This window comes from Eleutherodactylus coqui, chromosome 5 (genome assembly GCF_035609145.1).
Source record: "Eleutherodactylus coqui strain aEleCoq1 chromosome 5, aEleCoq1.hap1, whole genome shotgun sequence".
Taxonomy (NCBI): domain Eukaryota; kingdom Metazoa; phylum Chordata; class Amphibia; order Anura; family Eleutherodactylidae; genus Eleutherodactylus; species Eleutherodactylus coqui.
The window spans coordinates 269,883,802-269,955,890 of record NC_089841.1 but is presented as its reverse complement, the minus strand read 5'-3'; the positions used below and the strand labels follow the sequence as shown (position 1 = coordinate 269,955,890).

Genomic DNA, 72,089 nt, shown 5'->3' with positions numbered 1-72,089 from the left:
AAAATGTGATATGGTAGGCATGGGGGCTCTAGTACCCTGTTGTACCACCTCTAGCTTGGATACAAGATGTGATACATGCAGGCATGAAGGCTCTAGTATCCTATTGGTCCACCTCTAGCTTGGATACAAGATGTAATACGGGAGGGTGGTGGGCATGGAGGCTCTAGTACCTTGTTGGTCCACCTCTAGCTTGGATACAAGATGTGACACAGACGGGCATGAAGGCTCTAGTACCCTGTTGGGCCGCCTCTAACTTGGATAGAAGATTTGATACAGGCGCGCATGGAGGCTCTATTACTCTGCTGTACTGCCTCTAGCTAGTATTCAAAATGTGATTCAGGCAGGCATGGAGGCTCTAGTACCCTGCTGTACCACCTCTAGCTTGGATACAAGATGTGATACGGGCAGACATAGAGGCTCTAGTACCCTGTTGCACCACCTCTAGCTTGGATACAAGATGTGATACGGGGGGCATGGAGGCTCTAGTACCCTGTTGTACCACCTCTAGCTTGGATACAAGATGTGATACGGGCAGACATAGAGGCTCTAGTACCCTGTTGCACCACCTCTAGCTTGGATACAAGATGTGATACGGGGGGCATGGAGGCTCTAGTACCCTGTTGTACCACCTCTAGCTTGGATACAAGATGTGATACGGGCAGGCATAGAGGCTCTAGTACCCTGTTGCACCGCCTCTAGCTTGGAAACAAGATGTGGTAAGGGCGGGCATGGAAGCTCTAGTACCCTGTTGGTCCACCTCTAGCTTGGATACAAGATGTGATACAGACGGGCATGAAGGCTCTAGTACCCTGTTTGGCCGCCTCTAACTTGGATAGAAGATTTGATACAGGCGCGCATGGAGGCTCTATTACTCTGCTGTACTGCCTCTAGCTAGTATTCAAAATGTGATTCAGGCAGGCATGGAGGCTCTAGTACCCTGTTGTACCACCTCTAGCTTGGATACAAGATGTGATATGGGCAGACATAGAGGGTCTAGTACCCTGTTGCACCACCTCTAGCTTGGATACAAGGTGTGAGATGTGGGCGGGCATGGAGGCTCTAGTACCCTGTTGTACCACATCTAGCTAGGATACAAGATGTGATACAGGCGGGCATGAAGGCTCTAGTACCCTGTTGTACCACCTCTAGCTTGGATACAAGATGTGATACAGGCGGGCATGAAGGCTCTAGTACCCTGTTGGGCCGCCTCTAACTTGGATAGAAGATGTGATACGGGCGGGCATGGAGGCTCTATTACTCTGCTGTACAGCCTCTAGCTAGGATTCAAAATGTGATACAGGCGGGCATGGAGGCTCTAGTACCCTGTTGTACCACCTCTAGCTTGGATACAAGATGTGATACAGGTGGGCATGGAGGCTCTAGTACCCTGTTGAACCGCCCTTACTTGGATACAAGATTTGTTACGGGTGGGCATTGAGGCTCTAGTACCCTGTTGAACTGCTTTAACTGGGATACAAGATGTGACATGGGCGGGCATGGAGATATACAGGTTCGGTATGGTATCCTGGAGCATATTGCACCATATTTGCTGTAACTAACCCTCTAGATCATGCAAACTTGCAGGCATACCAGATGGTTCCATAAATGGTATATTTATTATAAATCTGGTGACTGGACAGGCCATCGAAGTGTGACAATGTTGTGGAGACATTCCTGTGACACCCTTGCTTGTCAGCAGGGTCCATTTCCTCATAAGTTTGTCAGGTATAACTTTCCCTTTTCCAATTCAATGTTACTTCTCGATGTGAACAGTTTCTTAGCTCGTTTATGTAGCCCAGGTGGATAAATCCTGCATGAGGGTAATAAGGTTTTGGGAATTTTATGTATTTTAGCCTTACATACTATGTTACTATGAGCATTTAGAGCCAAAACCCAAGAGAATGTTTATAAGGGCTTTGGCCTATTTAAAAGTTGTTTTAACTCCTTAACACCATAGGACATAAGTTTAGGTCCTAGCTGGGGGGCACTTCATGTAGGCTCAGAAGTGATCCCGTGCAATCCTGCAGTAGGAGGAGGCTGAGAATAGTGGCCAGCCTCCGACTGCAACAGCAGGGATTGAGGAGAACATTGATCTCCGCTGTTAACCCCTACATTCCGCCATCAATGTGCATTGCAAATGTAAAAAGTTCAAATTGTGATCTCAACGGCCCTCCGCTGTGTAATCTCTAATTATTCTGCATGACAAAAAACATACCCCTAAAAGATGGAGGCAAAATGATTATTTTGTTCATTATAGCTCCCAAAAAATGCAATAAGTGATCTAAAAAGCCGTATGTACCCTCAAATGGTATCAGCTAACCACACTAAAATGAAACCCTCACCGAGCTCTGCCCATGGAAAAATAAAAGTTATGATACTTCGAATGCAACAATGCAAAAGTGGTTTTTAATGTGCAAAAGTGGAAAAACCAAACCTAAAAAAAAAATGTTGTATCACTGTAATCAAACCAACCTGCAGAAAAAAGTATCATGTCACTTACGCTGCATGTTTAATGCTGTAAAAGAAAAACAATGTCATAATGTCCCCCCAAAAATTAATAAAAGTTTTACAATAATTTATATGCACCCAAAAGTGGTTCCAATAAAAGCTACAGCTCGACAAACAAAAAACAAGCACTCATAAAGTTGCGGCTTTGGAAAAGTGTAGAACAAAAATCCCCCACAAATCATTGCATGCTTTGGGCCAAAATAGGCGGTGTCATTAAGGGGTTAATGTAATATACAGTATTTCAAGTTATAACATTTCGTGTGCCCTACTTGGTGTTGCAGATGACAATACAGACCCATCTTAGGCCTCATGCATATGGGCACGCATTCCATGTGGGAAATTCTGCCCGGAAGCCTCCCGTACCCGCTGCGTACCAGTCAAAAGTCATCTTCTTTCTGTATGCGGATGTGCCGCTGGCGCCCCGATGCACATGTGCAGTACAGATCTCCCTGCGCCATCACCTAGGCGATGACACGGATCGTGACTCTTCTGCAATGCTCATTGCAAAAGTGCCGCAGGAGGCATGGCTTCCATTAACTTCAATGGAAGCCATCCCTGCATATCCACTCTAAAAATAGAGCATGCCGCGATTTTATTTTGGCACGTAGCGGTAGCAGATAAAATCCACTGGTGTGCGTGTGTAGTGACCTGGACTGACACTACAGGATAAAAGTACTTCACCTGCAAGTTAAAGGGGTTGTCCCGCGCTGAAACGGGTTTTTTTTTTTCAACCCCCCCCCCCCCGTTCGGCGCGAGACAACCCCGATGCAGGGACTTTAAAAAAAAACAGCACAGCGCTTACCTGAATCCCCGCGCTCCGGTGACTTCTTACTTACCGGTTGAAGATGGCCGCCGGGGTCTTCTCCCTCCGTGGACCGCAGCTCTTCTGTGCGGTCCATTGCCGATTCCAGCCTCCTGATTGGCTGGAATCAGCACGTGACGGGGCGGAGCTACACAGAGCCTCATTGAGAAGAGAAGAAGACCCGGACTGCGCAAGCGCGTCTAATTTGGCCATTAGACGGCGAAAATTAGATGGCAACCATGGAGACGAGGACGCTAGCAACGGAGCAGGTAAGTGAAAAACTTTTTATAACTTCTGTATGGCTCATAATTAATGCACAATGTACATTACAAAGTGCATTATTATGGCCATACAGAAGTGTATAGACCCACTTGCTGCCGCGGGACAACCCCTTTAAGAGCAACTGTTCTGACTACCATTTCATTTAACAAAGTGTAGTTAGGCTGGAATTCATTTAATGAGAAGAGGGAGTCAGGACACTAAAGAGTTAAGGTTGTTCGGCACCATCGTAAATCAGTTGAGCTGTGACAGGCCCCCTGAGTGAGGGGAAAAAAGTGGGGGTTGCAGTTCATTTTGCATTGCGCACTTAGAAACTGATAACCGTGTTAGAAGATGGAAGTGAAAGGGAGTAGGCAGTATGGTGTGAGACCGTGAAGAGGTCTCTCAGAGGGTAGAGGTGCTGAGATGGACACGGAAGCAAGCACATAGCCATGTGAAGACCTGTCTTCTTCCTTCTCTGTCCTGCTATAATTAGAGACTCCTTATGTAAACTTTCAAGAAATCCTGTGCGGCAGCAGCTCATAAATTACACAGATGCAGAGAGAGAGTGGTTGTTTTTCCAAACTTGATGTCCATTCAAGCCAGCACTGCTTTCTCCCAGAGGACAAATGTAGAAAAGAAGTAGAGAATCTTCAAAGAAGTTTGTGAGTACTAAAGAAAACATAAGCACAGTGTTTCAGGAACGGCAAAACTGTTAGTGCGATTTATAAGGGGTAGTTCTTGTCAGTTCTCTCTTAATAGCTCTTCCTTGGCCTAGATGCTGCCTCCGCAGAGTTTTTTTATCTGGGTGTAAAGTGTTAAACAGTATATATGCAATTTGTATATGCAATTTCTGAAGCTTAATGTTAATACAGACAACCACGGGTCTGAAAGTAAATGCTGTGCCTGTCATTTACCTACATACATGTGTTAGTCTTATTTCACTTCCAAGCACTCTTAATCCAGGCACTGGCGTCACGATCACCAAATTCCATTAGTTGACCAGATCGTGTTATATACCTTCTAGAGAGCACAAGATTACAAAGAGCATGGTGCAATCACTGCCACCATGACACAGCTCCTCAGCCAGATCTTAGAAACTGCTCAGAGAGTGCAGACCTCTTTTCGCTTGTCGTCCATTGTATGTGGAGAGAGGAATCTGCCCACACATCAATGGGCACATTGAGCAGCAGATCGCCCACGCTCATTTTGCCCCGTGTGCATGAGGCTTTACTTTCCCTGCAGACAGGTGTGTATCTATATATATTTGCTTGTATTACAGCGGCAACACGTCAAGGCATATTTTCCATTCCTCGTGCAAGGCTGTGAGGAGAGATTGTTGTGAGGATGGGTGTGGGTGGCGGTGTCGTACCCATCACTCCAGTTTGTCCCACAAGTGCTTCATCGGATGAATGAATAGTTATTACAAAATGAGCAGCTTTTTGTTTTACCCATGCCCTTCCCAGCATACCGTTTGGCAAACTCGGTATTTGCATATTTGCTGATTTTCTGCAGTGTCCAAATACTTTTAGCCATATCGTATGTATATATGGGTGTGTGTGCATGAGAAGTTGAATCGTATTGTCTATTTGTCTTTCCTTGCATGTGTTGAATGCTATATAATGTCATGTGTATATGCTGCAGTATTTGATTTTGGCCATTAAATGACTCCCTAGTTGCAGGGATGTACAAGGCGCTGGAGAAGTCTGTGGTGGTTATCGCATAGTATGTATGCCAGGGCAACCTGCTCTACACTGCCTTCAGGCTGTAGGCTCTTGCAGATATCTGTCAATGTCAGGCAGAGGTAATACCCTTGTTGGGTGGGTTCCTAAGAAGCAAAGAGAAATCAAGTAATATATTTATTGTTCTGTAATGTTCAAGTAAAGCGCCATCATGTGTGATTTGGAAACAATAAGCATTTTGTGCCTCTTCTGAGGACTGTAACCATTAAGCTTAACACTGTAACTACAGTTATGTCCAGTGAAGTTCTTTTCAATAAATCTTGGCTATCAGGCTCAGACAGACTCGCAAGGGAACAGGTGAATGACTCAATAACATGGCTGCACGCATATAGGCTAAGGAAACTGTTCTTGTAGTTATGGACTAGTACTCACACCAGGTATATGTTGTCAGACAGCATCCAACTCGACTGCAGAGGCATGTGAGAAGATTCCAGGGTTTATTCAGGTAGATATCTTGGAGAATGCACATTCAGCAGTAGGTAAAAAGAATGATGATGAGCCAAGGCACAGAGTAGAGACCTAACACGTGGGCTATAGACAGGAAACTCCCTAGAAGGAGGAAAGGGGGGAGTTATGCAACACAGGGGGTACAGAGAACCAGAAGGGACAAACTAAAGAAGGCAAACACTTGCAGATACAGTACAGCTTATTCATGTCAATGAATAGAGTCAGGTAGTGAGACATGACAGTCAGGAATGGGGCCTCAGCCCTCCACCCCCTAAAAGGCTGAGACCTGAGAGTGGGAGGCACACCCTAATACCACACTTCTTTGTTCCTGCCAGGCTGAGTGGCTCTAAGGGTACTGAGAAAGTACAGGCTCATAAAATGGAAGAATCTGTCTCAAAATGGCCGCTAGATACAAAATGGAGCATTATAAGATGTAAATAAGCTTGTGCGTAGTGAAACAATAATTCAAGCAGAAATAGCTTTAGAGCATGAGATAAGGTACAATGTCTAATGATGTGTCTCTGTTCTTTTTCATGAGAACCAAGTCTGGACGCAGTTGTTATCAGAAGAAGCCCTCCCACACCTCCATTCGGAAATTTGGACAAAGGAACTGACTGTACTACAGCCACCTGAATCACAAAGTGAATACAAGGGAAGACCAGGTAACGCTGGGAGAAACAGACACTTGAGAACATTACGTATATATTCTCACACTACGCTGATTGCTGGACAATGCATGATTCTTAATGTTTTTCTAACCCAATTAGATTAACGCCGTGACTAATGACGTATTCCTTTCCTGTATTAGAACTATACCAAGTCAATAAACGCTCAGTGTACGTGCCTTAAGCAGAGTGAGCTGTATATCTGCCGCGGCTCAACTCTACGTATCTGTGGGAACTGATAACTATCTTTGTATAGTTTTTGGCCTCCTTGATGCATCCAGGTACGAACTAATTTGGACCCTTAAGACTTGAAAGGTTATGTGACCGTGTAGCGGTTCTTAACAGTTGGCGTAGTCGGCAGGATTTACCGATTGACTCTTGTGTCACTCATCGCACGACGACATCGGACTGGGAGGACATATATCCACTGTACCAAACCAGAGGACTGATCACCCTCCCTCACACAGCCCGGTAAGTGTAATATTTATTATATGATGTCTGCCGTTGGTCTGTTTGGCTCAGTTGATTGACAGATTGCCATGTCAGTCTGATGTTTGATGTTTGGTATTATAGTTGTCATCGGTAAAGAAGTTTACCTCAGGTCTTGAGTGGTCTATGACACCAGGGGACAGAATCTTTTAGGACGTTATACATTGTATTATCGAGCATACTTCTCAGGGACTTCAGATCCCGGTTGAGAGACAGCTTTGAGAGGTTTAGTTTATCGAGCATACTTCTCAGGGACTTCAGATCCCGGTTGAGAGACGGCTTCGAGGGTTTAGTTTATCGAGCATACTTCTCAGGGACATCAGATCCCGGTTGAGAGACGGCTTCGAGGTTTAGTTTATTGAGCATACTTCTCAGGGAGTGATTGAGAAAACGGCATCAAACGTGACAATTGTGATTACGTGACTGAGCATACGGCTTCGGACTCCCGGTTGAGAGACGGCTCAGAGTTTAGTTTCGGAACATGTTTAAATTAAGGTACCTGACAGTGGTCTGTTTGATCCTGTCCACTTGGTGTCATGTAGAGGAATGAAGGAGTATGTGAAGAAAGTTAAGAAGTTATGTGAAACTGTTGGTACAGTCATTGAGCAAAAGGCTCAGGCACTTAGAGATATACTTCCCAATGTGTCATTGAGCATAGGGCTAGGCATACCCAGTTGGTAGTATGTAGAGTCAATAAGTGATGTAAAGTTGAAGTAAGAAAGTTGCAGTTTCAAGATGGCTTTGAGTTGAAGACAAAGGAAGGCAGCCCTTCTTCACCATCTGAGGGCACTGCCCCAGCCGTGTCATGAATTATGTTTTTCTCCCCTTTTCCCTGCCCCCAGACGGCCGTGTTGTTAGTGGGGCCAATACCAGTCGGTATATCTTGATACATGTCTGGTATGTAGTATTCCTGGACCCTCCCGTCACTATCGCCCACTCAGGCCATTTTAGCATCTGTTGCAACAATACCTTCAGTTACCCCTCAGGTGTCATCTTAGCTCCGCAGCAGAAATGAGCTGGCCTCTGACCTCCCATCTATGTATGTTTTTACCTGGCATACCAATTCTGCGCACTGCAATGACGAGTGCCTTTTCTGAATTTTGCATAGGGATATTCAAATCCCCTGCATCCCACCTGCAAACAGCCTTCTCCCGATTATCTGTTCTGCAGTCTGTGTTTAGCACCCCCATCCCAAGTAGGTTTGTGCTTAAAATTGCCCACAAATGTAGTTGTTGCTGAAAAAATCTTTTCCACTTTGCAAGGGGGAAAATGGAGGAGAAAGGGAATCCTCTAGTCTGTGTCCCCCTATGACATGAAGCAAGTTCATGCAGAATCTGCAGACAATTATGTGCAATTAACCACCGTGCTGTTTGTCCTGTATATTTTAATGTCCTAACATTGCTGTACGTGTTGTCCATATCTCATAAGTCAGATACTGCTGAGAAGAAATGTCACTATGGGTGCTAGGATTGCGGACGGCAGTAGAAAAGCTTACAGAAGGAAGGAGAGGGTCAATACGTGATAATATATATATATATATATATATATATAGGAATAGATAGAGGGTTAACACTTGATTTGTGTAAAGCTCTGTTCCCCCTTGTCACCCCCCTTCCCTTCAGAGTTTAGTGAGATTGAAGTGAAAGCCTTGACTTCGCAGAGAAGGAATGTGTGCTTCTCAAGGCCAAAGATTAGAGCGGAGAACCCTGGACAGTAGCTTTGTTTGCTTGAACAGAATAGAACCCGTAATGAATCTAGTGAATCATACTGTCTTAAAAATAGGAAAGATAGGAATTCTAAGGTATATTTTTGCTGTTCTTTGTGTAAATGTCAGTTCTGTGATTGGTTGGACGTGTGTGTAATTGCTAAATGTGTGTTCCTTTTATGGAAAATATTAGTGATGAAGTGGTTGTTGTGGAATCTGGTGTACATCTCTAGTATTACAAACAGTTAAAGTTTGATTGATTCCAGGGGGAGGTGGGAGTGATTGAATGCATTTGTTTGCAAGATGAGGACAGTTGCATCATATGCGTTACGTCCTGTGTGAACTCTTACTAACATTTAAATGAGAGAGACAGATTTGACCGCATGAACGGATGAGAGTTAATGACCCGTGTTCAGACTGTGATGAATGTAAGATGTGTGATGCAGATATTGACTAGGTATAGAAGTGTTTTTGTTTTCTCCCTCTGCATGAGACTTTGCTTGTTTGTGATGTGGATGCGCTGACTGTGGAGTTTGAATGAAAGTGTGAAGAAAGACGCGATCAGCCAGTATCGAAGGGGTGGAGCTAGATGATGTAAAAGTACGTAATGTTTCATCCCTCTTATCAACAAAGGAGGGTGTGAGAATCTTCAGCAGCTAGTAAAAGTTTTTTGTTTCCTCAAATTTGATGAGACATTGCAGGCAGGATCAGACTAATAATGAATTTGCTTGAAGAATATCACATTTCAAATCTTAATAGGTGTTTGTAGATTATTCTGCCCTGTTGTAGTTCATGTCTCTGTTATTGGCACTGATATCTTACAGGCCTTATCTGCATCCATCAAATTCTCACCGGATGGATCAGTACGGGTTGAGACCTCAGGTGCCGGTTCAGAAGAGTTTTGTAAAGTAACTGCTCCAACAAACCCCCCTCTTTTTTCCAGTCCAGAAAAGACGCTAAAGGATCAGCCAGGCGCCTACCACATGTAGGCGCTGTGTGCTGTCGGCGCTGTGTGGTGTAGGTGCTGTGTGCTGATAATTTGGAAGCCTGACAACAAGCCACAATTACACTGTTAATTTTTCTTGCAGAAAATGTCTGTAAAGCCTCTAAAGACAAACTCCAGTTCTGCAAAACAAAGGTTGTTCTCCTGGGTCACTACTTAGCCCAAGGAACTGGACATCTAACATAGGAACAAAAGGCTGCTGTCCAGGCCATACCTGTACCTACATCCGTTGCCAAACTCCGCACTTTTCTGGGCCTTGTTTCATACTGCCACCCATGAATCCACTCGGTTTCTTCTCACATGCAACCACTCTATCACTGTCTTGCAATCATTCTTTTCTCTCCCACCCCTGAAGCAGCTCTCTAGCCTTGGGTATTCCCAACTACACTTTACCCTTTACTCTTTCCTGTACTGAACTTTCTGGCTATGTGGCGACAGTGTTGACACAAAAGCACAGAGGACAACCACGGCCACTTGGATACTACTCCATGAGGCTGGATCCAATGGCTCGAGGAGCTCCCTCATGTGTTTGTGCGGTGGCAACAGTACAGGCAATGGTTGACAAATCTTCTGAGTTGGTATTGGACTACACCCCCCCTAGTGGTCCTCACCCCACATGTCATTCGGAGCTTACTCACGCAAGTGCAACCCAAGCACTTATTTCTGGCCTGTCAGATCCGGCTACAATGTGCTGTTTTCATTCTTTTCAATGTTGCTACTACTTTGAACCCGGCTACTCTTCTTCCAATTGAGTATCCTGGTTCAAGGGGGGAGGAGAAGGCATAGGTGATCTAGGTATTGTAGATCAGCTATTTTTAAATTTTTTCCCAACAAGGTTCTGATCTTTTTGAAATAGAACATCAGCATGATTGTCTAGCAGTGATGCAACAAGAAAATTTAAGTTTTAAGAGGTTACTGAAACCCCTGTTAACAATGCATATTTTGAGTTGTTTTTTATAGATGGTCCCAGGGTAAGGATGGATGACTCCACACCGAATATGCAGTGGTCACACAACAAGATGTCCTAAAAGCAGAATGCCTACGCATGTCTCAGTACAAGAAGTGGAACTGAAGGCCCTCACTGAGGCGAGTAGAGTGGCAGAAGGTAAGACGGCAAACATTTACAATGATTCCCGGTATGCATTTGGCATAGCTCATGATTACGGCCCAACATGGAAGGCCAAACAGTTTTTTACCTCACAAGGACAGCCAATTAAGAATGGTGCAGCGGTGCAGAGTCTCACGGAGGCCCTACTTCTACCTAACAAAGTGGAAAGCTCACACCAATTCCTACACCGGAGAAACAAGAGGCAACGCCATCACAGACCACACAGCAAAGGCAGCGGCCCTCAAGCCGTGGAAGAAAAGAAGAATTTGACGAAAACCTTGGACATTGACAAACTTTGGACTTTGATAAAAACTTTGGACTTTGATATGCTAAAGACTTTACAGTTACAAGCCAGCAAGGAAGAAAAAAAGACAAATGGACTGAATATAGGAGCAACAGAACAGGGCGGCGTATGGCAGACAGTCAACAGAACTTGCCTACCACAGTCCCTGTGCCCCATGATGGCCCAGCTGATGCACAGAAAGACGTACCTCTCAAAGCAGCAATGATGTCGACGCTTGAACAAGGACAGGTGGCTCCCGGGTTTTCTGTAGCTGCTGCATTATTTGTCCAATTTTGCATGATCTTTACCTTAAGCAACAGGGCAGAAGTAAAATTTGCCACATAACACTTGCCTGGGCCACTCTACCCATTTCAGGGATTGCCAATTGGCTACATTCAGCTCCCACTTGTTGGGAAGTATGAATATGTGCTTGTTGTTGTTGATTTCTTTTCAGTTGGAGGCCTACCCTGTTACTAAGGTAAATAAGCAGGTAACCACACAGAAGCTCATGAATGAGGTAATCTGCAGATACGGGGCACCGGAAGTGATTGAGTCAACAAAGGTACACACTTCACAGGTGAAATAATGTAACACATCATTTCTGCTTTGGGTATATCCCAGGCCTTTCACACACTCTATCATCCACAGAGTAGTGGGAAAGTAGATCCAAAAGGCAATGGAGGAAACGGGCAAATTTTTAATTGAGTGTCTTCTATTAGTTTTTCTTTTTCTCCGGAGGGTACATGCCACAGTGGCCGAGTTTGGGAAATGATTCTCTTGTTAATTTTGTCATAGGTCTCTCCAAGAAATTGTCAATAACGCATTCTGTAGTTTCTGCTTCTCTCTCAGGTCCTACAGACGAGTGTCACAATCTAAAACCAGGTGACAGGGTCTATGTGAAAAAGTTTGAGAGAAAAGCCTGGTTTAAAGGTCCCTACCAGATGTTGCTCACCACCCCAACTGCAGTCAAGCTCGAAAGAAAGTCCACTCGGATCCACACCTCGCACTGCAAAAAGGCCCTGGGTCCCGGAGCACAGAACTCATGATCCTGCATATCCTTTACATACTATATTGTGGTACAATTCCTCTAACACACACCTTTAACTACTGTACACTAGTCCCCTGTTTCAGGGACCAGAACAAATTAATACAATCAAGTGTGCAATAAGACTACACTGAGGGTGAGAATCCAACACCGCATCGTGCTAAGAGAGAAATTGACGATCCAGGTGGCAGGTTTGATCCAAATGTATATATATAGATGCAATCAGAGTGCCAAGGGGGGGTGCCAGATGAGTTTAAAGCCAGGGATCAAGTTAAGGCCGGATTTGAGTCCCTGTTTGGAATAGTAACCATCAATAAGAATGTTGATATATATTACAACCAACAAAGGTTCGTGAATAGAGATGAGCGAGCACCAAAATGCTCGGGTGCTCGTTACTCGAGACTAACTTTTCGCGATGCTCGAGGGTTCGTTTCGAGTAACGAACCCCATTGAAGTCAATGGGCGACCCGAGTAATTTTGTATATCGCCGATGCTCGCTAAGGTTTTCATTTGTGAAAATCTGGGCAATTCAAGAAAGTGATGGGAACAGCACAGAAACGGATAGGGCAGGCGAGGGGCTACATGTTGGGCTGCATCTCAAGTTCCCAGGTCCCACTATTAAGCCACAATAGCGGCAAGAGTGGGCCCCCCCCCCCAACAATTTTTACTTCTGAAAAACCCTCATTAGCAAGGCATACCTTAGCTAAGCACTACACTACCTCCAACAAAGCACAATCACTGCATGACACTCCGCTGCCACTTCTCCTGGGTAACATGCTGCCCAACCCCCCCGCACGACCCAGTGTCCACAGCGCACATCAAAGTGTCCCTGCGCAAGCCTTCAGCTGCACTCATGCCACACGCTGGCCTCATAGCCACACCACCCTCATGTCTATTTATAAGTGCGTCTGCCATGAGGAGGAACCGCAGGCACACACTGCAGAGGGTTGGCACGGCCAGGCAGCGACCCTCTTTAAAAGGGGCGGGGCGATAGCCCACAATGCTGTACAGAAGCAATGAGAAATCCAATCCTGTGCCACCTCCATCAGGAGCTGCACACATGGGCATAGCAATGGGGAACCCATGTGCCACACACTATTCATTTTGTCAAGGTGTCTGCATGCCCCAGTCAGACCGGGGTTTTTTATAAATAGTCACAGGCAATTACAACTCCGCAATGGGAATTCTGTGTGCACCCACAGCATGGGTGGCTCCCTGGAACCCACCGGCTGTACATAAATGTATCCCATTGCAGTGCCCTGGACAGCAGAGCTAACGTCAGATTAAATGCAGGTGGGCTTCGGCCCACACTGCATGCCCCAGTCAGACTGGGGTTCTTTAGAAGTGGACACATGCAGTTACAACTCCGTGTGGACCGACAGCATGGGTGGGTCCCAGGAAGCCACCGGCGGTGCATAAATATATCCCATTGCATTGCCCATCACAGCTGAGGTAACGTCCGATTAAATGCAGGTGGTCTTCGGCCCACACTGCATGCCCCAGTGTGACCAGGGTTTTTAATACATAGACACTGGCAGGTACAAATCCCTAATGTGAAGTCCCTGTGGACCGACAGCATGGGTGGGTCCCAGGAAGCCACCGGCAGTACATAAATATATCCCATTGCATTGCCCATCACAGCTGAGGTAACGTCAGGTTTAATGCAGGTGGGCTTCGGCCAACACTGCATGCCCCAGTCAGACTGGGGTTCTTTAGAAGTGGACACATGCAGTTACAACTCCGTGTGGACCGACAGCATGGGTGGGTCCCAGGAAGCCACCGGCGGTACATAAATATATCCCATTGCATTCCCCATCACAGCTGAGGTAACGTCCGATTAAATGCAGGTGGTCTTCGGCCCACACTGCATGCCCCAGGCTCCCTGGAACCCATCGGCGGTACATAAATATATCCCATTGCAGTGCCCTGCTCAGCAGAGCTAACGTCACATACAATACAGGTGTGCTTCGGCCCACAGTGCATGCCCCAGTCAGACTGGTAATATGTACCTTAACAATAACCACGTTGGTGGGAATGTGGTGGCGACTGCGGACCTAGTAGCGCGGTTTTATTTAGTTGGTTTTCGGAATGTGACCAGGATTAAGTGGACCGTGGCGGGGGGATGGTGGGGGGGGGGGCTCTCTTGTTGTGTCGGTAAAGGTGAAATTCTTGGACTGCCACCAGACGGACCAATGCAAAGGTATTTGCCAAGAATGTTTTCATTGTTGGAGGAGGAGGGGGATGTTTTTGAGGCACTACGTGTCCTCTCCACGTGTCCGTGGTTATATGCACCTTAACAGTAACCGCGTTGGTGGGAAATGGCCTCGCCACCATCATGTCTTTGGGAAGCCTCCGTTTCCACACCCCAGTGACATAGCATTAGCAGCGGTATAGGTAGAGCCCAGAATTAGTAACATTTCACCGGTAGCATTAGGGACAGGCCCCAGTAACATATCACTAGCAGCATTATAGGGGGAGCACAGTATTAGTTCCATTTCAGTAGTAGTAGCAGTCCAGACAGGCCCTAGTAACAATTCCGAAGCAGCAGTATAGGGGAGCACAGTATTAGTTCCATTTCAGTAGTAGTAGCAGTCAAGACAGGCCACAGTAACATTCCCGTTGCAGCAGTTTAGGGAGATAACAGTCTCTTTCACATTTCAGTAGTTGCAGTATAGACAAGGCCCCAGTTACATTTATGTTTATGTAGCAAAACTGTAGGCCAACCCCACACACCTTGCTGTACCAAGAGTGCAGGCGAAGTCCATAAAAATTACTAGGATTACACTGTAGGCGAGGGCCCAAAAAAATTGGTGTACCAACAGTACTAATGTACCTCAGAAAAATTGCCCATGCCCAACCAAGAGGGCAGGTGAAACCCATTAATCGCTTTGGTTAATGTGGCTTAATTTGTAACTAGGCCTGTAGGCAGCCCAGTTAAAATAAAAATTGGTTCAGGTGCAAGTTTCAACGCTTTAATGAGCATTGAAACGTATAAACATTGTTTACTAAAGTCATATGACTGAGCCTTGTGGGCTTAAGAAAAATTGCCCGTTCGGTGTGATTACGTGAGGTTTCAGGAGGAGGATGAATATAATACACAGATTGATGAAGCTAAAAAGTCCCCGTTTTTGATGGTGATAGAGAACGATGCTTCCATCCGCAGGTGCAGCCTACGTATTGGTTAGGTACCGCTGCTGTCCGCTGGTGGAGAAGAGAAGTCTGGGGAAATCCAGGCTTTGTTCATCTTTATAAGTGTAAGCCTGTCGGCACTGTCGGTTGACAGGCGGGTACGCTTATCCGTGATGATTCCCCCAGCCGCACTGACAAGCAAGCACCTCCAGGGCATACAGTGCGAGTTCAGGCCACGTGTCCAGCTTCGACACCCAGTAGTTGTAGGGGGCAGAGGCGTCACGGAGGACGGTCGTGCGATCGGCTACGTACTCCCTCACCATCCTTTTACAGTGCTCCCGCTGACTCAGCCTTGACTGGGGAGCGGTGACACAGTCTTGCTGGGGAGCCATAAAGCTGGCAAAGGCCTTGGAGAGTGTTCCCCTGCCTGCACTGTACATGCTGCCTGATCTCCGCGGCTCCCCTGCTACCTGGCCCTCGGAACTGCGCCTTCTGCCACTAGCGCTGTCGGATGGGAATTTTACCATCAGTTTGCCCGCCAGGGTCCTGTGGTATAGCATCACTCTCGAACCCCTTTCCTCTTCGGGTATGAGAGTGGAAAGGTTCTCCTTATACCGTGGGTTGAGCAGTGTGTACACCCAGTAATCCATAGTGGCCAGAATGCGTGTAACGCGAGGGTCATGAGAAAGGCATCCTAACATGAAGTCCGCCATCTGTGTCAGGGTACCTGTATGCAACACATGGCTGTCCTCACTAGGAAGATCACTTTCAGGATCCTCCTCCTCCTCCTCCTCAGGCCATACACGCTGAAAGGATGACAGGCAAGCAGCATGGGTACCCTCAGCAGTGGGCCAAGCTGTCTCTTCCCCATCCTCCTCATGCTCCTCCCCCTCCTCCTCCTCCTCAACACGCTGAGATATAGACATGAGGGTGCTCTGACTATCCAGCGACATACTGTCTTCCCCCGCCTCCGTTTCCGAGCGCAAAGCGTCTGCCTTTATGCTTTGCAGGGAACTTCTCAGGAGGCATAGCAGAGGAATGGTGACGCTAATGATTGCAGCATCGCCACTCACCATCTGGGTAGACTCCTCAAAGTTTCCAAGGACCTGGCAGATATCTGCCAACCAGGCCCACTCTTCTATAAAGAATTGAGGAGGCTGACTCCCACTACGCCGCCCATGTTGGAGTTGGTATTCCACTATAGCTCTACGCTGCTCATAGAGCCTGGCCAACATGTGGAGCGTAGAGTTCCACCGTGTGGGCACGTCGCACAGCAGTCGGTGCACTGGCAGATTAAACCGATGTTGCAGGGTCTGCAGGGTGGCAGTGTCCGTGTTGGACTTGCGGAAACATGCGCTGAGCCGGCGCACCTTTCCGAGCAGGTCTGACAAGCATGGGTAGCTTTTCAGAAACCGCTGAACCACCAAATTAAAGATGTGGGCCAGGCATGGCACGTGCGTGAGGCTGCCGAGCTGCAGAGCCGCCACCAGGTTACGGCCGTTGTCACACACAACCATGCCCGGTTGGAGGCTGAGCAAAAGCCAGCGGTCGGTCTGCTCTGTCAGACCCTGCAGCAGTTCGTGGGCCGTGTGCCTCTTCTCTCCTAAGCTGAGTAGTTTCAGCACGGCCTGCTGGCGCTTGCCCACCGCTGTGTTGCCACCCCGCGCGACACCAACTGGTGGCGACGTGCTGCTGCTGACACATCTTGATTGCGAGACAGAGGTTGCGTAGGAGGAGGAGGAGGGTGGTTTAGTGGAGGAAGCATACACCGCCGCAGATACTAGCACCGAGCTGGGGCCTGCAATTTTGGGGGTGGGTAGGACGTGAGCGGTCCCAGGCTCTGACTCGGTCCCAGCCTCTACTAAATTCACCCAATGTGCCGTCAGGGAGATATAGTGGCCCTGCCCGCCTGTGCTTGTCCACGTGTCGGTTGTTAAGTGGACCTTGGCAGTAACCGCGTTGGTGAGGGCGCGTACAAAGTTGCGGGAGACGTGGTCGTGCAGGGCTGGGACGGCACATCGGGAAAAGTAGTGGCGACTGGGAACTGAGTAGCGCGGGGCCATGTTTTTGAAAGCCTCCGTTTCCACAACCCTATACGGCAGCATCTCCAGGCTGATCAATTTGGCTATGTGCACGTTTAACGCTTGAGCGTGCGGGTGCGTGGCGGCGTACTTGCGCTTGCGCTCAAACAGTTGTGCTAGCGACGGCTGGATGCTGCGCTGAGAGACATTGCTGGATGGGGCCGAGGACAGCAGAGGTGAGGGTGTGGGTGCAGGCCGGGAGACGGTCGTGCCTGTGTCCTGAGAGGGGGGTTGGATCTCAGTGGCAGGTTGGGGCACAGGGGGAGAGGCAGTGGTGCAAACCGGAGGCGGTGAACGGCCTTCGTCCCACCTTGTGGGGTGCTTGGCCATCATATGCCTGCGCATCTTGGTGGTGGTGAGGCTGGTGGTGGTGGCTCCCCGGCTGATCTTGGCGCGACAAACCTTGCACACCACAGTTCGTCGGTCGTCTGCACTCTCAGTGAAAAACTGCCAGACCTTTGAGCACCTCGGCCTCTGCAGGGTGGCATGGCGCGAGGGGGCGCTTTGGGAAACAGTTGGTGGATTATTCGGTCTGGCCCTGCCTCTACCCCTGGCCACCGCATTGCCTCTTCCAACCTGCCCTGCTGCTGCACTTGCCTCCCCCTCTGAAGACCTGTCCTCAGTAGGCTTAGCAAACCAGGTGGGGTCAGTCACCTCATCGTCCAGCTGCTCTTCCTCCGAATCCTCTGTGCGCTCCTCCCTCGGACTTACTGCAATTACTACTACCTGAGTGATAGACAACTGTGTCTCATCGTCATCGTCCTCCTCACCCACTGAAAACTCTTGAGAGAGTTGCCGGAAGTCCCCAGCCTCATCCCCCGGACCCCGGGAACTTTCCAAAGGTTGGGCATCGGTCACGACAAACTCCTCCGGTGGGAGAGGAACCATTGCTGCCCATTCTGGGCAGGGGCCCGAGAACAGTTCCTGGGAGTCTGCCTGCTCCTCAGAATGTGTCATTGTAATGGAGTGAGGAGGCTGGGAGGAAGGAGGAGCAGCAGCCAGAGGATTCAGAATTGCAGCAGTGGACGACGTAGAAGTCTGGGTGGTCAATAGATTGCTGGATGCACTTTCTGCCATCCACGACAGGACCTGCTCACACTGCTCATTTTCTAATAAAGGTCTACCGCGTGGACCCATTAATTGTGAGATGAATCTGGGTACGCCAGAAACGTGCCTCTCTCCTAATCCCGCAGCAGTCGGCTGCGATACACCTGGATCAGGAGCTCGGCCTGTGCCCACACCCTGACTTGGGCCCTCACGTCCTCTAGGCCTACCCCTACCCCTCAGCATGGTGTATTACGAGTAGAGCAGAAACAGAACGCTGTAATTAAATGTTCCAGTTATTGGCCTGTGGTTGGAGACTGACTTCCCTTATGGAACGCACAGCAGAGCCAGGAAACAATTGTGCGCACGCCTGTAGTGAGACGTAGGTGCGTATCTCTGAGCTAGTGGAATTCACAGCGCAGAAGCAGTCAAGTCGCCAAAGGACAGTGGTACGCCTTAAAGGGGTTGTCTCGCGGCAGCAAGTGGGGTTATACACTTCTGTATGGCCATATTAATGCACTTTGTAATATACATCGTGCATTAAATATGAGCCATACAGAAGTTATTCACTTACCTGCTCCGTTGCTAGCGTCCCCGTCGCCATGGATCCGTCTAATTCTGATGTCTTCTTGCTTTTTTAGACGCGCTTGCGCTGTGCGGTCTTCTTCCTGGTGAATGGGGCCGCTCGTGCCGGAGAGCTGGTCCTCGTAGCTCCGCCCCGTCACGTGTGCCGATTCCAGCCAATCAGGAGGCTGGAATCGGCAATGGACCGCACAGAGCCCACGGTGCACCACGGGAGAAGACCCGCGGTGCATTGTGGGTGAAGATCCCGGCGGCCATCTTGGTGAAGGACGAAGAAGGAAGAAGGCAGACGTCGCAGAGCGGGGATTCGGGTAAGTAATAAAATTTTTTTTTTTAACACATCCTTTGGGGTTGTCCTGCGCCGAACGGGGGGCCTATGGAAGGAAAAGAAAAACCGTTTCGGTGCGAGACAACCCCTTTAATTATTTGGCTTCCCTTTTTTTAAATGGTGAGCTGAAACAGCAGACAGATACTGTATGCAGCGTATATTATGTTTACTGTTTCCCTCTGGCGCTATCACGGCGGTGATGTAACGGGCACAGCAGAGCCAGGAAACAATTTTGCGCACGCCTGTAGTGAGACGTAGGTGCGTATCACTGAGCTAGTGGAATTCACATCGCAGAAGCAGTCAAGTCGCCAAAGGGCAGTGGTACGCCTTAAGTATTTGACTTCACTTTTTTAAAATGGTGAGCTGAAACAGCAGACAGATACTGTATGCAGCGTATATTATGTTTACTGTTTCCCTCTGGCGCTATCACGGCGGTGATGTAACGGGCACAGCAGAGCCAGGAAACAATTTTGCGCAAGCCTGCTGTAACGCTTAGCTGCGTATTAATTAGGACTACTACCCCCAGCAGACACACAGTACACTGAAGACGGTCACAGGCAGCCCAAATATACTATTTTTTCCCCAATTTTTTTGAAAAAGCCCACTGCCTATATAGACAGTATATCTCTTTCACCTTTCCCACTGTCCCTGCCTCACCAGTACTGCCCCTATACTGACTAAAATGACTGCAGACTGAAGACGCAATGGTCTGCACGCCCGATATACAAAAAAAAAAAAATTGTGCAACACTGCTAAAAGCAGCCTCAACAGTACTGCACACGGTCAGATGTGGCCCTAAGAAGGACCGTTGGGGTTCTTCAAGCCTAAAATAACACCTAACGCTCTCCCTGTAGCAGCAGCAGCATCAGCAGCACTTTCCCTGATCTCTGTCAGAATGCATCTGTGGCGAGCCGCGGGCGGGGCAGATTTTAATACTCGGGTGACACCTGATCTCCCCAGCCACTCACTGCAGGGGGGTGGTATAGGGCTGGAACATCACAGAAGGAAGTTGTAATGCCTTCCATGTCTTTCTATTGGCCAGAAAAGCGCGCAAATGTCTCAGAGATGAAAGTGAAAGTAACTCGAACATTGCGTGGTACTCGTCTCGAGTAACGAGCATCTCGAACACCCTAATACTCGAACGAGCATCAAACTCGGACGAGTACGCTCGCTCATCTCTATTCGTGAACTATACAAGAGATGCACTTCAAGGGCTTACTGATCAATTAGGCCCCACAGCCACCATGACTTTGCAGAACCGAATGGCTCTGGATATGATACTAGCCGAGAAAGGTGGTGTTTGTAAAATGATTGGTGAAACTGGCTGTGCGTATATTCCAGATAATACAGGCCCCACAGGTAAAGTGACTAATCGCAATAAAGAAATTGGCCACACTGTCAGAAGAGCTGAAGAGTAATTCTGTGATAACTAACCCCTGCGATGAGTGGTTTGCATGGACCGGACAATGGAAACAATTCTTGATGCAGATAGGAATAGGGATTCTGGTTACTCTTATCATACTCCTGCTACTTTCTGTCTGTATTGTGCCCTGCATAAAACGCTCCTGTGCTAAGCTTACAGATCAGATGGTACCTGTGGCCCCCATATACATAGATGTAGAGACCCCAGGCAATGGCTATATGCCTATAATACAATAGAGCGATTTGTCCCCTTATGGATCTGTCTCAGCAGAAGCAGGGGTGACCACTCTAGTTTTCCAGCCATTAGAATAGAGTAGCATGTGTGTTGTAGATCCCTTCTGTGTCTATTAGGTCTTCATGTTTAGTTAGGATTAGTTGTCAGGGAAGGGATTAGCCCTTGGACAGCTGACCAACAATGATAGGTAGGGCATAGATCATAAACTAGAGATAGGGAAAGCAAACCTTACCCCGCCCTGTAGAAGGTTTAAAGGTATTGTTTATTTTGAGACAGTTTCTAGGGGGATTGAGAAAGTACAGGCTCATAAAATGGAAGAATCTGTCTCAAAATGGCCGCTAGATACAAAATGGAGCACTATAAGATGTAAATAAGCTTGTGTGTAGTGAAACAATAATTCAAGCAGAAATAGCTTTAAAGCATGAGATTCGGTGCAATGTCTAATGATGTGTCTCTGTTCTTTTTCATGAGAACCAAGTCTGGACGCAGTTGTTATCAGAAGAAGCCCTCCCACACCTCCATTCGGAGACTTGGACAAAGGAACTGACTGTACTACAGCCACCTGAATCACAAAGTGAATACAAGGGAGGACCAGGGAGGACCAGATAACGCTGGGAGAAACAGACACTTGAGAACATTACGTATATATTCTCACACTACGCTGATTGCTAGACAATGCATGATTCTTAATGTTTTTCTAACCCAATGAGATTAACGCCGTGACTAATGGCGTATTTCTTTCCTGTATTAGAATTATACCAAGTCAATAAACGTTCAGTGTACGCGCCTTAAGCAGAGTGAGCTGTATATCTGCCGCGGCTCAACTCTACGTATCTGTGGGAACTGATAACTATCTTTGTATAGTTTTTGGCCTCCTTGATGCATCCAGGTACGAACTAATTTGGACCTCAAGACTTGAAAGGTTATGTGACCGTGTAGCGGTCCCTAACAGGGACGACTATTATCCAAATAATTGTTAAAAAGAGCAAATGCAAAGAATAGTTGTTCTGTGAAAACAGCCACCAGCAAGGTGACAAGTGATAATTTGCTGTCTCACTGCAGCCCACCTAAAATATAGTTGTTGGTTAAGTTGTCTTGTGTAAAGTCATTCGTTCGTATTTGAACAACCTACGAATAAAATCATATGGAGATCCCCACTACGAACGACAAGCGCTCTGAAAAACAAACATGAGACCGTACACTTCAGGAATTTTTCTGAGCGACTGTAAAGGCCCATTTACACTAGATGAATGTCAGGCAAACGATGCGTTCAATAGAAGCGCCGAAACCTCCTGGGTAGCATGGGCCCAGGCTGAGCACGGGGAAGGTGCTTGGCCTCCTCCATGTCCCGCATACAGACCGATCCATCTCTAGTGTCTCTGTGTGGCTGACTGACTGACACCTACTACCCTTCTAGACTAGACTGGACTGCCCTGCCTTGCATTCTTGCAAAGCACATATACCAAGCATGCTCACATGACCACAAATGATACACACAAAATAATACATTTTCCAGACATCCCCAGACATTAACCCATCATGCCTGCAAACATCCGGTACACATGCACTTTACTGTTACGTATTCAGGTGTGGAACCACTGTGTTGTTCCTCCGAGCAGAGAAACCACCTGGCAGGACTGACAACTGACCCAGGAATCGGAGGCTCACTCCTCAGTGCGAGGCTTCGTACAAAGCAGAGACTGGAACTGAACTAACCCTGAACTGGTGAGGGGTAATGAAGTTCCTGCCTAACAGAGTGGAGTGATCGTCCTGAAAAGGACGGCCCCCGAGCTGAAGCCTGGGTGCTATATAACCCTGTCAAGGCCCTAATCGGAACAGGATGAACCAAGGATGTGAGCAGGAACAGAAGATCAGGATAAAGCACAAGTAGCTTGCAGCTGCAGCAGACTTGAGATCAGTAGTTACAGAGATACATAGAAGAACAACAACCCAGAAGCACTGAATAGCAGCTCTGGGGAAACTATATAGTGGAATGATTGGCAAACAGCCTCCAACTAGGTGGAGGAGTCAGGAACTGTTAACTCTGGAGATGCTGGAGCAAAATAAATACAAACTCAGATACCAGACAGGGCAGAGCAACAGACCTTTCTGCTATACCTAATCTACAAACAAGACATTGACACGAGACAGACATAGAACATTATGGAGGGGCCCTACTAACTCTGGGCAACTGCAAGAGGGCAATAGCTTTTCAATGGGACTTGTGGGCAGAAGCAACAATGGTCACAGTTAAAGGGGTTGTCCCGCGCCTAAAGTGATTTTTTTTTTGCCCAGTCCCCCAGTACCTGTAAAAGAATACTGCTGCCAGGTGTTATTAAAAAAAAAAATTCCCTTACCTGAATCCCCGTTCAGCAACTTTAAAAAATCTTCTTTCCAAGATGGCTGCCGCTGGTCTTCTCCCACAATGCACCACGGGTCTTCTACCATGGTGCACTGTGGATGTTCTTCTGCTGTCTGAGCTCCATTGCCGATTCCAGCCACCTCATTGGCTGAGCGGCACCATATGGTGGGGGCGGAGCTACATGATGACGCTGAGAAGGGGGAGGAGCCAGGACGCAGCTCGTGAGCAAGGACCTTCCAGGAGGGGATTCCTTTCTGCGCAAGCGCGACTGTTCCGGCGACCAGAGAAGCAGTTTGCTTGTCGCCATGGAGACGGGGACGCCAGCACCAGGATGGGGTAAGTGTATAACTTCTGTATGGCCAATATTTAATGCACGATGTATATTACAAAGTGCATTAATATGGCCATACAGAAGTGCATAACTGCACTTGCTTCTGCGGGACAACCCCTTTAACCCCGTAATGATGTGGCCCTTTTTTCCCATTTTCTCTTTTACTTCCTCCTTTTAAAAAATCGTAACTGCTCTATTTATCCATCGCCGTCGCTGTATGAGGGCTTGTTTTTTGCAGGACGAGTTGTATTTTTCAATTGTGCTATTTAAAGTACCATATAATGTACTGACAAACTTTTTAAAAATTCTAAGTGGAGTAAAATGAAAAAAGACATTCTGCCATCTTTCGGTGCATCTTGTTTTTACGGTGCACACACTGCAACAAAAATGACATGATAACTTTATTCTGTGGGTCAGTATGATTACTACGAAAACCAAACTTATATTGTTTTTTTTTGCTGTATTACTTTTATTTTTTTACAAAGACATTTAATTTTTTCAAATTATTTTCTGCAGCCATCTCCTGCGCGCAATAACTTTTTTATTTTTCTGTCGGCGTAGTTGTGCGAGGGCTCATTTTTTGTGAGATGTCCTGTAGTTTGCGTTGGTACATACGGCTTTTTGATAGCTTTTTATTGCATTTTTTCTAGGAGACCAAAATGTGTATTTCTGGCGTTCTTTATTTTTTTTTGGATGACATTTACCATGTGGGGGATAAATAATGCATTACTTTGATAGATCGGACTTTTACGGATGCAGCGATACCAAATATGTATTTTTGTTTTATTATTTAGATTACATTATTATAAATATGGCAAAAAGGGGAATAAAATCCCTGCCACAGGGGGAATGAAAGAATGCAGGCTATCTATAAGCAGAGAGATGGTGAGGGAACACTTAACTAACTGTTAGGGTTATTCCAGGGACCCCAAATGATATGCTGCTGATTTCCGAATTAGTATATGTTCTTTCAGGCCTGCAGAATTCAGGGACACACACAGGTTGCTGTATCTCAAAGAATTCTAAGTTTATTACTACACTAAGAAAAGGAAAAAAAAAGGAGTATACATGACTTTATTGCAAAGTTTCACATAAGGTCTCAAGTGAAACTATTAACTCACGTAAGCAAGTTATCATTCTCATGTGAAACTAACACACAGTACATATCTACAAAAACTTGTAACATTTCTACTGTGGAATTCTGGGATAACTGAACAAGCTATATTACATGAGAGATTCTGAAAGAACAAAGGAATACACCGAGATGAAACTTCATCTCAGGTTGAAAACAGAATTGGGCTAAAGTTCATAGTTAGTGTTGTATGAAACAAGACGAAATGGAGATTACCAAAACTTCAGTCTTAACACCTACTTAAATGAATTTAATTCTCAAGGTCCAGATGAATTACATCCTAGGATACTAAAGGAAGCAGTAGAGGTAATTGCTGAACCATTCGCCATAATCTTTGAAAATCCCTGGAGAACATTAGAAGTCCCAGAAGATTGGAAAAGGGCAAATGTTGTCCCTATCTTCAAAAAATGAAAGAAGGTGGATCCAGGAAACTACAGGCCTGTGAGCCTGACTTCTATACTAGGAAGGATCTTTAAACAAATTATTAAACAGCATGTATGCAAGTACTTGGATGAAAATTGAGTAATTAACCAGAGCCAGCATGGGTTTGTAACAAACAAGTCATGCCAAACAAATCTAATTTACTTCTATGACAGAATTACTGACTGGGTTGAGCGGGGAAATGCGGTGGATATAGTATATCTTGACTTTAGAAAAGCATTTGACAAAGTATCTCATACCATACTTATTGAAGTATGGTATGAGATATGGGATTGAGAAGGCAACTGTTAGGTGGATTCACAACTGGCTGAGTGATCGTACTCAAAGAGTGGTCATAAATGGCTGCACATCCAAGTGGAAGAATGTATCACGTGGGGTACCACAAGGCTCTGTCCTGGGCCCAGTGGTGTTAAACATTTTTATAAATGATGTGGAGGAGGGAATTGATGGGAAACTGATCAAATTTGCAGACGACACAAAGCTAGGAGGGATAGCTAACACTAGGGAAGAGAGAGAGAGTATTCAAAAAGATCTAGAAACGCTTGAACAGTGGGCAGCGACTAACAGAATGGTATTTAACAAGGAGAAATGCAAAATCCTACATCTGGCCAAAAAAAATGAAAAAAAGCACATACACAATGGAAGGAATTGGGCTAAGCAGCAGCACATGTAAAAAAGACTTGGGTGTACTAAAAGATCATAGACTGAACATGAGTCAGCAATGTGATGCAGCAGCCAAAAAGGCAAACACAATCCTGCGATGTATTAAGAGAAGCATAGAGTCTAGATCATGTGATGTAATTATCTCCCTCTACTCTTCCTTAGTCAGACCTCATCTGGAATAATGTGTCCAGTTCTGGGCACTCCACTTTAAAAAAGACATGGACAAACTGGAGCAAGTTCAGAGAAGAGTTACCAAGATGGTGAGCGGTCTGCAAATCATGTCTTATGAGGAACAGTTAAAGGATCTGGGAATGTTTAGCTTGTAGAAGAGAAGGCTGAGAGGAGACTTAATAGCTGTCTACAAATATCTGAAGGGCTGTCACAGTGCAGAGGGATCAGCCCTATTCTCATCTGCACAAGGAAAGACTAGAAGCAGTGGGATAAAACTGAAAGAGGGGATACACAGATTAGATATTAGACAATGAGGGGGATCAATGAGTGGAACAGGTTACTATGGGAGGTGGGGAGTTCTCTTTCAATGGAAATGTTCAAACAAAGGCTGGACAAATATTTGTCTGGGATAATTTTGTGAATCCTGCACAGGGGGTTGGACCAGATGACCCTGGAGGTCCCTTCCAACTCTACCATTCTATGATTCTATTCTATGAGGTTTTTTTTGAACTTTTACTTCTTTTGTTTTATTATTTAATGTTCAGATTTTTCCTTTTTTTTTAAGTCCTCACGGGGGACAACAACTAGTGATGCTTTGATCGCTCCTGCAGTGTGATGTAATGCCATAGCATTACATCATATTGCTATCGGGCAGGCAGTCTATCAAGCCACCTCACAGGCATGGCTTGATAGGCAGTCTAGTTGGGTCAGAAGCGGCGCTCCAATGGTATGTGGAAATATAGAGAACAGAATTAGTGTGGATAGAGACTCACCGCAACTGAGCCGGTCCTATGGATTAGAGACCGGTCAGTTCGTTGGTCCACGTAGGCCTCTCAAACCAAACTTAAAGTGATACACGTTGACGGTCCTAGGACATCCCCTAGGGGAGAGCAGCAGCGAGCGACTCCAAACAACCGTGTTGAGGAGGAAAGAAATGTGTAATCAGAATAGGAAAAAACTCACTTCATGCGCTCCGTCAAACTGTGTCAATGTAAAGGGATCTTACTTGTTATGCGGTGCCTGGACTCCTGGCACCCCCAATATCCAAGAAAGCAGAAAACTCCTATGGAGCAGGCGTATTCCTCATAGGTCGGTTTATTACATTAAAAAACAGGTAGATTGGCGCTGCAACGCGTTTCGGCTTCTGTCAAGCCTTTTTCAAGCATAGGGAACAATTGACAAGTGGTCTCTATTTATAACAAACATACACTGAGGGGAGGGGAGGAAGGGGAGGGGGAAGGGAGGAAACAGTCTGCCCTGTCAGTCCCCTCTACTGAGTGCAACTTTCAAATAATAAATATATTACTGTATAAGGTGTCATATCCCTATAGTAATGACATTCTCTTACTACTGTTTCTATAATATGTGCAGATTAAGACGTATCAAACGGTGCCCGCAAGGTAGCGCGGCGCCGTTCAATGACGTCAGTGGGGTCGTCTGAAGCCCAAAGTGAAAAGGGAAATGTTGTAGTATTTCGCTAAAAGAAAGGGCTTCCTTAAAGCAAACAGATAAGCGTTTGGTATCCTTAGATACAAGAAGGAGGCGGGGTCTTATCGCGTCACTTCTGGGGAATCTCTTTCAGCGTCATTGGAAGGGTCACGTGGTGCTGCGTTAGACATGGTGACGTTTATATGTGTGGGCGTCACATCTCGCGGCCATGTGATCGCCTCCAGCGACGTATGTATAGTCACATGGAGCTACGTAGAGCGTACTGACGTCCGAATTCAGGGACGTTGTATCACATGACTGCACCATCGGAGTGACGTAGGGGGGGGAGATGCTTTGATAATTTGTCATGTGACTGGCTACGTTGGCCCCTTCAGATCAAAATTAGATAGAAGGAGCCTATCAGTCAAAACGGCATCATATCATGTGACTGTGAGAGGAAAATCCAGTACCGTATCACATTTGAATATTGATACTTATTGCATCCCATAGTATAGGATGCAAAGTATATAAAGAAAATGGATGGAAGTAGAAAAAGGGAAGGGAATGGTAAATACCGAATTATATCATATTATAGTTGCACCTTGGGTATAATGTATATACAATTTGCACAGAGAATGTCATAATAAAAAGGTATAGGACCATATGTCATAAAATACTACACAATATACAACACAATATATATTTAAAAAAAAGCACATACACAATGGAAGGAATTGGGCTAAGCAGCAGCACATGTGAAAAAGACTTGGGTGTACTAAAAGATCATAGACTGAACATGAGTCAGCAATGTGATGCAGCAGCCAAAAAGGCAAACACAATCCTGCGATGTATTAAGAGAAGCATAGAGTCTAGATCATGTGATGTAATTATCTCCCTCTACTCTTCCTTAGTCAGACCTCATCTAGAATACTGTGTCCAGTTCTGGGCACTCCACTTTAAAAAAGACATGGACAAACTGGAGCAAGTTCAGAGAAGAGTTACCAAGATGGTGAGCGGTCTGCAAATCATGTCCTATGAGGAACAGTTAAAGGATCTGGGAGTGTTTAGCTTGCAAAATAGAAGGCTGAGAGGAGACTTAATAGCTGTCTACAAATATCTGAAGGGCTGTCACAGTGCAGAGGGATCAGCCCTATTCTCATCTGCACAAGGAAAGACTAGAAGCAGTGGGATAAAACTGAAAGAGGGGATACACAGATTAGATATTAGACAATGAGGGGGATCAATGAGTGGAACAGGTTACTATGGGAGGTGGGGAGTTCTCTTTCAATGGAAGTGTTCAAACAAAGGCTGGACAAATATTTGTCTGGGATAATTTTGTGAATCCTGCACAGGGGGTTGGACCAGATGACCCTGGAGGTCCCTTCCAACTCTACCATTCTATGATTCTATTCTATGAGGGTTTTTTTGAACTTTTACTTCTCTTGTTTTATTATTTAATGTTCAGATTTTTCCTTTTTTTTTTAGTCCTCACGGGGGACAACAACTAGTGATGCTTTGATCGCTCCTGCAGTGTGATGTAATGCCATAGCATTACATCATATTGCTATCGGGCAGGCAGTCTATCAAGCCACCTCACAGGCATGGCTTGATAGGCAGTCTGCTAAGACAGCCCTGGGGCCTTTCAGAAGGCCCCCGGCTGCCACGACACTCGTAAGGCTCCCTGCGATCTTACGGCAGGGGGGTTGGTACAAGACCCGTATTTAAATGCCGCGGTCAGAATTGACAGCGGCATTTAAAGGGTTAGTAGCACCAATCAGCGGTGTATGAAAAGAGGTCGCCCCGCGATCTCTTCATACCCCGACCCCGCAGTACATGCTACCACTGCTGGAACTGCTCCCTTGATGTATTTGACTGCAAAATTAAAACAACTATATACAATCGTGGATAAAAGGTTTGAGACAAGACACAAATTTTGGTTTTCACAAAGTTTACTGCTTCAATGTTTTTAGTCAGATGTTTTTATAGTATATTGAAGTGCAATTATCAGCATTTCAAACATTTTAAAAAACTTTTATTGACAAATACATCAGTTTAGGTAAAGGCTCCCTGCACAAGGGTGGAAATTCCGCAGCGGGATTTCCCGCAGAATTTCCGCCCATGGAAGCTGCCATAGGATTGTGTTAGAAAACGCAATCCCATGCAGACGGCCATGATGTGTCCGCACGAAATCACGCGCAGAAAACAAATCGCGGCATGCTCTATTTGTGTTGCGGGGCATGCATGTCACTCCCCGGCCGCCAGCTCCACTCTGCGCCGCAGCCGCGGGAGAGGTGAGTGCCGCGCTGGTCCCTGCAGGGGCTCGGGTCGGGTCCTGCTGCGAGAATTCTCGCAGCGGGATCCAACTCAGCCGTCTGCAGGCGGCCAAAGGCTCCATATTTACAGTGTTGACACCTATTTTTTTTAATAATTTTTTTATTTGCTAATCAATGAATGGAATACATGAACATTTGCATAGTAATAACGAGAAGCATCGATTTGCATACTGATCACGCAGGATTATTCACATGGAAAATGACATCTTTCTTGGACAGACGTCGTTGGCGATAGATCGTACAGTATTCTCCTGCCATTTATTTTTTGCTTCTTTGCTTGGTTTCTACAATTTTTTTATTTGGTGATCAGAGCAGTAGCTTCTAGTCCTCTCTATCATGTGGTAGTTTCAGAACATTCTTGACTCATAATCACCTTGGCCCCCTCTTGGGGGTTCGGTGGGGGGAGGACGTATGGACGTGGGAGGGTAAGTGAAGTGGATATGTTTACTACAAGAGACCTGGAGCTGTTTTGGTTGGGGTTCCCTGTCTCTTGCTTGCTCTCTGCTAGCCTGCCCAGTGTTCCACTCAATTCCTCCATTAGGTACCATTCTGTATATCTAAAGGGGGTAACTATATCGGATATTTCCACTTTTGAGAAGTGGGAGGTGAGAAATCCCTTCCATTTTTTGAAGTGTTTTTTTGCACCCCTATCCTTGTCTCTCTACTTCTATTCTTTCCTTGGTCATTATGTGAGGTGGACCACCACTTCTGCCACCTCGGGGAGCATTTGTGAGAGACAGTGTTTCGGGATTGAACGTTTAGCGTCACTTAGGCTGGCTATTTGTGTGAGAGGTTTCAGAATTCTACCTCTGTTGCTTACTAGTTGGGACGTTCCCCTTTGGTCTTCTAGTGCATTAATTACTGCCTTCATGTCCCTGACGATCACTTTATGGTCCACAGGATCATTGTGGAGTAGTCATTCTATTTGTTTGAAGAAAAGTTTATTTTATCCATTTGGGGTGTAAATGTTGTATATGCTGTAATTGGTTCCCTCAAGCTCTAGGAACACGTGGAACTATCTGCCTTCCTTGTCGTTGTTGTCCATGATCAGGGTGCCCTGGAAAAATTTGCTAATTAAAATAATGACTCCTGCTCTTCCATTCACCGCCGATGATCCAACTACTGTGCCCACCTATGATTTTTTTCAGGCGGTAGCATTCTTTTTCTGACAGAGGCAAAACTAGATCAGGTCGGAATTTTTTGAGATAGCCCAGCACCATGTTCCTCTTGTGGGGGGAGCCCAGGCCCTTAATGTTCCATGACACGATATTCATGTTGTGGGTTTGTTGGTTATGTAGGTTGTTAGCATATTGCCCCTTTTCTGTTTAAATGGTGTTCTGGTTTGGGTGAGGTGGAGAGGAGAGGTGTTTGGTGGGCAGGTGAGAGTTGGGGGGGGGGGGGGGGTTGGAGGCCCACCTGGGATACTTCCAGGTGTATCCCTTTAGTTAAGGCTTCCTGCTGTTGTGCTGACCACCAAAATCAATATTACAATATCACATTCTCGATAATTGTCCTTCTCTACAGGAAATCCTATACATTTTTTCCTAACATAGGGGAAGCTGCTTCCACCCCAGCAAGTTTAATAAAACCAATATCACTTCCTGCTCGCCTGTGCCTTGGCTAGATACTGGCAATCTACCCAGTCACAGGGCGGTGGTACGTAAGTCCCGATTACTGTGTTGGCAACATAAATCAGTAATACAGTACAGCTTTCTAGATTAATATGTAACACTACAATAAATTATATTCTAATGTGTTTGACACAGATAATGACATTTTCCACTTGTCTGTGTCTTGGCAGATACTTTCTATTCTACCCAGGCGCAGGGAGGTGGTACCAAAGTCCCAGAACGCTTAAGCAGTCCTTGTTATGTGTCCCTCCCCCCCCCCCCCCCCCGATCTAATCGTGTTAGTTTGTGTGTATAATCACTGGGTCCTGGGTTTCTCAGGCAGAGGTAAGCCGGTGGGATGGACCTGGCATGCTGGGGGTGAAGGTGATCCTTCTTGTTGGCTTGTTGCACCCGGTGGGTTTGTCGGTTCCTCCTTCGCGTTGTTCAAGGCGAAGTGTCTTTTCGGCTCGTCGTAGTGTTCTCCCTGGCCGTCTCTGCTGCTTTGTGCATTCTGAAGATTCTGGAGGTCCCGTCCTCCTTGAAGATTTTGAGGGTTGCGGGATACTGTAGCTGGAAGTGGATTCTCTTTCTGTACAGTGTGGTGCAGACGTTGTTGAAAGTGTGCTATGATTTGTCACTCTTACTGGGAGCTATTCTAACAACAATATGTTGTGGTTTCTGAGACAGATTGGATGGCTTCTGGTTTTGAATACCCTCATCAGAGCAGTTTTGTCATTGAAGTCTAAGAAGCGCATGATTTAGTGCGGTCTTTGTTATGTTAGCATTTCCTTTGGGGCACTTTTGGCAGTTGGTGGTTCTGGGCCTACACGGTGGACCCTTTGTGTTCTGCAGCAGTATCCAAGTCCCAGTGCCTCTGGGAGTTTCTTTTACACAGATTTGGAAGAGGTCCTCTTGACGGATTGATTCTCGTTGCGTGGTCTTTTTCAGGTGTCTGTCTTCTTTTGCTGTCAGCCGTTTTGCTTGTGCTTCAGTATTCTTTTTCATTTAAGTCTTTTTTATTGAAAGAGATTTTTTTTTCTGGCGTCCAAAGACACCTTCAACATACATACAATACAAACACATAAAACCCCAAATACTCCTCCCCCCAAGAAACGTATTCCAATAGTCTCTCCCGTACTATTTAAGTACACCGCTGTAGAGTCCTTTGATTGTCCATATTTCCAGATAGATAAGGCACAGTCCTTGTAATTCGATGTTACCTGTAATGTAAAGGTTAGCGCAACTACTTCCTTCCCTTCTTCCTCTCTACTCTCTTTCCCTTCCACAATATATACATTCTAGTGGATGTTAGCATTATCTTCTAAGTAAGTCATTCTCAAGTAAACCGAAGGTATGCAGCCATTTGTACCATATACCGTAATTAGAGATGAGCGAACGTGCTCGGCCCCGCCCCTTTTTCGCCCGAATACCGCGATTTTCGAGTACTTCCGTACTCGGGCGAAAAAATTCGGGGGGCGCCGTGGCGGCGCGGGGGGTTGCAGCGGGGAGTGGGGGGGAGAGGGAGAGAGAGAGGGCTCCCCCCTGTTCCCCGCTGCTACCCCCCGCACCGCCGTGCCTCTCCCCGCCCCCCGAATCTTTACGCGCGAGTACTGAAGTACTCGAAAATGGCGGTACTCGGGTGCGTAAGTACTCATTACGAGTACGTTCGCTCATCTCTAACCGTAATATTTCTGTAATGTCTTTCTTTTGCAATAAATACTTTTTTCCCAAATTAGAATTTGGGTGACTTTTTTTTTTTAAGTTCAGCTAAATCGGGGGGGGGGGGACACATCTTACCAATGGTGTGCTATCAATTTTCTGGTATAAAATCCTGGCCACTGCTATCTTTTCATTTTTGTCTAGGGGCACATCGTTCACATAGCCCACAACACATACCAATCGGGTTAAATTCCAATTTTATGTCATACACGTCATGGATCAGGCTGCACACCTCGCTGCAGTATCTCTGCAAGTGCTTCGGTATTCTTTTGTCTCAGGGTTTGACACTGTGGGCTAGTGGCCTTGTCTGTGCAGTTGGTTTTGCCACGGCCTGTGGCCCTCAGATGTGTTCCTCAGCTGTGGTCAGGGCTGCTACTGAGATCGCTGCTTCCTAATGATTCAGGGGTTAGTGGTACTGTTGTTTAATCTCTGCTTTCCCTGCTGTGGTTCGGGTTCTATCTTGGCGAGCAGGAATGACTTGTGTTGACTGTGTCACTTATCTGAAGCCGGGGAAGCAGCTAGGGTTCATTTAGCTGCTTCTCACCATGTTAGCGTCGGATCTGGAAGTCTCAGATAAACTGTTTTGTGCAAGATAGGTATCCAGCAGCACAAAGATACAAGAAAACCAACACCTGTGGTCGGATCTTTTAAAGTTGATGCACCAGCCACACGTGGATCAGACTCATTTCCACAGCGAATATCAGGTAAACAGATGAAGTATGGCAGCATGCAGGTGTATAATCACCAACAGAATTTTATTCTCCCATGATTAAAACCGCAACGTTTCGAAACATCGCGCTTTTAATCATGGGAGAATAAAATTCTGTTGGTAATTATACACCTGGATGCTGCCATACTTCATCTGTTTACCTGATAAACTGTTTTGTGGTCTGTTTTAGTTTAGCCTCAGCACGCTTTTCTCAGGTATTTTGAGGGGGGCACATAAAGCCAGGTGGTGGGCTTGACAGGCTATCTTGGTTCCTTTATGTGCGTCCCCAGCTTTCAGGTTAGACGGTGGAGGTTTTTGCAGTGGTAGTGTTTGTCGGAGTGCTTTTGTCGTGCCTTCCCCCTTTCCGTGGGGGTCAGGGGTCCCTGGGGCTGATGGCTGCTGCCTTAGTGGGCTGGGGGTCCCTCTTTAGAAAGCTCCCATTAGAATTCCCTCTGAAAGTAGGCGCAGGTTGCTCGCCCCCCCCCCCCCCCACCTGCAGCTGGGTAGGTGGACAGATGGCCCGCGCCCCTCTACTGCTGGGTGGATAGACGAATGGGCAGTCCCCTTTCCGCAATGAATAGCTAGATAGGAGGCTTGTATCTTTAATTCTGTAGCTGGGTTGATGCATGGTGTCTCTCAAGCCGATGGTCCTGGCTGCTGTCATTGAGTGACATCAGACTGTCAGTCAAATAAGATGCCACTGACAGTCCGGTAGTGGTGGGAACCACCCACCTGCAGATTCACAACCCCACGAACCAGATCTAAAAAGAGCCTGTATGAGTAAATGATGGGAATAGAGTCCTCAGGGCTGCAGCCAGTGCTGAGGACTTTTGGACTGTCCCTTTCTGCAGCTGGCTGGATGGGTAGACAGCCTGTCCTTTTCTGCCGCTGGATGGATGGTCTGTACTTTTCTTTCTGCAGCTGGATGGCTGGGCCTTTCACTCACTCTCTTCCATCCTCCACTTCTGTTCTCCTCTGCAGCCGCAAGGAGAGCCAGCTGCTCTGCGCCTTCACTGAAGATGGCAGCTGCCTGCTGGAAGGAGAGCCTACCCAGGTCAGAGACCCAGCCTATGCACAGGGTGCAGTGGGCCTGCTCACCTTGGAATGCTAGAGGCCGTGGGGTGACATCAGCTACCCCAGGTATGTTGGGGAGTGGTAGGCGCTTCTCACCTCTCACTCCGTGGGTTCTGCTGGCGACGCACAGTGCCACGATTTCGGGCCCTCTAGCCCACTAGGAAGCCCCCTCACCTCTCCTTCAGCCTCTGGGGATGCTGTAGTGGTCCTGTCAGGCTGTTGGCCGGCTTCTAATGCTCCTGGTTGGTCTCGCGGTCAGCCGCGGTGCAGACCGTCCCAGAAGTTTAGCCCGCAGCTCCAGAGCCTTCACTAGGCTTCACTAGGCCTTAGCCCCCCCCTTGTCTCCGTTCGGGGCGGCAGTTAGGTTTTAGGACATGCGGTGTGGCTATTTTTAAAGACATCTACAAATCACCTTGGCATCAAGCTGGATATCAGGTTCTGAGCCAAAACCTGACTGATGACAGCCCATTGCTTGGAGTTTAATCAGAAATGCTGTCTCTTTGTTTGTCCGCCTGCTTCTTGAGGATTGACCACAGGTTCTCAATGGGATGAGATCTGGGGAGTTTCCTGGCCGTAGACCCAAAATTTTTAAGTTTTGCATACCGAACCTCTTGGTTAGCACCTTTGCCTTGTGACATGGGGATCTCTCATGATGGAAAAAGCATTGTTCATCGGCAAATTGTTCCTGGACGATTGGGAGAAGTTGCTACTGGAGGAGGTTTGGATCCCATTCTTTATTCATGACAGTGTGCTTAGGCTTGGAGTGAGCCCACTCCCCTGGATAAAAAGTAACCGTACACATGAATGGTCTTAGAAGGTGTTCTTGCTGGCAAGACACAGGACTCATGGTAGCGCTACCTTTTTTCCTCTGGACAATCAATATTCCCGATTCCCCCAAAACAAATCTAAAGAGAGCTTCAGAAAAAATACTGTACAATACTGTGTGGATTGGACTGCAGAGGACTGGGGAAAAGAGTCTAAGAGTAGCTAATTCAGAAGGCCAAAGTATAGCTTAGTCAAAGTGCAGAGAGGTTAACCATCGGTGTCAGAAATTTGAGATATAAGAAGCAAATACTTTCTAACAAAGGCTGGAGAACTGGAAAAAAAGCTAAGGAAACTATCATTGGCACCTGAGGAAGTCAAGCCTTTTAAGAGCCATAACCTTATTTCTGCATGGACACTGCTGCCTGAGGACTTGTTTCCTGCGGGTTGAGTTGTGTTTCTTTAATGGTACCATTTAGTGTACTATATATTGTATAGAAAACATTAGGTGGAGTGAAATAAGCAGAATGTAATTGTGCCATCTTTTGGAGATTCACGGTGCAGTAAAAATTACATATAAACTTTGTTCCGTGGGTCGGTATGATTAGGTCGATACCAAATTTATAGATTTTTTTGGCAATTTACTACTTTTAAAAAGTAAAGAAACTTTTCTTTTAAAAAAATTGCTTTCAGTCACCACATTCCGAGAACCATAACCATAAATTTTTTCGATTGGTCTGTGAGGGGGCTCATTCTTGCGGGTCAAGCTGTAGCTTTAGTATCACTTTGGTTTACCTTTTTTGATGGCTTTATTCAATTGTTTAGAGAGCCAGGGTAATAAATGGAGTGAATTTCTTACCGAAAATTCCTTTTTTCCGAGTCATCCTGACGGCAGACATGGAGGTTGCACCTTGACCTTGTAGGGACAGGAAGCAAGAGACTTCAAAAGGCTCCTCCCGCCTCCTATTCTCCAGTGTCTTCTAAATTACTTACAAGGACATGTCGTGGTTAACCAAGGAAGATATTTATTTGCTCCGAAAAAAATAACATGAACTATCACCGAGGGAATAACTAAAATATAACTTTTATTAGATAAAAATAAAAAATGTATCTAAGGCGTGAACTTTTATTCCTATTAAACTCCCACTGGAGAAGTTGGCATTCTATAAGTAGGTAAGTCCATACATCTACTATGTATCAATGCCCAAATTGCGATGCACTGGGGTATGGTTCCACAACCACCGTGACCTGGTATATATAGTTTGTACGTAACCAGGAATCAACACTGTGGTTGTATACCCTATATTCCCTATCGTTTCGGGGATTTTGACAGAAGGATGGGAGAATAATTTCTTGCTGTCTGTGGAATTTTGAGGCTACCTTTGGAAGAAAAAAGGGGTCTGTTTTTAGTATGACCTTATCGTCCTGGACTACTAGGTAAGGTGTTTTACAAGATAGGGCCTGAAGTTCGCTTACGCGCCTCGCTGTTGTGATAGCTACCAGGAACACAGTTTTAAACGTGAGGAACCTAATTGGTATCTGATCGATAGGCTCGAAGGGGTCTTTGCAGAGGCTTTGGAGAACTAGGTTTAGGTCCCATGGGGGGACCGTACTACGGCTAACTGGCCTCATTCTTTCTGCTGCTTACATGAACCTGCAGATCAGTCTATGATCCGCCAAAGGTTGGTCTAGAATGGCTGAGAGTGCTGATACCTGTACTTCCAGGGTTCCTGGTCTCAGGTTTTTATCTAGACCCTCCTGGAGGAAGTCCAAATTCTCTGCCACCGAAGTGTCAAGATTGGAGACTTCCAGCCCCCTCCAGGAGAAGTTTTTCCAGATCTTATTATAAATAGCTGAGGTCACAGGTTTTCGGGACTGGCGTAGCGTCGCCATAACTCTGGAGGACAGACCTTGTCTTAGTAGCGTCTGTTCCTCAATATCCACACCGCGAGGTTCAGTCTCTCTAAGTTGGGGGAAAAAAACTGGGCCCTGCGCTAGAAGGTCCTTCCTGGATGGAAGGCGGATTGGCTCCGAGATGGCGAGCTATAGGAGTACCGGAAACCATGCCCTTTTTCTCCAGTGTGGGGCGATCAGGATCAGCGTGATGTTTCTCTGCTGGACCTTCTGACGAACACTCGGGATCAGGGGTATGGGGGGGGAGGCGTACGCCAGACTGAGAAAGTCGGCTGTCAGGTTCTGGGATCCTTTGAGATGGACCGCTGTCAGGGACTGTACCGTGGTCTCAGCCCATCGGAAAATCCGGGCTGTTAATTTCAGCAGGTGAAAATTTCTGGTGCCTCCCTGGTGGCGAATAAGTGAAACGGCAGTCACATTATCAGAGAAGATCTTAACATGTCTCTTCTTTAGGATATCCTGAGCTCTGTAAAGCGCCTCCCAGATGGCGCTAAGCTCTCTGAAATTTGAGGTCTGGGCACGCAATGTCGGACCCCATTTGCCCTGTAGCAAACGCTGCCCCACTTACGCTCCCCAGCCAGACTGGCTTGCGTTGGTGACTACGGAGATGAAGGGCTCTGCCACCCATGGGGACTCTGCTTCTAGATTGTCAGTTGACCGCCACCAGTGGAGGGACCTTGTAACCGATAATGTCACGGGCATTCTGCTGTCCAGAGAGGTTGTTGCCCCGTCCCAGTTGCCCAGGAAGGATGGCTCTCTGTAGCGTTCTTGAGTGCGCCTGGGCCCAAGGAATAATGTCGATACAGGAGGTCATGAGGCCCAGGAGCCTCATTGCGTCCCTAATCGTTATTTGTTTCTTCTGGCCGCATTTCTGTGCTGCCAGCCTAAGATTTTCCTGCCTGGGTGAAGGCAAAGACCAGGTATGCGACCCTGAGTCTATCTGTACCCCCAGGAAGATCTTTCGCGTTTTTAGGGAAGTTAACTATCCACCCCAGACTCTGAAATAGGGAGATGACTCGGCTGGTATCCTCTTTGAGGATCTTCGGCGAGGATGCAATTACCAGGAAATCGTCCAGGTATGGGATGATGTTTATGCCTGCCACATGGAGATGCACCACCATCTCTGCCACTATTTTAGAGAATATCCTGGGTGCCGTTGAAATTCCGAACGGTAGGCACTGGAATTGAAAATGGCGTACACGGCTGCCTATCCTGATGGCAAACCGCAGGTACTTGTGATGTTCCGGCAGGACTGGGACGTGGTAGTATGCGTCCTTTAGATCGATGGTACCCATAAAGTCCCCTCTTTCGATCAAAGTTACTGCAGACCTGACGGTTTCCATCTTAAATAGAGATGAGCGAACGTACTCGGATAGGCACTACTCGTCCGAGTAATGTGCCTTATCAGAGTACCGCTGTACTCGTGCTGAAAGATTCGGGACGCGCTGCGGAGCGGGGAGCTGCAGGGGAGAGCGGGGAGGAACGGAGGGGAGATCTTTCTCTCCTTCTCTCCCGGCCGCTCTGCCCCGCTCCCCGCTGCGACTCACCTGTCAGCAGCGGAGCGCCCCGAATCTTTCAGCACGAACACAGCAGTACTCGGATAAGGCACATTACTCGGACGAGTAGTGCCTATCCGAGTACGTTCGCTCATCTCTAATCTTAAACCTTTTGTAGGTAATAAATCTGTTCAGGCCCTTCAGATTAAGGATCATCCGAAAACTGCCGTTCGGTTTTTTGATCAGAAATAAGGGTGAGTAGAACCCCAAGCCCTGCTCTGCTGCGGGGACCCGAACTACTGCCCCCATTTGTAGCAGTTTAGAAATTTCATTTTTAAAGATATCCTGCAGAGCAGGGGATTGCGTGGGGGTGACTGAAATTATTGGGGGGCCAGGTGAAGAATTCTATTCTGTACCCTTGGGCTATGTGCTGCAGGACCCACAGGTTATCTGTAATCTCCTGCCATTCCCGGGAAAAGTTCAATAGTCTGCCCCCCACCAGGTACTCTTCTACGGGGGAAGGGGTTGTTTTTGTCCTACCCCTGCCTCCTTTGGGGTAGGACCAGCGCCCCGTCTTTCCTTTGACCCAGTATGGCTTGAAGGATGGCTGACATTTGTGTGGAAATCCCGTTCTTGCTTGGTCCGGGAAACTGTGGGTTTTGTCGGTAGCTCTTTTTAGGATCTCCTCCAAGTCCGCGCCAAAGATGTGCTGGCCATGAAAGGGGATGTTACACAGCCTTCCTTTGGAGGCCGTATCTGCTTTCCACGTTTTCAGCCAGACTGCCCGCCTGGCCTTGTTAGACAATGCGGCGCTTCTGGCCGCCAGCCTCATAGATTCGGCAGATGCGTCTGCCAGGAAGCCTGTTGCTGATCTTAGTAGAGGCATGCATTCCAGTAACGCATCTCTAGAGGCCTTCTGTTTAATCTGGTCGTCGAGTTCCCCTAACCAGAGGAACATCTACCTTGCCACAGAAGTCGCTGCAATATTGGACTCCAGCGTATAGGCCGTTTGCCAGGCCCGTTTCATCAAGGCGTCAACCCTGTTGTTCATCGGGTCTTTAAGATGAGAGGAGTCCTCGAATGGTAGGGCTGTCTTTTTGGCCATTCTGGCCACCTGTGCGTCCACCTTGGGGACCTCCTCGTAGATGTTCACGTCTTCATCCGCAAAGCGGAGTCTCTCTTTATACTCGCGGGACAAATAGAGGTGTCTCCATTTTTAAATCTCCCGGGTCAGCTGACGGCGTCTGACGTTCCGCCGCGTCATTGGCCACGCCCCCCAACGCCACGCCGGCATGCCTGGAGGAGAGAGGCATCTGAGCCTATGGCCCGCCACTCTCCCGGCTGAAAACACGCTGCACAGAGCTGTGGAAAAGGAAGGAGGGGACTCAAGGACCTCTGGTCCGCCGCTCCGACCGCTGCGGTGGTGAACCCTGGGCGGTCAGACCTGTGGACCGCCGTACTCCCGGACCACGCTGACACCCCGAAGGGAGATGAGAAGGGAAGCAGCCCTGTGGACCGTCAATCCCTACAGTTAGCCTGCTTGGAAGAAAGGTGAGGGGGGAAGCAGCCCTGTGGACCGTCCCCCCAGCTGTCATCCTACGGCTCCCTGGAGGGAGCTCCTCTTGCATGTCCCTGTAGGGACAGGAAGCACTGGAGAATGGGAGGCGGGAGGAGCCTTTTGAAGTCTCTTGCTTCCTGTCCCTACAAGGTCATGGTGCAACCTCCATGTCTGCCGTCAGGATGACGCCAGGGTAAAAACCCAACAGTTTTGGCATTCTGTAATTATTTTACGGCATTTCACTTTGTGGAATAAATAGTAATATTTTAATAGTTTGGACTTTTATAAATGGCAATATGAGGCTTTCTTTAACTGCTTAGATTTTTATCGGAACATGGGTGTTTTTGAATTTTTACTTTTGTTTTTTTACTGTTTAAAAAACATGTTATTCAACCTTTTTCTGCATTTAAAATTTAGTTCCCTTAGTAGACTTGAACTTGCGTTCATTTGATCACTTGTGCTATATACTGCAATATTTCAGTAATGCAGTATATAGTGATTATTAAGGCACCCTATTAGGCCCATAGACAGGACTTAATAGGGCTGCCATGCATGGCACAGCAGCCGTATTCCCCTCTGGCTGTTTAGATACATAGTTAGCTTTGAAGCTGTGATCAGCGCCAACTCCCATCTTGACAGTTGTCAGTCGACTGCAGCAATCAAAAATAGGCGAAAGCCGCCAGGTATGGAGCAAACTCAGCTCTTGAGCCTGCTCCACTAGACCCTTCAAGACTGTATCATGTATATTTATATGATGCAGTAGTAAAGAGGTTTACAGAATGCGTCATTAGGAAATGGCATGTTGACTATCGCTATGGCTTATTAGATTCGGCTTTTGGCACCGCGAGTCTCTCAAGCGGATGGTCCCATCTGCTGTCATTGGGTGACATCAGACTGTCAGTCAAATAAGAGGATACCGACTGACAGGTAGTGGTGGGAGCCACCCACCTGCAGATTCACAGTCCTGGGAACCAGAACTAAAGAGAGTCCGCATGAGTAAAAGGGAATAGAGTCCTCAGGGCTACAGCCAGCACTGATGATTTTAGCCCATGACAAGTCTTCAATAGACAGATTAAAAAGTGTCATGATACTTCTTTACGAGCCAAAAGGTCACATACTGTCTTGTAAATGCTTACCCCAAGTATGTAAATCTGATTAAAAAAAGTGAAGAGGTCGATAAAAGAAAAAAAACACACATAAAAGATCCATTGGAAAACAGTGGTGTCATTCAAGACTAGTATTGAAAGAATAAAACTTGATTAAGGAGGGTGGGTTGATACAAAAACATTTGGTTTTTGCCCGATTGTTGCAGAAAAGAACGATCCAAGACCGCAGTGCTGTATTTACAAATGTTTATTCACATATGCAGTTTGTATAGATGGATGAAATGCATTGTCATTGCTTTATTTAAATTAAAAAAAATAAAATAAATGGACTGAAATAAAAAGAAACAAGACAAAAACATCCAATTGTGCAAGTACATAAAGGATGACTAAATCTGTGCAAAAATATGCACTGTGCCCCAAGAATGCTGGCTAGAAAAAAAAAATAGTGTAACGAAAAAGTAACGTGTTCCGAGAACAAACTCTGCGGGGTGCATGGATGGAATAGAGTAGCTTAAATAGGCAAATAATATCTGCATATACACCTTACAATTCAGCAACACGTACTGGATTTGTAAATATGTACAACATTGGATGCGTGTATTGCTTTATATGTAAAAAAAACTAAGAAAAATGGGGTTAACAGTACATTAAAAGGTAAATGGTGTAGAAAAACTAGTCAACTGAGGTACATGAACCAGAGGCCTTATCAAAATGTACAGAAGCCTGAAACAGACAAGCAGCACTGCTCAAACTGCAAACGAAGTCCAGAAAAGTTCAGTGTACTGAAGGGAACCCATGGCTTTACTTTCCAACGGCCATTCCTTCATATAACAGCAGTTTTGGAGCTCAGACAGTACAGTTATTGCAGCTCATGATAACAAGCCACTGACATGGCGGATGATATAAAACGACGGACCAGAAAAACAAGTGAGAGTAAACAAAGCAGCCCGAATACTCCAATATGCTAGGAACATGTCAGACTCGCCAGTCGGAGCCTAAAAACAAAGCAATAAATATGTACCATGTAGGCAACGGGGTCAAACTGTCAGAAATTGATCATTTAGTGATCTACAGTGGAATGCATAACAGAAAAATAACAAAACCTAGTAAAGATATGGGCACATTGTGCAAGTAACCGCTGTAGTCAGGACTGGTTAGTGCGCACACCCATACAAAGAATACAAGTAAATAAAGAGTATCCGTTACAGATCGAGTTCCCGCATAGGTCACCAACTTAATACTTTAAATAGCAAATCCTCCAAAATGTCTGTTACTGTTAGATAAGTCTTCCTGAGATTATACACAAGTGGTGATGCACCGACGGTCCAAAAACAGCCTCGTCTTTATTGGAATACGAAGAAGGGGTAACATTTAGGGGGAAAGCGAATTGGTACAAAAAATAGATGGCCTTGACATAAAGCCAGGAAGGGACAAGTCAGCCATATTGAAGGTTTCCAAAGGATGGTCTTGTTTCCTGACGTCAGGCAATACAGGCATTTCGGGAGGGCAGAGATCGTGACTTTTTCCACTGCTGATTGCTGGAGGCTCGGGACGGTCCTCCTGGTTAGGAGATGGGTGGGAGTGAAGTCTACAAGTAAACTGATCTTTATCACAGGAGCAGACAGTGTTCAGAGAAGAACTCTGCTTGGAGCCGGCTGTATGCATGAACAGAAAGAGAAAAAGCCATTAGGACGGCCGTAAGACAAGGCACTGAAGAAGAGGCCACAAACACGTCATGTAGGGAGAAACCCCATATAGTCCCTGCATCTGAAGGCAGTCCGTGCTGGGCATCCAGGCTAAAGCTATCCTGTCTGACAATACCTGTCCTGAATGTAGAAGGTGTCATAAGATACAAGTAAAAAATGCGTATACATGGAAAAAAATAAAAATTGGAACCACCACCTTCCGCCCCCTCCCCCCCCCCCCCCCCCTTTGGGCTCATTCCCACGCCTGTATGTGTAAAATTATGCTATTAAAAAATACAAGTTTTCATATGGCTATGTTAATGGAAAAAAATGGCCCTAGGAATGTGACAAAGAAAAAAAAAAAGACATGAAGGCCTAAGTAGGCTTCAGTACTAAGGGGGTTCAAGGAAGATTAAAACTTGAAATGGTAAGAAGTCTTTGTTTTTTTTAAAGTACCAAAGACAATGAGGTTTGTGAGCCTGCAGGGTCTCTAAAGGCTCTTTTACACACAACGATTATCACTCAAAAACCATCTTTTGAGCGATAATCGTTGCTTGTAAATGTGCGCCCATCATGCATTTACCGTCCATCGCCGAGTTCAGCTCAGCTTAAAATCCGTCGTCCCCATTAAGAGGGGCCAAACGCAGAGTTCTCCGCGGGCAGCGCTGATAATATTCATTCAGCAGCTGTCCCACTGGAGAATAATAGTGATGTATTTAGAGAACAGCCCACCCGCTGTTCTGTAAATACATGCAAATGAAGCTAGTTAGCTATTAAAGGGCTGATTAGTACCTAATGCAAAATGATCGCTCAAAACTGTCAGTTTCTGACAAATTTTGAGCGATCATCTGTGTGTGTGTGAATGGGGCTTTAAACAAACATTTCTGTGGAAATCCTGCAGATAAGTGTAATCCTGCTTAGGGGGTGACCTTTAACCAAAGGAGGGGGCTTAACATCCTTTTGAAGAAGAGGAAGGTTCCTGCTCAAGCCAGTTGTGAGGATGAGGAGGGTGATGTAGCTGATCTTCTGAAACACAGATTTCCTTATATATTATTTTTTTTCTCAGTTTTAAATGTAATATAAAAACTGTTTCACTGAAAAACTACATTTCTTCCTAAAATGTAACGTTTATTAATTAAATAAAGAATTAGCCCAAGGCCAAAAATCAAACGAAAACGCACAAGAACCAAAAACGCCCACCAACAGTGTGTAACAGTGAAACACTTTCTAAGTTAGTCTATCCTGCTACAGTGATTTAATATGAAACACCACAGGATCAAAGGAAAGAAGATTAATAGAGAAACAGCTGTTTTTTTTTTAAATTTGCGTATTTTTATATTTAGTGTTCCGTGAATTCATCACGTTGACAATGTAGTTTTAAGACTCAGCATAACTTGTAGTTAACTGTTAACCCTTTCCAATCCACGGTCTGACCTCTGAAGACATTATGATTTAAGGCTGTACAGCTCCGATGTTGGAAGACGTCCATCGGGGTTCTCTTACTGTATATTGCCAGCCCCTCTGCTGTCGGAGGCTATCCAACGTGTCACCTCATGTAGTACTTGGTTCAGCCAGCAGACAGCGCTGTTGTATAACTGCAGAAAAAGAGTAAGCCCCCTAGGAAAACCAGGATTCAAATTGGATTGGAAAGGGTTAAATCCCTCCTCTGTACGCTTCAAGGTGCAGAAGGCAGCTGTAATCAGTAATGGACAGCCCTCCCTATGAGCCTGTATAGAAATAGCTGCCAACAGCCAAGTATGAGCGCTGACTCCACCTCTAAGCTCAGAATGTGCAGAGATACAAAGGAATTACAAGTTCTGCAACTATATATCCATCTGCTCGGCTCTACAACATGCAGCCTGCAGATGGCACTTCCAACATGACGACATCCCTTATAATAAGTCCGACTCCAACTTGTCTAGCAGGTTATAGCATCACACAAGGACAAGCGAGCTGGTGGAGGCGGAAGCCCGAAGCGTGATGAGTGGACCTGAGGCAACAGGCTGCGTACATGTAGCCACAGTCTACGAGCGGCCGGCACTGTGAGGTGATCATTAGATATGGGGGCAGGTAAGTATTACTCTATAAGGCGCAGGGACTTTGTATTCAGCAGCTGATACCCTGTGGGGGTGGCACTTATACAGCCCCCATATACTCCACTTGGATAAATCCTGCTTCTCTAGTCATGGATATCCTATTAGGATACCAGATATAGACAGTAAAGAAGCTGAGTATGGAATGCACTATATGTCTATGTGTTTAACGATTCTTCCCCATCAAGACTAAGAATCCACAAAACATTTGGTGTTTAAATAAGTATAAAACTACGACAGAAACGTAGAAAGGAAGACAAGTATGGAGAAGTACGGATTACAAGGCTGGCAACCTATAAACCTGATGGTAGAGTTACAATTAACTTAGTCTTACCAATACCATCCTTCCTGAATGCAGATGCCCGCAATCCAAACGGACACTCCAAATTTGGCAGATCACATTCATATTCTCTAGTGGAGGAGAAAAAAAAAAAAAGTTCATGCCGATTCTTGTTTTCAGCCGTCCGCATGAGTGCTATACTACTAACAATTAAAGGGGTTGTCCCGCGGCAGCAAGTGGGTCTATACACTTCTGTATGGCCATATTAATGCACTTTGTAATGTACATCGTGCATTAATTATGAGCCATACAGAAGTTATAAGAAGTTTTTCACTTACCTGCTCCGTTGCTGGCGTCCTCGTTTCCATGGAGCCGACTAATTTTCGCCGTCTAATGGCCAAATTAGCCGCGCTTGCGCAGTCCGGGTCTTCTTCTTTTCTCAATGGGGCTCCGTGTAGCTCCGCCCCGTCACGTGCCGATTCCAGCCAATCAGGAGGCTGGAATCGGCAATGGACCGCACAGAAGCCCTGCGGTCCACCGAGGGAGAAGATACCGGCGGCCATCTTCAACCGGTAAGTAAGAAGTCACCGGAGCGCGGGGATTCAGGTAAGCGCTGTGCGTTTTTTTTTTAAAGTTCCTGCATCGGGGTTGTCTCGCGCCGAACGGGGGGGGGGGGAAGGGGGGGGGGGGGGGTGTTTGAAAAAAAAAAAACCCGTTTCGGCGCGGGACAACCCCTTTAACTCTCCACATTGCCAACTCACACTGATGCGGTGTTCATCATGGGCTTCCTCCTCCCCAAGCGGCTCTGTGTGAAGTGCTCATAGCGGTCAGACTTCTTCCAGGTGTAGTAGTACTGGACGCACTCCCCCACTGACCGTGTGCGGACCTGCAGGAAAGAGAAATGCGGCAATTTATATCACCTGCTTAAAAAAACCCGTCCGAAATACATGAAGTCACGTTACAGAGAGACTTTACCTTGTTGGCCTGGATAAGATGGAAGTTTTTACCGTAGACCCGAAACCCTTGCTCAAAACTTCTGCATTCATCCTCGCTCCATGCACATAAATAGCCTGCACATAGGAAGGAAGACAGAAACTCAGAGGCCACTTGAGTCTTTTTTGCTCCATTTCCCTTTATATATGCATATCCAATACTTGTGCATGGCTGTAAAAGCTCTTCCACCATTACCCTGTAAAATAGGTTAGCGCACATCCCTCACCTTGTACAACCTTCACATTAAAAGACAGCCTTCTCAGGGCCTCATCTGTGTTAAATCTACATTTCACCAATTCGTAGAGAGCCTAAAAAAAAAAAAAGGTGGTGAAGAGAAGCTAAGCGGAATGCAAATAAGAGGGAAGACAACTGGCTGCAAGTTTAAAGCGATGGAGCGGCACATGCAAAGATCCATCAAGACAGTGAGGAGACAGGAAGGTGGTCAGCCACATCTATACATTCACCTGCTCATTGTCCCAGATGGTTCCTTCATCTTGGCAGTACCTTGCCCCCGCTCGGTGTTGGTACTCCGCCGCCTGACTGAGGTAATTCTCCACTTCTTTCTCGGGAAGGACGTTGGGAATCCAGAGCAGCTGGTCCTTCTCCTGAGAATCTGACAATCATGGAGACACAGGTTGAATGTTACCGATGTCCTCTCCGTAGACACCATGGGGCAGATCTACTAATCCTCTCTGTTAGTTTATACTTCGGCCAGGCAGTCTATAAAATGCAGCTAATGTTTCGCAGTGACGAATGCTGGCTGGTACATTTGGTGCTTCTGTAAACGCCATTGTCTAACGTTACACCACCGACTATTAGCTGCCGTAGTTACCACCAGAACATTGGCGCACCCTGTCCTTCCGTTACAGGTCTATGAGGTGTGACTCTTATTTGGCATGCTGCACGCTTTAAGCTTTGTCCCTCGTCACACTTGGAATATTCTTACAGCATTTGCTACATTGTGTCTAAAATGGACGACATTTGCAGAAACGCGCCACATCTGCCTGCCTGAGTGATGTCCGTGCTGATTATTATACCGATCAAAAATGCTATCTTTAGGGGTGTCGATCTCTGATCTTCACTTTTCAGCTGCTTTAACCATTAACCCCTTAGTGAACGTCCTATAGGGTTTTTACGTCCTGCCATTGCAGGACGTGTGTGGAGGGAGATTGCATAGCTATCTCCCTCCATACACCACTGGCACTAGTTGTTTATTACAGCTGACTCCTGTGGGCAACAGCTCCGACGAGCCATGCAGCTCATCAAGGCCGTTAACCATTTAAATAACGCTGTCAATTCTGACAGCGGCATTTAAATCCCCCAAGTGATGTTCTGGGTCCCGATGAGATCGCAGGAAGTCGTGCAGATATCATGGCAGCTGGGGGGCCTACTGAAAGACGTCACGGGGGGGGGGGGGGGGGGGGGAGGTGGCCTGATAGACTGCATGTCAAATTGCAGTATGATATAATGCTATGGCATTACATCATACTGCAGGGGCAATCAAAGCATCGCAAGTTGTGGTCTCCCAGGGGGGGCTTAAAAAGAAAAAAAAAAAAAAAAAAAAAAAAAATCAAAAGTTTTACTAATTATTAAAATAAAGAAAAAGCAATAAAGTTAAAAAAAATTAAAAAAAATAAAAACAAAAAACACCCTTTTGCCATGTTTACAATAAAATAATCTAAATGAAACAAAAATACGTATTTGGTATCTCTGCGTCCGAAAAGTCCGAGCTATCAAAGTAACGCATGATGAACGTCGTCCGAAAAAAATAAAAAAAATGGAATTCCAGAAACACGCTTCTTTGGTCACCCAGTCTCCAAGAAAGAATGCAATACAGAGCGATCAAAACGTTTTATGTATTCCAAAATGGTAGCAGTGCAAACTACAGGACGATCCGCAAAAAATGAGCCCTCAGACAACTACATCAACCGAAGGGTAAAAAAAGTTATTGCACTCAGAAGATGGCGGCAGAAGATGAATTGAAAAAAAATTAAATATCTTTGAAAAAAGATACAAGTAGTACTGCTAAAAACCCCCCTCCAAAACTACTATATAAGTCTGGCAGTGTAGTAATCACACTTAGCCATAGAATAAAGATATACCATTTTTGTTGCAGTTTGTGCGTCGTAGAGACAAGACGAACCAAAAGATGGCGGGATTTCATTTTTCTTTCCCATTTTTCACCACAAAAAACAACAAGCCCTCATACAGCAATGCTGATGGATGAATAAAAGGAGTTACAATTTTTTTATTGTAAGGGGGAGAAAAAAAAAAAAAGCGAAAATGGAAAAAAAAAAACACAAGAGCCTAGTCACTAAGGGGTTAATATACATTTCAGTTTTGCAATTATTTCCGTTATTCTTCTGAAAGATCAGATAATAACTTTAAAGCAACACATCTGAAATTTAATCGGTAAAACCCCTAAAGTACAGATCCTCCTGACTGCAGGTCATTTTTAGGTTCGACTCTGTGCAGATTATTTTCTTAAGTGGGCGTCCGCGCACAATGAGCTCCTGCTGCTAGTCTATACATTTGGCTAAATGACTGCACAGGAACTGACGTCACCGCTAAGGTCATCAGCGCTCATACAGATGGCTGGGTGAATAGAGGGCGATTTTTTTGCATTTGCGCTGCACGGTTATTGCTTAAATTCATTGGTTAGGTGTAAATGGGCTGTTAGACACATATGGTTATCATTGAGTGCAAGGCATAAACCGTGTGCAGTTACCCGCCTCAGGTTGCCATGTAGCATAGTGCCATTGTGTAATACTAGGTCTATACAGAAGACTTATGGCCATCAGAAAAATGGGGTTTGGGCTCTTCTAAAGACGCTGTACATTAACCCCTTCCAGCTATAGGACATACAGTTATGTCCGTCGGGGTATGTATGAAGAGAGATTGCAGGACGACTACCACTACTACTTGGCCTCACGCAGCATCTAAGCAGTTAGATTGAAGCCATCTTAGTTTGTGGCCAGCTTTTAATTGCATGAAACAGTTGATAGCTACCAGGTATGGAGCCGCTGACCACCGATGCAAACTATGGCATTCAGTTACGTCACAGGTTGTGAAGGGGTTACAAGTTTACAACTGGGTGACAAAAGGAACTCCCTCCTGCTGTGTAACCACTTAGGTGCTGTGGTCACTACTGACTAGATCATCTAAAAGGGGCTAAACATTCATGATTGGAATCTTCATGAATCCCAGCGGCTGCAGGTAGGTGGCCAGCTGTGTAACACAGCCGTCACTCACCGGGTATGGAGTAGGCCCAGTTCCTGGGTCCGTTCTGTACAATCCCTTCCCATTTTTGCTGTACAGCTTGGTGGATGCTGGAGAAGCATAAGTTCCCTTCTGAGGCCTGGCCCTCCTCTTGTATTCGCTGTACATAAACCATGGCAGTTGAGGCCAAGCCAAGGACCTGTACTTCACCCAGAAGGTTCTCCATAGTCAACTTTAGAAAATGTTTAATTATTAAAAGGTCCACCGGGCCACTTGTGCACAACGGCATGCAGCTCAGCCAACACATAGCAGGGTCTCCACAGCGGCCGACTGCACTGAGTAACAGAGTGGTTCACTTACTGCATAAAAGGAGCTTAAAGTCATACAATAAACAAAAAAAAACAAAAAAAAAACTATGTTTTTAAACAATTTGGCCTGGTCCACACACTTGTGTTGCAAGCCGTCCATAATACAGATCCATAACATAAACATGTTACAGATGACATTACAACTAGATGTCATCAGTAGATGATCTAGATTCGCTGTCATTGGTTTTATTTGCTTTGGGGCAAATCCTGATCTGTATTTGTCCAATACTAGCAACACCAATGAATGGAGCATTTTTAAAACATAGACGTGAAAATCTGCAAATAGTTACATAGATTTACAATCGTTCCATCTTATGGTCCACAAAACAAAGATTAAAATATGCTCCTCAGGGGCGTGGCCAAGCAGCCGAGCTGACCGGACGCATGTAGCAGGAGCTCCTGCTATAGGCCACGGGAACTCCTCATCCTGACCTGATCCTGGGGCCCCAGTAGTCCCGATAGACAGCACAGATCATCCAGTGCCTGAGGAGACGGAAGGATCCTCCTGGAGTGCACCTGCAGCCACTGCCAGAGGTTAAACGTCACTGGCAGGGCGCCATGTGGCGAGTGACGCCATCTTGTGGAGGAAGCTGAACAGCTGGAGAGAGAATGGAGGGTGAAGCAGATAAGGGCAGAGGGGTCAAGCAACAGAGAGAGCCGCTGGAGCACGAGTCCCCCCTCCTTGTAAAGCGAGGAGGCGAGCAGCTGCCGCTGCCAAAAAGTCAAACACGTGGGGGCTGAGGAGAGAGTGCACATGGAGGCTTCAGTGAAGGAGAGTAGCAGAGCTCTGCTGCATCCGCGCTCACCTGTCAGAGCAGAGGGAGACATTTAGCAGCCACAAAAGACAGCTGTGGGTGACAGGAATGAGTGACCAGCACCCATAACCTGTGACTATTCCCAGCCAAGGGCATACAGTGGCACTTCTAGAACACTGCCACCTCCAGAAGTGCCAGGATTACTCCTCCTCTCCTGTGGCCACCGTACTGTGCAACACTCTGCAAATTCACAGCGGGGCTGATATTGATAGGACCCGGAGTCCCCCTTTACAGTCACCATAAAGTGGAAGCTGGACAATTCCCCTCTGTGACTGCTAATCGACACAGCTTTATACTCACATCTCAGGAACATTTACAAGTCTCCTTAGGGAGCTTTAGCATAATTTACTAAAGCCCCTCCAAAAGCAAGAAGATAAGAAGAAAATAATCTCGGTGTTATGGCCTGCCAGACGCCGGAGGAGTTCATGGAACGGTGGCTACATGAACGTTTCCCAGGTGCTTCTCTGTCACAGGTTTTTAGGGGTGACCGTGCATACAGAGTACCCGTACCCATGAAGCCGCCTATATCGGGTGCTCCTCCTAGACTACTGCTGGCGAAATTGCTTAATTCCCTAGATAGAGATGTGATCCTACAAGCTACCACAAAAGGAGGCCCTCTTCAATACAACACTATGATATGCATTTTCCCGGACTTTTCAGCAGACCTACGAAGTAGAGAGCGTCCTTCTTCAGGATCAAGAGGCAACTTCGAGATCTCCAGTTGCCATACTCCATGGCATATCCTGCGTGACTGCGAGTAGATGGCGACCGCACATGTTTCTTCTCCTCCCCGTCTGAAGCTAATGAATGGCTGTCCTCAAGGAGTCAACCAGAGGTACTGTAATGTATACTTAACTACCTTCTTTCAGGCAGAGACTTATGTGCTGAGCAGACACGTGTCCAGATTACCCTGTTGCACCACTGGGACTTTATGCTTAGAATATCTCATTTGCACCCAACACTGGGTCGGCAAACCCAGGTCAAATATTCATGCCCGTAGATTGTGGACCTCCTGACTGTGGGGGGTCAATTTAAGGCCTTCCCCCCCCCCTCCCCTCCCCTTTTTTCCCTTTTTCGTGCTCTATTGGTGTGAGAAATGGTCATTCAGACAAGCTAGGGGGCCCTAGTCAAGAATACTTCATAAGTAAATGTTGGCCTCTATTTTTGTAATATTGATTTGTGTACCTCAAGTTTAGTTGAATTTAAGCTATATCATGTAGGTTTCCCCCATATTGGATTGCCATGTACAAAGATCTAATGGAACGTGTAATATTTACTGTGTGTTCTATAATAGTTAATTAGCTGTCAGTAGTTTACTGTCCTAATGTTACCAAATTGCATACTTCAAACAGTTTCTATAATAGGGAATTGGGAAATATTGCTATATGGTACACTGTAACTATGGTGTTGGGCGCTTCGTTCCGACCAGCCACTTGAATAGGTTTATCTGGACAAAGAACATGGCCCTCTTCTTACAAAAGTGGAGATGGAAGAACTTCTACTCTATTATGGATGGTAACATGGCATGTTCTCCGCCAGATTGAGGGCCTACACGTAGAACCAGGTGTACTTCTGGCAAGTCTTGATATTGAAGCTTTGTACAGCTCAGTACCGCATGAGGTTGGTCTGAGAGCCGTAAACTATTTTTTTAAAACAAAGGGGAGTGGCCTGGAGAAACGTAATCCATTTGTGAAAGACCTTCTCTCTTTCATGCTCACCCGTAACCATTTCCTGTTTGATGGCAAATTCTTCACCAGCTCAGGGGTACCGCGATGGGGAGTCCATGTGCCCCATCTTACGCAAATTTGTTCCCGGGCTGGTGCAAGAAATGGATGGACCTTTTTTGAAGCAAATAGCGGGTGGACAGATAAGATCTTATTTATCGATGGAAATCGATGAATATCGGATCACTCGCCGATTCAAATTGTCCTGAAATCCCCTGGCCAAGAAGCCCTAGGAAATGGAAAGTGCACCCGTTCTGGCTCTTACTGCTTGGACCTAATGACCGTATACCAGAACAGATCCAAGTATATTATGAGGCGCATGTGGCATGCCCTGACGTCATATTGGTGTGGGAGACATTCAAGCCCGACCTCAGAGGTTGTTCAAGACCCTCAATCTCCTTCATCGAAAAAGCTACGGCACGGTAGGGGGAACTTTTGGCACAGCAGTGTCAGTCGCTGGATAGGGAATTCATCACTAACCCTTCTGACATTAATAGAAACAGATGGCTGCAGATCGGTAGGGATTATTTAATGTATTTAAGGGAGGAGGCCCAAAGGAATCTCTTCTTTCCCCGACAATCTTTCTTTGAACTGGGCAACCAATCTAGCAAGTTACTTGCCTCCATGACCCATCAGGAGACTGCCTCATCCTTGATACTGAGGATTACATCGGCTGAGGGAGTCACACTCTCGAACCCGGTAGATATCCTGAATAGATTTCAACAGTCCTATAGCGCTCTATATCAATCCCAGATTACTCCATTACCGAACTAAATACCTATTTAGCAGACGTAACATTCCTTAACTTACAAGATACTCATAAAACCCTATTAGACTCCCCTATTACGATGGAAGAAGTTGTAGAGGCAATGATGGCCATGACCAAGGGTAAGACCCCGGGACCGGACGGCCTACCGGTGGAAGTTTACTTACAATATAAAGAAGATATTGTGCCAAGTCAGCATATATTTGAAGAGGGACGTCTTCTGGACTCTATGTCAGAGGCTAGCATAGTGCTCATTTTGAAGCCTGATACAGACCCATCCCCCTATTAAACACAGACTATAAGATTCGCACTCCCGACTGAATCAAACGATAAAAGAACTCCTACACCCAGACCAATTCGCTTTATTCCCGCAAGGTCTGCCTTGGGCAATATCAGAAGGGCATAGGTATATTCTATAACCTACACGTCACTCCTCAATATAAGTACCTTGGAATTTCTATCTCTAGGGATCATACTATGAGCTTTAACCTGAACATGGCTCCCCTATTAACGTCCCTCCAACAAACTCAAAACCTGAAATGCGTTGCCGCTATCCATGGCCGGCAGAATAAATCTCATTAAAATGATTGTCCTTCCCAAATATTTATACTGTCTAGCACACGCAGACATAGTTGTACCGCAGAAATTTTTCAATAAGACCAATTCAGCCGTAGTGCCCTTTATTGGGGAAAGCTAGGGCCAAACTCCGTATGAAACATTACAGTGTCCAAAAGAGCAGGAATGGCGTTGCCAGACATCAAACTGCAATCTTTAGCTGGACAAGTAAGATGTATTAGTCACTGGCTATTGGGTTCTCCCCTTCCAAACTGTGAACACCATCTAATGGTGAAACATCGCTGTGGATAGTTTTGCAAAGATCGGAGTTAGTGGCCAAGCAGATGTTGGCCTATCCACAACTTGGCGGTTAGAGTGTGGCAGGCATGTAAAGCACCAAGTACTCAGACACCCCCTCAGAAACTCCTCTGTGGGATAATAAAGGCAAGGCGATAGCTCTAAGATGGATAGATAGGCGTCCCCCAATGCTCTAAAGTGGCAGAACATTGTTCCACCCTGCCATATAAAAAGATATAAAAATAGAAAAAGTGTCTGGGGAGGATTCACAAGGTGGTGCAACACGGCAGACTAGAGATGAGCGAACGTACTCGTTTCGAGTACTTACGCACCCGAGTACCGCCATTTTCGAGTACTTCAGTACTCGGGTGAAAAGATTCGGGGGGCGCCGGGGGGGCGGGGAGAGGCGTGGCGGTGAGGGGGGTAGCAGCGGGGAACAGGGGGGAGCCCTCTCTCTCTCCCTCTCCCCCCCACTCTCCACTGCTACCCCCCGTGCCGCCACGGCGCCCCCCGAATTTTTTCGCCCGAGTACGGAAGTACTCGGAAATCGCGGTATTCGGGCGAAAAAGGGGCGTGGCCGAGCACGTTCGCTCATCTCTACGGCAGACAACTCCCGGCCGGGATCTGCTTCAGGGTCTATCGAATAGGGCTGCACCTAGATTGGCCCAGTAAAATAGGTGCCGATTGTCAGACCCTACTGTTATAGAAATCTGATGTACTAGTGTATCGTACTTCTGTATCATGCGGATAATGTGCCTATGTAATCTACCCCTAATTTGAGGGAATTTATTGTGTTTGCAAAAGTTCTTAATAAATATACCATACAGTATACAAATGAATGTTTAATATATGCTCCTCTGACAGCAGCCTTTAAAAGGATTATCTCTTCTAGACAACTCCTGTCCATATGAACACATGGACGTCCCAGATGGAGGGTCCCCTGCTCCGACAGGCCCATTCTGTCACTGCATTGTTGACCATTCCTTTGTATAGCTGGCATGTAATGCTACATTGCTTCCTCTGCCAATAACTGATCACGGGGATCAGCTGGTAACTACAGAACGCAGGGAGAAGCTGGATCCCTGGCAATCTGCTGATTGGCATGCCGGATTCCATTTTACAAGGTTTTGTCTTTAATGATCAACTTACTGAACTAGAAACTAACAGATATTACAGAGAAGCGAATTCAGAGCCGTAGGGTTTGTGAGCCTCTTTGTGTTCTTCACTACTTCTTATACATTACATTATAGAGAGAGCCTATGATTTATGTAATGTATAAAGCGCTAAAATAAGGCCTCATGTCCACGGGCTTTAAATCCGCAGCGGTTCTCCCGCACGCAGGTAGTTCTATACCTGCGGATGTCATTTTTCCCGTCAGGCGCGGATCCGCGTGCGGGAAAAAAATGGACATGCTTTATTTTAGTGCGGGTCTCCCGCAGGCTTCTATTGAAGCCTATGGAAGCCGTCCGGATCCGCAGGAGACCCGCACCAGAATTAAACTCACCTGCTCCGGGCGATGCGGTTCTACCCTTTTCGCGGCCGGAACTTTTCTTCGGCCCGGCGCATGCACGCGGCCGTCGTGCCGAACACATCCGCCGGGCCGAAGAAAGAAGATCCAGCCACGAAGAAGGGGAGACCCGCATCGCCCGGAGCAGGTGAGTTTATTCCTATTTTTAGGCATCATCTCCGCGGGGCAGGAAGGACCCGCTACGGATACTAAATATAGAATCCATGGCGGGCCTGATTTTCCCCGTGGACATGATGCCTTAATGCGGATTGGAAAAACATTCATATCATTATGTATGCCTTTCAAATTATGTAAATGATATCATATCTGCCTCCCATTAAATGGACATGAAAGCTCTACATTACAAGCGGCATACACGAGTCCTTTCCTCACCTCTCCCACCTGTTGGCGTGTATCTCAGATATGGGAGCTGAGGCTCAGATCCAAACATGGCCTCCTGGAAGAAAGAAGAGAAATACAGCAACACGTTTACAGCAGATTTTACATACAATATATTCGTTTACAGTCAAATTCATCTGAGGAAAACAAACAGCGTGTGGCTATAAGAGATCCTGACAAATGGAGATACTGTTATAACATTTATAACCCCGGTACATCTGTCCACCACATAAAGTTAGAACAATTTCCTTCCATGTGTCAGAAATAAGTTAGTGTCATATAAACAATATATAGAATTCCCCGACATGAGGATTCAGAAGGTGTCAGAAGTTCTGCAGTGTAAGTGGAGAATCAGTGCTTCCATTACATGAAAGCTTTATTATGGCTACTAATACAGTTTAAAAATGCCAATGTAACTTCAGATTTGTTGTCATCGTCCAGCTCTTGGGGGGCGGCCACATCTACGTGCCCTGCTGCTCTCCTCACACAGAGAATTAGGCTCGGGTATCGGGGTGGGTCGGTCGGTGTACACACACACACACACACACACACACACACACACACACACACACGGTTTTTAATAGTGTATGCAGTTTCTTAAAAACGTATGAGGTCTTTGAATACTACATGCAGTTTTTATGCGTTTTTCTTAATTGTGGTTCAAAAGTACAACAAAAAACATAAACACACCCTTAAAAAATAAATAAATAAATAAAACCCCGCAAAAACAGAACAGACAACTCTCGAAAAATCGCAGCATTAGAAACAGTGCATTCAAGCTCAAGTCTGAGTAAGCCCATTAAAATGAATGGGAGCGTTGTACCGCGGTTACCACGGCGCACAGGACGCGGTAAAAAGCAGTGTGTGTGAGAGTGGCCTAAGGGGCTACAAATAAATTTTAATGTAGTGCAGGAAATGAGTCATGTTTGGAAAGATTATGCCAAGGGGCTAGATCATGTATGGAAATTTGTTTTGCAGCTTTATGCAGCACGATTTAGGTATGGGCACAGGAAAGAAAGAGGGGAAGTGGAAGAATTTTGCACCCGGGCACCTGAGCCTTTAGGTACGCCCCTGCCCCGCACCCAATACATACACGCACTCAGTTGAGCATGCATGTACTCTCAAGGAGAAGGGAATAAGCAGCTGCAACTCTACAATGGTGGCGGCTTATCCCCATAGAGAACAAAAGAATCAGATATGTTGAAAAGCAATGCTCACAATTCTTCTCCCCCCCCCCCCCCTAATACCTGCTATTTCAAGAGGCAGGACACCACCACACACAAGACGGTTGGCCACATGAATCTAGACACCGCTCCTACATATGTTACTGAGCACTGAATAGTTAATATTGGTCTTGGTTGTGTCACTTACACCCTTTTAAACTCGTTTAAGCTTTGCAGAAACAAATCTGGGATTGTGATATGATCTTTTAGACTTATTGTTAGGCTGCGTTCAGGATCAATGAGGTATAGTCAGCAGGGTCGCCATTTTCAGAGCTGTAGCCCTGTGCAAGGATCATTGTTGGGCATGCTTCTAGGGTTTGAATTTAGTTTTATTCCCAGGCATATATGTATACCAGTGGATATTTGACTTTGAAAACCAATGAAGCGAGACACCCAAGACTGAGCATTACTGCTGTGTGACTTGTATGTCAACTGGCGACTGACCCTGGATTTGATGTTCATCCTGTGCCCGTCTCCTGCACCAGCTTCTATTTTTGTGCCCTGTTTAATTTAGATTATGGTCTACTGTTATTACTGCATTTAATTCAAGTGTAACTTCTGAAAAACTTCTGACATGTCATAGGGATACGTCCAAAGTGTCAATCGCTGGGGGTCCTGATGCAGAGACCCCTGCCCATCACTAGAAAGAAGCAGCTGCCCCATAACAGAAAACCGTGTAGGGGGATGTAGTGCTAAATCAGAACGCAGGCGTATCATAGGAATCTATATAATCTGAGAGGGTCGCTAGACTCACGGTCGGGCCAGGACACCTTTCTATATAACAAGTACATAAATGCGCTCGTGTGAAACAGACCTAGTGGAAAAGACAGGTAAGGTCTAATGAGTGGTGATCATCATTTACCTCCGCTCTCATTTCAGACTCTACGGTCCAGTCATCTGGTGCTGTTGAAACAAAACCATACATGTATAAGAATATAATGCCCGATTATATATATTCTTTAGACTGGAAACACACAGGCATACAGCAAATGGACACTTGTCCGATGTCCTAGGACCCTGCACATTGCATGGAGCACAGACAGCGCATGGCCTTCTGAGCTGGCCCTCAAGAGTCAAAATAACGATCTCCCCTATGTTACTGCGCAAAAATATGAACCCACGTAAAAAAAGAGCTCATTGCAGAATCAGAGGAAAAGCTAACTGCACACAAACTACATCTGCCGGGGCGCTTAGTGTCAAACACATAGGGACTTTAGCCAGGGGTCTGGATTGGATTTCTCCACCTACTAAAATACTTGGTTTAGAAGTGGATTCCTGGCTGTAGCCTGCAGCAGACGAGCGGTTTACCAGCGCCCTACGAGAGCCCACGTCTTTGACCAGCTAGATGTATACGGCTGCATGGGATTCCCACGGACGTCAGCTGAGGGATAAGTACTGGACTCCTAACATACTATACCACTAGGTTTGATGCTGGCGGTTAAACTAGGGCAATTTACAGCTTATTTTGCTGGATGTATCTATTGCTATGTTAATACTAATAAACGTGTTTTGTGCACACTGGGCAATTATTTAGGTTGGATGCAGGATATATATTGGAAACACAGCGTCTATTATGCCATATTTTTTAGCTCCTCGGACCATCAGCGGGCTCTTCTTATGACAGTTGCATCAGGGTGTTCGTTGTAATTGGGCTGTATTATGGGTTTTATATCGTTATGAGCACTTTCACTACACATTCAGTACTTTTAAACTTAAATTCATCCCAGATTGAATGTAACGACCCTTTTTGTGATTTTTCTCCCACCATCCCCTTTCAGCTTAGGGCAATCAGGTAAAGATTTCGGATTAGGGTCGCACTTCTCAGGAAGGATAGAAGGATACTCCGATAAGTAGTATGAAACATTTGGGTGACTGCAGCGCCAGGCCCATTGAAAACATAGTGAGTATATCGCAGCCTTCTGCCACGGCTGGGGCTTCCTTCATCCCTGCGGGGACCATTCATCAATGAATTACTGTGCGCTGCCTGTGATTGGCTGAGCACTCAGCCAATCAGCACAGCCCTTTCAGGAGTGGGGATTTTTTAATTCCCCTGCTTGCTGACAGAGCTTAACAGCAGTGCCGGGGAGCCAGCCTGAGGGTTGCCTGCAACACACTGCTTTCAACAGGCTGCAGCAGCACCGACCCCATTGAAAGCAATGGAATAGTATCCTGGACTTCTGCCACAGCGGTGGCAGAGGAATCCTTCATCCTCGCGGTCCCCAGCTGTGGCAGAAGTCAGCAATATACTCCCTATGTTTTCAATGGGGCTGGTGCTGCTGCTGACGGCCCCATTGAAAACACTGAGCGATATAGCAGATTTCTTCTCTGCGCTGCGAGGCTGGAGTGAAAAATTGCAAATGAGATTAAAACCATTGAAAATCATTGGTTTCATAATCCTTGCTGTTGCATCGCAGGAAAAAAATATCGCTAGTGCGTGTCCACCCTTACTGTCATGAAACAGTGACTCCGGCATGAAGGTGTATATACTGGGCATTAAGTACACAGTATATACACTTACAGGGGACACAAATCTGTAATGTTTAAAGGGGTTGTCCCGCGCCGAAACAGTTTTTTTTTTCTTTTCAACCCCCCCCCCCCCCCCCCGTGCGGCGTGAGACAACCCCGATGCAGGGGTTAAAAAAGAACACCGGACAGCGCTTACCTGAATCCCCGCGCTCCGGTGACTTCTTACTTACCTGCTGAAGATGGCCGCCGGGATCTTCTCCCTCGGTGGACCGCAGGGCTTCTGTGCGGTCCATTGCGGATTCCAGCCTCTTGATTGGCTGGAATCGGCACGTGATGGGGTGGAGCTACACGGAGCCCCATTGAGAAAAGGAGAAGACCCGGACTGCGCAAGCGCGTCTAATTTGGCCATTAGACGCTGAAAATTAGACGGGCACCATGGAGACGAGGACGCCAGCAACGGAGCAGGTAAGTGAATAACTTCTTGTAACTTCTGTATGGCTCATAATTAATGCACAATGTACATTACAAAGTGCATTAATATGGCCATACAGAAGTGTATAGACCCACTTGCTGCCTCGGGACAACCACTTTAAGTGAACTCTAGTTCTGCCAGCAGTTACCTAAACGTTACAGACTATACCACAACAGAAGTGCAGTAAGCGAGGGGCCAAAAGAGTTGCTTTTATTAAACAGACTTTACTCTCAGATAGAAAACAAACCAGCTTCTCTGATTCTGTCGCTCCCCCCATCTTTAGTGTTAGAACTGCAGCCAATTAACTTAAATACAAGAAAAAGTCATCTCAGTGATACGGGTGAGAAAAACACCGATTCGACTCTTAGTAAAACTCAGAAAAAATTCCATGACAAATCAGAAAGTTCCATGACATTTCCAGGTATTCCATGTGCTTCCAAGTACTTCGCTGTCCCACTAACTCCCCAGGCTGAAACAAACGGAGCACCTGTGGAACCAACTTAATTGCACTGTTTGCTCTATTGATCCTCCAGCAACTATGGGGTGCACTGCCATCAGCATGGCTCCAGAGACCACCTACCTGCACCTTACTCAGTCACTCCCAGCCCATCTAGGTGCTGTCAATGCAGCACATGGCGGTTACTCTAAATATTAGCTGGTGGTCATGATAATGTGACTCCACTCTGTATTCACCTAAATCAGATACAGACCAGAAGTATAAAGTCAACAGGATGAGCAGTGATCTCCTCTATTATAACTGTATGATCATCAGTCATTTTGATAGCAGTGTCTGTATGCACTTTTAGAAAGTTTCTGTGGTAAAGTCCATGGAATAGCATAACACAGACTGAGAAATTGATAGAAACCTAAAGGAAATCTGTGCTGGTCAGAATTAAGATGGCATGGCCATCTGAGGAGAAAGAGGCCAGGAGATTCAGGTAGAAAGTAATAACCATGGTAACACTAGCCACATATATATACACTGGAGGGCCAGTTACATAGCAAAAGAAAAAAAAAAAGTCACCTCAGCGGTCCTTTAACCCCTTCATGACACGGCCTATTTTGGGCTTAAGGACGCAACAATTTTTGGCGGATTTTCTTCTCCGTTTATCAAAAGTCATAACTTTTTATTTTTCTGTCGACGCGGCCGTATAAGGGCTTGTTTTTTGCGTGGCGAACTGTAGTTTTTATCGGTGCCAATTTTGGGTACATAGAATATATTGTAAAATTTTTTTTTTTTTTTTTTTAATGATAGCAGGGAGAGAAAACGCATCAATTCTGCCATAGATTTTTTTTTTACACCGTTAATCATGCAGCATAAATGAGACTTTCCATTTTTTCTGCAGACCGGTACGGTTACAACGATACCAAAATTCTAACATTTTTTTTAGGTTTTCCCACTTTTCTGCAATAAAAACCCTTTTTTTTGGAAATCCTTTTTTCTATTCTAAATTGCTGCATTCAAAGTCACGTAACTTTTTTATTTTTTGATGTACAGAGCTCTATGAGGGCTTATTTTTTGCGAGACGAGCTGTAGATTTTATTGGTCCCATTTTGGGGTACATATGGATTTTTTGATCACTTTTATTGCGTTTTTAGTGAGGCAAAATGCTAAAAATGAGCATTTTGCCTCAGTTTTTTAGCTTTTTTTTTAGTGTTTTTTTCCGTGCACAGTCAAAAGCATGTGCAACTTATTGTACGCATTGTTACGGACGCGACAATACCAAATATGTGGGGTTTATTTTTTTTTTGCCCTTTTTTATGCAAATCTGAGAAAAAGCATAAAAAATGGTTTTTTTACTCTTTTTTTTACATTTTTTATAATTCATTTTTTAAATCTTTCTTTTTTTTACACTGTTTGTGTCCCTCTGAGGGACTTTAATCACTGCCCTGATGATCGCTGTCATAAGGCATGGCAGAGCTACTGCTCTCCCATGCCTTATTGCTCATACAGCGATCTCAGGCATAGGCAATACAGGACGCCAGTGTCTGGCGTCCTGTTGCCATGGTGACAGGCCGGGCTCTCGCGATGACATTGCGAGTTCCAGCCGGAGACACGAGGGAGCCGCGCTCCCTCTGTGAACTCTTTCCCTGCAGCGATCTACTTAGATCGCGGCAGGGAAGGGGTTAACAGTGGCGGGCGCATCTCCATTGTCCCCCCGCTGTTGCAGCGAGACGCCGGCTGTGACTGACAGCCGGCTCCCGCTGCGGGATAGCGCTGGATCATGTGTGATCCCGCGCTATCTCCAGGACGTAAGTTTACGCCCTGTTGTGGGAAGTACCCCGCTCTCAGGATGTAAACTTACGCCCTGCAGCGGAAATGGGTTAAAGGGGTTGTCTGGTTATTTTTTGAAAATTAACGGTCAGATGCAGATTGCCTAAAACAACAAACTAAGCAGTACTTATCTATCCTCAGCATCCCTACCAGTCTCTGTTGGCAGTGGAAGTCAGGTGACCACTGCTTACCAATCGGAGGCAGCAGCATCACCAGTCTTCCACTGTCAGAGACCAGGAGAAGCACGTGGCAGCAACGCTGGATTGCCAACGACAGGCAAGTACTGCTTGATTTGTTGTTTTAGGCCATCTACACCTGACATTTAGTCTTCAAAAAAAAAAACAACCGGACAACCCCTTTAACCCTTTCCAATCCACTGTCTGACGTCTAAAGACATTATGATTTAAGGCTGTACAGCTCCGATGTTGGAAGACGTCCGTCGGGGTTCTCTTACTGTATATTGCCAGCCTCTCTGCTGTCGGAGCCTCTCCAACGTGTCACCTCATGCAGTACTGGCTTTAGCCAGCAGATAGCGCCATTGTATAACAGCAGAAAAAGAGTAAGCCCCCTAGGAAAACCAGGATACAAATTGGATTGGAAAGGGTTAAGGCCGCAGCCCTGCTGAACACGGAGGTTCTTCCTCAAGGACTCAAATATCACATGTCAAGCGTGTTTCTGCTGGGGTCCCACTTCTACTATTCCGGGCCTCTGCAATCGGTTATGTGCCAGAGACCTCGACTTTTTCTCAGATATGTTTGAGTAAGGCCGCTCTCTCACAGGACGCTTTTTACCCCCATCGTCCTGAATGCTGCGCTAACCGTGACACAACACCACCACTGATATCAATGGGGCCTACTGCCATGATTGGAGTGCCTTCTGCTCTATTTTCGCACGTTTTACCACTTTTTAACGCATTTCATCAGCCATGATGGGATGCATTAAGAAGCGCTGTGAACGCCGAGCGAAATCATGTTAAGAAGCTGTGGTTTTAGGAATGTATGTTTGAGAGCAGCCGATGAGTCCAGCACCTCCATGAGCGCCCGGCACATATCGGCTCCCGTCCCTTTAAATGTTACCGTCACTGATCTGCGGGGGTGAAAATAAAACACAAACACCAATTGCAAACACTTACAGTCGGCAAATCGTGGGGAGAGATCAGTGGAGCCTCCGGAAGTCAAGGAGGGAGACATCTGTGCAGGTTGGGTGGCCGTGTGCTCCTGAATAAGAAACACTGGAATCAGTCTACATATCACGCGGCCCATATCTTCACAGGCCACAAGGGTCAGGCCGGTCTCACACGGCTATCCAGATGACACAAGTGGGAGCCCGCAGCGGTGTCTGACCCCCGCCGGCGACCCTGCGTACCTTCGCTTTTCTGTATTCTGAAAGATCGTTTTCCTGTGCCGTTGCTAGGCAACAACACAGGTAACCATGACCGATCCGCAATGTCAACCGCGGATCGACGGCTTCCATTTATTTTAACAGGAGCCGTCGGAGCGTATTTTACGCAAAAAATAGAGCATGCTGCCATTTTAAAACCGCTCACAGAAATTGAAATTGCTGTCAGGTCATCCGAGCGGATGCGAAGGTTCACTGTGTGCGCAATACTGAGGATTGTCCGCGCGGGAGACCGGCCTTACTATAAGAAGCCGTGGTGTTCCGGGTGACTTACCTGTTGCGGGAAACCTGCGGGCGGCGTGCGGTCGGGCTGCGCGGGATCTACTTCACTGTCTGATAGATAGTCTGATGTGTCATAGCCGTAAAACGCCAATAAGTCATGAAAATCTGTCTCCGCTTCCTGAAAAACAACCAGATGTTTAGTACAACAAGCCGCAATCCTAAATCCGGTTTCTATCGCCCTTCGGCCAACGCACAAGCGTTTACTTAAACCACTGCGCTTCGTTGTGTTTGGCAGCCATTTTGGACTGTGCGTAACCGCGTACCTCACGAATGCCATCAGGCGTCTTTGTATTTTTTTTATTATTTCCGGCTCTTGTGCTTGGTGAAGGTGCGGATACACGGCGCACATACGGTGCTTATGTACAGCGGTTATTACACGCCCATAGAGGACAACAGGGCGCCATCGTGCGCGATAAAACAGACCGCGTTGTGAGGGTTCATGTACACGATTTATACACACAAGTGACAACCAACATACCTGACTGGATCCAGTCACTGCATACCGTGCGCATGGAATACGTGATTAAATTACGCTCAGCGCGGCCGTCCTGAGGCCTCCCTCACACCGGCGTTCAGCAGAGCGCCTGCTCTCTGCAGCCAACAGCGGAGTCCAGCGCGGCCGATCAGGATGAGGTGCGCTAAATGTCAAATATAGAACAGGCTCCGCTAGAAAATCGCAGCGCTGGAAAGCTCTGACAGGTTCCATTGAAAACAACCGGAGCGCCATACCGCCATTAGCGAGGCGCTGAAGACACTGTGTTAATTGTGAAAAAAAATCAGCTGTGCAGGACGCCTGGGGTGCTCACACGGGCAAGAAAACCGCGCAGGCTGTGCGCATAGCGAGACGAACAATACCGTCACGCAGCCGACGCCTTGTGATTGGTGGATGCACACAGCGGCCCTTCTCTCGTAGAGACGTAAAACTCGCAGCAGGTTCGCTCTTTGTGCGCGGCTCGCAGGAGACCAGAAGATGCGGCTGCGCGGTCTCCGGATGCAGTGTTCACGGGTCACTTACCGCTGTGTCCCCGGTGGCCCACGATGGTCCCTGCTCCTCCTGCGCCAGGTTCTCAGCTATTCGTCACCCTTTTTGGACGGAGACCACTGGAGGAGGAGACACAAGCAGAGGTTACGGTGTGCAGCGCCGATCCACAGCGGTAGACGCCGCGCAGTGTCAGCGCAGCCGGGAGTGTCCTCCCCGTTGGCAGGCGTCTCCGGGCTGCACTCCTGCGCCGCGCTTCTCCATTAATTACGCCATTTTCCGAAGTTTAAAAAAAGAAAGAGAGGAGCAAAAGTTGGCAAAGTCTGGCACTGAGCGACAAGGCGGCCCCAGCACCAGGGCACATTATACTGCCCACTAGTGACCTTAGGCTCCCCCTGCCGGCCACCTCTGAGCACTACAGCCGCCGCAGGCACGAGACCCTACAGCTGGACCGCTAGCAGCACCCCCCATCATGGTGACACTCAGCCGTGCGCTGTCCTCCGTGTAACTGCACTCTACTCACAGGTGAAACTTCCGCCCACCCCCCGCATGACATGACTGACCGACCCTTCCCAGCGGGGTCCCCCCGGGCAGAGTTACTCCCCGACGTGCCACACCCTGCTCCCGGTTACCTACAGCCGCCGAGCACCGGAGCAGGAGGAGCAGCGTGGCCCGGATGTGAGCAACGAACACGATTGGCAAATGGGCGGAAGGAGGGGCGTGGCCCAGGTAGAGCGTCACGTGACGCGCAAGCTTGCGATCCCCCCTCCCTCTCTGGCAAGTAGTGGTTAGCGGGTTTGGAGGGGTCACTGCTACCTCACCGTGAGAGGCGGCAGGATGCCGGCCCGCTAACGGGCAGTCCCTACTGGGCGGCGCTGAGTTAAGGGTTTACTTAATGGAAGGTGGAAATTGCCAGCAGTCTGTGCCGTTATGGAAGTGAAAGGTGGCTGAGAAGCCGCTGGGCTCATGGCAGCCAATCACATCGCAGCTTGTGACCACAAACCTGAAATAGAAATTGAAAGCAGTGATCTGATTGGTTGCTATGGGGAGCCACTCTGCTTGTTGCTCAGTGTGATGAAGGTGAAAGACCCCCCCCCTCCCCCCCCCCCCCCCTCCTCTCTGACTGACTGGCCGGCTGGCCCCTGATGGCACGACCATTCCTTAGGTACCAAATAGGAAAAGTAAAAAGGTCACAACTCGATTATTCAATTTGAAATGCGAAAATGCACGAAAAAACGCGACATGAGAGCGGTACTTATTCTGAAACCATAAAGCCTGGGGAAATAATTTTTTGCACGTTAAATGGCCTTCAAGTTGTGGAGGCGAACTGAGCCAGAAATCCACTGTCCAACCGCTATAATTCAGAGAAAAACGCAAATCTTAGAAATTCGATATGTACATATGAAAAGTAAAGGGGTCGCAACTTCATTATCTACCTCACCTCTGTGTGTATATACTGAGGAGAATCTACCTCCCCTCTAGGTGTATATACTGAGAAAAATCTACCTCACCTCTATGTGTATATACTGAGGAGAATCTACCTCCCCTCTATGTGTATATACTGAGGAGAATCTACCTCGCCTCTGTGTGTATATACTGAGGAGAATCTACCTCGCCTCTGTGTGTATATACTGAGGAGAATCTACCTCCGCTCTATGTGTATATACTGAGGAGAATCTACCTCCGCTCTATGTGTATATACTGAGGAGAATCTACCTCCGCTCTATGTGTATATACTGAGGAGAATCTACCTCCGCTCTATGTGTATATACTGAGGAGAATCTACCTCCGCTCTATGTGTATATACTGAGGAGAATCTACCTCCCCTCTAGGTGTATATACTGAGGAGAATCTACCTCGCCTCTGTGTATATACTGAGGAGAATGTACCTGACATCAATGTATATACTGAGGAGAATCTACCTGACCTCCATGTGTATATACTGAGGAGAATCTACCTGACCTCCATGTGTATGTACTGAGGAGAATCTACCTCACCTCTATGTGTATATACTGAGGAGAATCTACCTCACCTCTATGTGTATATACTGAGGAGAATCTACCTCACCTCTATGTGTATATACTGAGGAGAATCTACCTCACCTCCATGTGTATGTACTGAGGAGAATCTACCTCACCTCTATGTGTATATACTGAGGAGAATCTACCTCGCCTCTGTGTGTATATACTGAGGAGAATCTACCTCGCCTCTGTGTGTATATACTGAGGAGAATCTACCTCACCTCTATGTGTATATACTGAGGAGAATCTACCTCCGCTCTATGTGTATATACTGAGGAGAATCTACCTCCGCTCTATGTGTGTATACTGAGGAGAATCTACCTCCGCTCTATGTGTATATACTGAGGAGAATCTACCTCCCCTCTAGGTGTATATACTGAGGAGAATCTACCTCGCCTCTGTGTATATACTGAGGAGAATGTACCTGACATCAATGTATATACTGAGGAGAATCTACCTGACCTCCATGTGTATATACTGAGGAGAATCTACCTGACCTCCATGTGTATGTACTGAGGAGAATCTACCTCACCTCTATGTGTATATACTGAGGAGAATTTACCTCACCTCTATGTGTATATACTGAGGAGAATCTACCTCACCTCCATGTGTATGTACTGAGGAGAATCTACCTCACCTCTATGTGTATATACTGAGGAGAATCTACCTCACCTCTATGTGTATATACTGAGGAGAATCTACCTCACCTCTGTGTGTATATACTGAGGAGAATCTACCTCACCTCTATGTGTATATACTGAGGAGAATATACCTCACCTCTATGTGTATATACTGAGGAGAATGTACCTGACCTCTATGTGTATATACTGAGTAGAATCTACCTCCCCTCTTTGTGTATATACTGAGGAGAATCTACCTCACCTCGATGTATATACTGAGGAGAATCTACCTGACCTCGATGTGTATATACTGAGGAGAATCTACCTCCTCTCTATGTGTATATACTGAGGAGACTCCCCCTCACCTCTATGTGTATGTACTGAGGAGAATCTACCTCCCCTCTATGTGTATATACTGAAAAGAATCTACCTCATCTCTCTGTGTATATACTGAGGAGAATCTACCTCCCCTCTGTGTGTATATACTGAGGATAATCTACCTCCCCTCTGTGTGTATATACTGAGGAGAATCTACCCCACCCCTATGTATATATCCTGAGGAGAATCTACCTCCCCTCTATGTGTATATCCTGAGGAGACTCTACCTCCCCTCTGTGTGTATATACTGAGGATAATCTACCTCCCCTCTATGTGTATATACTGAGGAGAATCTATCTCCCCTCTGTGTGTATATACTGAGGAGAATCTACCTCCCCTCTGTGTGTATATACTGAGGAGAATCTACCTCCCCTCTATGTGTATATACTGAGGAGAATCTACCTGACCTCTATGTATATACTAAGGAGAATCTACCTGACCTCCATGTGTATATACTGAGGAGAATCTACCTCACCTCTATGTGTATATACTGAGGAGTATCTACCTCCCCTCTGTGTGTATATACTGAGGAGAATCTACCTCCCCTCTGTGTGTATATACTGAGGAGAATCTACCTCCCCTCTGTGTGTATATACTGAGGAGAATCTACCTCCCCTCTATGTGTATATACTGAGGAGAATGTACCTGACCTCTATGTGTATATACTGAGTAGAATCTACCTCCCCTCTTTGTGTATATACTGAGGAGAATCTACCTCACCTCGATGTATATACTGAGGAGAATCTACCTGACCTCGATGTGTATATACTGAGGAGAATCTACCTCCCCTCTATGTGTATATACTGAGGAGAATCTACCTGACCTCGATGTGTATATACTGAGGGGAATCTACCTCCCCTCTATGTGTATATACTGAGGAGAATCTACCTGACCTCGATGTGTATATACTGAGGGGAATCTACCTCCTCTCTATGTGTATATACTGAGGAGACTCCCCCTCACCTCTATGTGTATGTACGGAGGAGAATCTACCTCCCCTCTATGTGTATATACTGAAAAGAATCTACCTCATCTCTCTGTGTATATACTGAGGAGAATCTACCTCCCCTCTGTGTGTATATACTGAGGAGAATCTACCTCCCCTCCTGTGTGTATATACTGAGGAGAATCTACCTCCCCTCTGTGTGTATATACTGAGGAGAATCTACCTCCCCTCTGTGTGTATATACTGAGGAGAATCTACCTCCCCTCTATGTGTATATACTGAGGAGAATCTACCTCCCCTCTGTGTGTATATACTGAGGAGAATCTACCTCCCCTCTGTGTGTATATACTGAGGAGAATCTACCTCCCCTCTGTGTGTATATACTGAGGAGAATCTACCCCACCCCTATGTATATATCCTGAGGAGAATCTACCTCCCCTCTGTGTGTATATACTGAGGAGAATCTACCTCCCCTCTGTGTGTATATACTGAGGAGAATCTACCTCCCCTCTGTGTGTATATACTGAGGAGAATCTACCTCACCTCTATGTGTATATACTGAGGAGAATCTACCTCACCGCTATGTGTATATACTGAGGAGAATCTAACGCAGCAGGACACGGCTGTCTGCAGGCGGCCTAGATACTGAGGAGAATCTACCTCACCTCCGTGTATATGCTGAGGAGAATCTACTGTGGGATGTGAGGAATGTGTATGTGTACAAAAGAGTGGAGTTGTGTGAGAGGATGAGTGTAAGAATGGTGTTAAAGGGGTTGTCCCGCGCCGAAACGTTTTTTTGTTTTTTTTCAACAGCCCCCCCGTTTGGTGCGAGACAAACCCGATGCAGGGACTTAAAAAAAAACCCGCACAGCGCTTACCTGAATCCCTGCGCTCCGGTGACTTCTTACTTACCGGTTGAAGATGGCCGCCGGGATCTTCTCCCTCGGTGGACCGCAGGGCTTCTGTGCGGTCCATTGCCGATTCCAGCCTCCTGATTGGCTGGAATCGGCACGTGACGGGGCGGAGCTACACGGAGCCGCTCTCCGGCACGAGCGGCCCCATTCAGAAAAGAAGAAGACCGGGACTGCGCAAGTGGAGACGAGGACGCTAGCAACGGAGCAAGTAAGTGAATAACTTCTGATAACTTCTGTATGGCTCATAATTAATGCACAATGTACATTACAAAGTGCATTAATATGGCCATACAGAAGTGTATAGACCCACTTGCTGCCGCGGGACAACCCCTTTAAGTAAATTGTTTATTTGTTATTCGTGGGAAAAAAGAAGGATGGGGGGATGCGGAGGGCATGTAGAAAGTCAAGAAATGGATATAGTTGGTAAACTTGATATGAATTTATTTTTCGTATGCATTCTTATGGAAAAAAAAAACAGTAAGTAAAACCGGATGATGAATGGGTTAGCATGGCAGTAGTCATGTAAGCAGAGTTCACTTGAGAGCTTAAGTGAAGTAGTTTTTTAACCCTATCTGAGGAGGAAGGGGGGGGGGGAGGGGAAGTGTCCGTTCTTATCAGTTTAATATCTGATACGTCCCCTATCTGGGGACCATATAATAAATGGATTTTTAGAACAGGGAGCTAGATTGGAAAAAAGAGCTTGCTCTGTCCACTCTGCGCATTGACCTGGTATTGCAGTACCTCCATGACCGGTGCACCCCCTTTCCTATAGCTGTCTCTAAAAGCAGAAACTACAAGCAAGAGGTGCAGCTGTGGCTGCTGCTAACGAAGCACTTTTATTTACACTTAGCCCGTCTGCTGTGGATGATTCAAGGGTTTTTCCACAGGTTGCAACATTGTATCCACGGAGCAGCTGCTTCTGGCAGAGTGCGTGCACAGGTACTACTGGAAGCAAAACCACACACCAGTTAATTTGCCAGCGACACTCTATAGTTCGTACCGCTGCACTAATATCCAAGTTGGATATATTGGTCAGGTGTGGCGTCATAGCACTCGTCCGTTACACCGTATCCTGGCAACCTGCGTCTGTATGCTCCAGGTATTTGGGTCATGGGTGTATGTATAGGGGCTGCGGTCACACCTGGGGCCCGGAGCCCTAGGGGGCCCATAAAGTCTCTCTTCCCCATATTGCAAGCCAATGCTATCAATGAAGCTTTATAGTTGGCCCAGTTCCAGACTTCGTACTGGGGCCCCGCAGCTTCAAGTAACACCTCCGGATTGGGATAATGCTAGGCCATTCCAACCAGCCTGTGTGAGTGACCCTGCAAAATACAACCAAATCACACAATATAAAGAATATTTATAACTTTACAGGATTTTTCCATTTCTTGAATTTCCATATTCCCTCGGCATCAGGTACTCCTCGCTTCTTTTTGTCACATAGATAATACAGATAAAGGCGGCTCAGGATAAGTCTTACACAGTCATCTTCCTCCCAGCATTCCCTTTTATACACATAGATATTACGTGCATCCCAAAGTACCTCTTTAATACATAAGATTATTAACCTTAAAACACAACTTTTGTTTTTGTTTTCAACCCAGATACCAAAAAGAAAAAAAGAGAATGATAAATATGTAAGTCCTGTGAGTTCTTTTATCAGACCTTTCAACTTCCCCAAAACTCATTTTGCAAACCACAGTTCCAAAAACATGTAAAATATTTTCTA

General features: G+C 46.4%; 1 protein-coding gene and 1 non-coding gene across 5 annotated transcripts; one reads left to right on the top strand and one right to left on the bottom strand.

Moving 5' to 3' along the window:
* Nucleotides 1-41,917: 41,917 nt before the first annotated feature.
* Nucleotides 41,918-66,198, bottom strand: LOC136628616 (mesoderm induction early response protein 2-like). Of its 4 annotated transcripts, none has more exons than XM_066604663.1 (12): nucleotides 66,114-66,198; nucleotides 65,518-65,603; nucleotides 64,495-64,620; nucleotides 63,955-64,039; nucleotides 58,472-58,512; nucleotides 56,381-56,444; nucleotides 47,201-47,349; nucleotides 46,963-47,044; nucleotides 46,719-46,813; nucleotides 46,505-46,629; nucleotides 45,798-45,874; nucleotides 41,918-43,340 (listed from the first exon to the last, which is right to left on the bottom strand). In XM_066604663.1, exons 4-12 carry the CDS (start codon nucleotides 64,010-64,012, stop codon nucleotides 43,057-43,059), a joined length of 975 nt encoding a protein of 324 aa, XP_066460760.1. In that variant the 5' UTR covers nucleotides 64,013-64,039; nucleotides 64,495-64,620; nucleotides 65,518-65,603; nucleotides 66,114-66,198; the 3' UTR covers nucleotides 41,918-43,056. The 4 variants fall into 4 exon arrangements, with proteins under 4 accessions (XP_066460760.1, XP_066460759.1, XP_066460762.1 ...); XM_066604662.1 differs by having other exon boundaries at nucleotides 66,118-66,198; XM_066604665.1 differs by having other exon boundaries at nucleotides 56,390-56,444; nucleotides 66,118-66,198.
* Nucleotides 66,199-70,924: 4,726 nt separating this feature from the next.
* Nucleotides 70,925-71,123, top strand: LOC136630933 (U2 spliceosomal RNA). The gene has a single exon (XR_010792945.1). It is a non-coding gene; the product is annotated as a U2 spliceosomal RNA (small nuclear RNA).
* The last annotated feature ends 966 nt before the right edge of the window (nucleotides 71,124-72,089 follow it).

Excerpts from the sequence above, each read along its gene's own strand:
- LOC136628616 (XM_066604663.1), bottom strand. The coding sequence starts at position 64,012 with ATGTCTCCCTCCTTGACTTCCGGAGGCTCCACTGATCTCTCCCCACGA. Across the intron at positions 58,513-63,954 it reads CTCCCCACGATTTGCCGACT|CACCAGATGACTGGACCGTA; the intron begins GTAAGTGTTTGC and ends TTGTTTCAACAG. Across the intron at positions 43,341-45,797 it reads ATTCAGGAAGGATGGTATTG|CCGGCTCCAAGCAGAGTTCT; the intron begins GTAAGACTAAGT and ends TCATGCATACAG.